General features: G+C 46.7%; 1 protein-coding gene across 1 annotated transcript; it reads right to left on the bottom strand.

The window, feature by feature from the left end:
* Nucleotides 1-24,327: 24,327 nt before the first annotated feature.
* On the bottom strand, nt 24,328-54,375 carry LOC138739642 (transforming growth factor beta activator LRRC32-like). The gene is made up of 3 exons (XM_069892107.1): nt 54,161-54,375; nt 30,586-30,688; nt 24,328-26,286 (listed from the first exon to the last, which is right to left on the bottom strand). Exons 2-3 carry the CDS (start codon nt 30,670-30,672, stop codon nt 24,394-24,396), a joined length of 1,980 nt encoding a protein of 659 aa, XP_069748208.1. The 5' UTR covers nt 30,673-30,688; nt 54,161-54,375; the 3' UTR covers nt 24,328-24,393.
* Nucleotides 54,376-72,089: the final 17,714 nt, after the last annotated feature.

Below are 72,089 nucleotides of genomic sequence, written 5' to 3'. Positions count from 1 at the left end.
TGGAATGAGCCAACGGACTCAGGAAGGGCTTCCAAGTACGAAGGTGATCCAAATGTTTATGTGAACCTCTGGGTGTTCGCCAATTGGAGCATGTTTAATCAGCTCCGTGTTTAGTTTTGAAGGTTAACACTTCACTGTTTGTGTTTGCGAATGCAATGTACACAAGCTGAATAAAGTTTGTAACAAATTTGAAGTGAATTTCACATGAGCGAAATTTCATTGTTTTTGAATTTAAATCAGCGATTTTCAAACTGCCCCCCTAAACTCACATCCCACTTTAAGTAATCCCTATGACATCAGGGCTCTGTGATTAGTAAGCGATTGCTTAAGGTGGGACGTGAGTGGGAAGGGAAGGATGAGACTTGTTGCTTTAGACCCAATTGTTATTGAAGTATTTTGCTTGAGAAAAATTGTCATTGCTCATTTCCTTTTGAGTTATGAAACCGTGCACATAACGAGTCAATGAGGGACAATTAAAATAGTGGTCTTCAACTTTTTCTTCAGTAACATTCCGAATCTCCTCAAGCACCTTCTGCCGGCGAGCCTTCTTTGCGATTGCATCAATGTGGAGGCTCCAGGATGGATCCTCAGAGATGTTGACACCCAGGAATTTGAAGTTCTTGGCCCTCTCTACTACTGAGCCCTCCATTGGGACTGGGTCTTGTTCCCCTGACTTCTTTATATCTTTGGAAGGTAAGTACATTTATCAGCCAATAGGTTAAGGGGAGGTTTACAATTGATCCATGTTGTCATCTGTGTATATAAATATTTATAAGATGTAGACATACAGCATGGTAACAGTCCATTTCAGCCCACGAGTCAGTGCTACCCAATTAACCTACACCCGCTGGTACATTTTGAACGGTGGGAGGAAACCAGAGTCCTCAGGGAAAACCCACTCAGAGACAGGGAGATCGTACAAACTCCTTACAGACAGCGCGGGGTTTGAACCCCGGTCCCAATTGCTGGTGCTGTAAAGGCATTGTGCTAACCGCTATGCACCTGTACCGTAAGATGCATGGTCAGCACGGTTGGCGCAACCGTTAGCACAGCATTGTTACGGCGCCAGCGATAGGGACCGGGGTTAGAACCCCACGCTGTTTGTACATTCTCTCCGTATCTGTGTGGGTTTCATCCAGGTGCCCTGGATTCCTACCGCCATTTGAAACATATGTAAGAGGTTGTAGGTTAATTGGGTGTGATTGGACAGCACAGAATGGTGGGCCGAAATGGACTGTTAACTTAAGCTCCTGTGTAAGCAAACAAAAAGGTAAAAACATTGGGGAAGGAGTAGGCTTTCGGTCCCAAAATCCTCAATATAATTATTTAAAAACTGTCGGTACTGCTGGACCAGCTGTGATGGCAGACCCGTGGGGCGCAGAGACGCAGCGGTCTGAGCCCAAAATGGCAGCACCCATTTTTATCAATGGCCACAAGGGGTTCCAGGCTTCGGGGAAGCAGTAAACTGGCACAGGTCACCAATAAAGGGGAGAACACCCCATCCCCATTGAGCAGAGAAGACGACCCTCGAGGCAGATGCACTCCAGATGTGGCGGGAGTGCAGTATATCACAGCCTTCAAAGTGAGGGCGAACACCATAGATGGCTGTATTGCTTCTCTACCCGATGACCTGAATACTTTCTATGTCCACTTTGAGAAGAACCAAACAGTGCTGACTAGAATCCCTGAAAAGGCTGAGGACCCTGGACTATCTGTCTCTGAGGGCAACATCAGAATCTAGAGGTGTCAGGCCCTGATGGTGGACTGGCAGGGTACTGAAAATCTGCTCCAACCAACTAGACAGAGTGTTCACGGACATTTTCCACCTCTCGTTGCTCCGGTCAGAGATGCCCACCTGCTTCAGAAGGGCATCAATCATCCCAGAACCCAAGAGTAATGTGAGTTGCCTCAACAACTACTGCCCAATAGCACTAACTTCCACTGTAATGAAATGCTTTGAGAGACTGGTCATGGCCAGAAATAACACGTACCTAAGTTAAGATCTGGTCCCACTGCAATTCGCCTATCGTCACAATTTCTCCGCAGCAGATTATTGCTGGCTCTCCACTCAGCTTTGGAACACATCGAAAACAGCAACTCATACATACGGCTGCTGTTCATAGACTACAGCTCAGCCTCCAATATGCTCAGTGCTGGTCAAGAAGCTACAAACTCTGGGCCTCTGCACACCCCTCTGTAACTGGATCCTGGACTTTCTCATCGAAAGACCACAGTCAGTACGAATTGGAAGCAATGTCTCCTCCTCACTGATTATCAACACAGGCGCACCCCAAGGATACGGGCTTAGCCCACTGCTCTACTCATTATACACCCATGACGGTGCGGCCAGGCACAATTCCAATGCCATCTACAAGTTTGTCGATGACACCACAGTTGTCGGCAGAATCACAAATGGCGATAAGGAAGCAAACAGGAGAGAGATAGATCAGCTCACTGAGTGGTGTCACATCAACAACCTCGCGCTCAACATCAGCAAAACCAAGGAGATGATTGTGAACTTCAGGAGGGTGTCAAGGGAACATGACCCAGTCCTCATCGAGGGCTCAGAAGTGGAGAGGGTCAACAACTTCAATCATGAAGAAGGCCCACTAGGGGCTATTTTTTATGAGGTCCTTGAGGAGATTCGATACGTCACCAAAGACTCTCGTAAACTTCTACAGGTGTACTGTGAAGAGAATTTTCGCTGGTTCCATCACTGCCTAGTGTGGAGGTGCAATCTCTCAGGACATGAATAAATTCCAGAGGGCTGTAAACTTGGCCGGCGACCTCAGCCCACTCAATTAAGGGCCTCACTTTCAGGCACAAGACTTCACTCCATCAAGGACATCCACATGAGACAGTGTCTTAAAAAAACAGCCTCTATCCTCAAAGACCCCCACCCCCAGGCCGGGCCCTCTTCACTCTGCTACCATTGGGGGAAAAGGTACAGGAGCCTAAAGACGAGCACTCAGCGACATGACAGCTTCTTCCCTGTTGCCATCAGATTCCTGAATGATCAATGAACTAAAGACACTGCCTTACTTTTTATGCAGTATTATTGTTGGAAGATGTTTATAATATGAATGTTTGCACTGACACTACCACAAAACACCAGATTTCCTGACTTGTTCATGACAATTCTGATTCTGACCCCTAGGGCAGTGACCTCGGTGGTGGACCAACAAGGGGCTCTGTGGCTGCGGGAAACACACAGGTGGCGAGCTGTTGGCAACTCGCAGGTGGGGAGCCCACATCGCCGCGGGCTGCTGGAGACTGGCCATGAGAACCAGGTATCAGAACCAGGATTCGAGAGGGTGCTGAATGAAGGAAGAGCTGCCAAATGGCCTGGGTGCTGAAGGCTTCCCAATCGTGTCGGGGGTTTGGACCTGGAGCTCAGGTGGCCGATGGATCGAGCAGAGGCTGCGGGAGCGCTGGAGGCAAATCCACGGACATTCGGTGGCTCTGAGGGGGCTCTCTTTTGCTTCTCTTTCTCTGGCTGTAAGGGGCGCCAGGCAATGCTCACGGTGAATCTTGCGGAATTTTGTGGAATGTTACATTTCTGTTTCATTGCATCCCAATAAATGGTAACTGACCTGTTAATCTTATTTCCCATCCATCCCAGATCCTCAAAACACTTAATTCCCAGACATTTGAAAAATACAGTTAGTGCAATGCTGTTACAGCGCCAGTGATCGGGTCAGAGGTTCAAATCCCACGCTGTCTGTAAGGAGTTTGTACCTTCTGCCTCTGTCTGTGTGGGTTTTTCCCGAAGGCTTCGGTTTACTCCATTAACGGGATGTAAATTGGGCGGCAACGGACATGTGGGCTGAAATGGCCTGTTACCGTGCTGTAGGCCTAAAATTTTAAAAATTAAATATCTACCTCCACCTAAAATAGAACTCAGCACTGCAGCACAGTACAAGTCGTTCAGCCAAAAATGCTGTGCCGGCCTATCTCAACCTACTCCACGTCAATTTAACTCTTCCCTCCCTCATATCATTTTTCGAACCATAAAACACTGCAGCACAGAAACAGGCCCTTCTAGTCTGTTATACTACCTAATGCCACTGAGCTGCACCCACCCTCCATATCCCTGCTGTCCATGTCCCTGTCTACAAGTTTTTCTTAAATGTTAACATTGAGCCAATTCAGCTGGCAGCTTGTTCCACACTCCCATCACTGTGTGTGTGAAGAAGTTCCCCCTAATGTTCCCTTTAAACTTTTCCCCTTTCATTCTTAACCCTTGTTCTCTAGTTTTTTAATCTCTCCTAACCTCGCTGGAAAAATCTTCTTACACTAATACTGTTCCAGTCTCCATAGCCCCATGGGGCAGAGAATTGCAGAAATTTACCACCCTGTGTGAAGAATAACGTCTACACCCCTCAGGTTTAAATTACTGACTCTTTATCTTGTATGACGTCTCCTTGTACAAGACCCTCCCGTTGGTGAAATCATCTCAACATCTACCCTGCTATGTCCCCTAGGGTCACATATTTTTCTGCAAGGCCACCCCTTGTTCTTCTAAATGCCAAAGAAAACAGAAACAGCCTATTTAATCTCTCTTGATAGGACATCTCTCTCATCCAGGAATTAGAAATAGAAACCTACCGCACAGTACAGGCCCTTCAGCCCCCCAGTGTTGTGCTGTCCTAATAACCTGTTCTAACTACCCAGAATTTCCCTGCTGCCCAGAATTTTCCCTCCATCTGAAGATCACACAGGCGGCGGGGCTGTTGGCACCTCAAGGCAAAGAACCCATGAAGGCCAAAGGACTCACTCCAGGCTGCGGATTGGCTCAGGAGTGGCTGAAGGAGTACCAGCTATCGGAACTGGGATGCGAGAGGACGCCGAAGGCAGGGAGGGGCTCCCGGAGGGCATTTGGCGCAGAAGGCTTCCCAATCGTGTCAGAGGTTTGGATCCAGAGCTCGGCTGGCCGATGGATCGACCAGGAGCCTGTACGGCTGCAGAGGCTGCGGGGGGCCACCAGAGGTGAATCCACGGACACTCAGCGTCTCTGAAGGGAATCTCTTTTGCTTTTTCGTCTCTTGTACTGTAAGGGACGTCTTGCAATTTAAGGTGATGGTGAATCTTTGTCTGCCTTATAGCAGATTAAATGCAATATTACACCTGTTTTATTACATGACAATAAAAGAATCTCAAACCTCAAATCTTCTCATTTGCATGAGATTGTCTCCAGAGCTGCTACATCCCTTGGACACATTTGAGATGGCAGATTCATGAATCTGAAGGGGAATAAAACCCATTTTGCTAGTAGTGGAACTTAGCAGGTCAAGCAGTATCAGAGGGAGATAAAATGGTCAATGTTTTTGGCAGGAACCCTTCACCAAGACTAAGGGTGCCATTGAGACAAGGAGAGGTCAATAAGCAGCACGAAACACAAAAAGGTCACAACAGGGATTCAAGAAGGCAAATGGAATGTTGGCCCTTCGTTGCGAGAGGGATTGAATTCAGGAACGGGGAGGTCTTGCTGCCACTGTACTGGGTCTGGGTGAGGCCGCGCCTGGTGCACTGCATGCAGTTTTGGCCTCCGTTCTGGTTCACAAGGTTGGTTCTAGAGAAGAGGGCGTTAACTTAGCCCAGCCAGTCTCAAACTTTTTTTTCCGGCTAAGGTCTCCGGTCAAAGTTTATGGGCCGCCTTGGCCAAGAAGCAGTGGAATTTCGGTTTCTTCCGCACTTCTCTCCTGCTGACAACATAAAAGCGCACCAAAACAATATTTGTTATGTGAAGTGAAAAGGAAAAAAAAGAACAAGGCTTTCACTTAAATAGGTTGCGGCCCCTCCCGGGGTTGGGGGGGTGGGGGTTGGTGCTTAAGGGACCCAGATGAGAATGACTGCCCTAGCCTGAGAAGTCAAGTTGCCTGGGAATATATTTGAAATTCGGAAGAATCAGAGGAGACACTTTTTTAAAAACTTTTTTAAAAATGTAGACATTGAGCACAGTAACAGGCCATTTCGGTTCATGTGCCCCCACTGCTCAATTACACCCCATTGACCTACAACCACCAGTACATTTTGAGGGGTGGGAGGAAACCAGAGCACCTGGGTGTTATATAGTCAGCATAATACAGACTATTTTGTAACCGCATAAGAATACACCCTTCTCACTGTAGTAACGTGTGTGTGTGTGTGTGTGTGTGTGTGTGTGTGTGTGTGTGTGTGTGTGTGTGTGTGTGTGTGTGTGTGTGTGTGTGTTTTCCTGAGATGGTAGAAGACATCAGTAGGTAAAGTCTCTTCTGTTATTTGAATCTTGCATCTAGGTTATTTAAGAAGCCTCCCAAGTTACACAGAGGCATAACACTGGGAAAACCCACACAGACAAGGGGAGAATGTGCAGACTCCTTACAGACAGTGAAGGATTCGAACCCGGTCCTGGTCGCTGGCGCTATAACAGCTTTGTGCTGATCATGTCACCTGGTTTCTTATAGAAACAAAGATAATTATGACAGAGATGGAACCATAGAACCTAAAGTTTTCTGTCACACTGCGGGCAAGCAGCAACCTGACTTGGACCTGGGTGAAATTCCCGAGAAGGCAGGACCTCCCGGGCCTTTCACACCGTGGCCCAAATTCCCTGATATTTGCCCTCCCTAGCAATGATTCATGAGGCACTGAGGCTACTCTAACCAGAGTTCTCAGGATCTCAGAATTGGACCTTTATGTCACTCCCCTTTGTTCATTCAAACTGACCTGTGAACTGGATACGGGGTGCTTATTTTGTCACCACGTGAACACGTGTCTTTTTTTCAAACTTTATTTAAAGATCAAAAACACATAACATACAATCCAATAATCAAGAATTTATTTTACAAAATAAATCCTAAACCCACCCTCCCACGCCTTCAGCCATTCCCTTAAGGGAAGCCAAAAACATAAATGATATATAATAAAAATGAATTATAAATGTTAAAAACAATTCAAAGTTTATCTAAATGCATATATTTCAAATATGGAGACCATTTACTAACAAAAAGGGATTAATTATCATATAAATTATAAGTATTCTTTTCTATAACAACACGTTTTCAATTCATTTTGCCAACATAGTATATTAATCTCTGTATTATCTTTCCAAGTTACTCGCGACACATTTACGCGCTACTGATAACACCAAACGTACAAAAGCAATTTGAATTTTATCCAAACCCAATCCCCTCAATGAAATCAAATCACCCAACAAAAAAATCATTGGATCTAAGGGTAATGTAAAGTTAGACAGTTTTTCCAAAACTACTTTAATTCCTTGCCAAGATGGTTGAACTTTAACACAAGTCCAAACAGCATGTAGAAAAGTTCCAATACATGAATCATAAAACATATATCTGAAATACTAAACCCCATATTTTTTCAATTTCTCCGGAGTCAAATATAATTGATGTAAAAAATTATAATTAACCATTCCATTTAACAATTACATTTGTCAATTTGATTACATTGTCCTGACACATATCTGCCCAAACATCTTCAGGAAAAATAAACACTAAATCACTCTCCCATTTAAGTTTTGATTTTTCCCAAACCAGTTTATCCATATTATCTTGTAACAAATTATATAAAACCAAAATATAACCCTTCTTTGGTACAGAGGAAATCAAAGACTCAAATCTCGACAAAGTGGGTAAATTCATCTCTCTACCATAATTATCCTTTACCAAAGCTCTAAGTTGTTAATACACAATCAAAGAATTTACAGATATATCAAATCTTTCTCTCAATTGATTAAAAGAAAGAAATTGTCCCTCTTCAAAACAATCCTGCATTGTCTTTATACCCTTAAAATCCCAACTCTTTAAATAATTATTAAACATTGAAAAAGGAATAAGCTGATTATTATACAATGGAGTTAAAATTGATAATTTATCTTTTGATCCCAAAACCCTATTTTTAAAAATCCAGATCTTTAACAAATGTTTCAGTACCAGCATATTATATTCCTGTAACAAATTCAAATTCCAATGAAATATAAATTCATTTACCTTAACCTCAGAAATACATGTCATTTCCACCTTAGCCCAGCTAGGAGGTTAATCTAAATACATCAACCTGCTAATAAACTTCAACTGGGCTGCTTCATAATAATTTTGAAAATGTGGTAACTGAAGTCCACCTAATGCATATTTCCATGTAAGTTTATACAATGCCACTCGAACTAATTTACCTTTCCATAAAAACTCCCATACTACCTTATTTAAATCCTGAAAAAAAACCTTTTGAAAGTAAGCAAGGTATTGACTGAAATAAATATTGAATTCAAGGAAAAATATTCATTTTAATACAATTGACCCATCCAATCAAAGTTAATGGAAGATCTTTCCACTTAATCAAATCTGCTTTAATCCATTTTAATATTGGCACATAATTTAACTGATATAATGACTGATAATTAACATCTACAAACACACCTAAATATTTAATTTTATTTGTCTACTTTAATTTTATAATAATTTTAAATTCTGAATAATCTCCTATCCCAAATGGTAAAATTTCACTTTGATCCCAATTAACTTTATATCCTGACAATTCTCCAAATTTCAACAAACACTCTTGTAACTGCTTCAATTACCATTCTGGTTCCGTCAAATATATCAATACATCATCTGCAAATAAATTAATCTTATATTCTTCATTCATTGCCTTCATCCCTCTAATTTCATCATTTTGTCTAACTGTCTGAGCTAATGGTTCAATAAGGCAGGTGACAATGGGCAGCCCTGCCGAGTTGAATGAGTCAACCTAAATGGTAAAGAAATCTGACCATTTGTCACCACCCTAGCAATCAGGTTCGTATATAAAGCTTTAACCCAACCAATAAAAAAAGGCCAAATTTAAACTTTTCTAACACCTTAAATAAAAAATCCCATTCAACCCTGTCAAAAGCCTTTTCTGCATCTAGTTAGGCTGCTTTCAGTATGCATTGACCAAAGTAATTAATTGAAGAATATTATCAGACACATTTCTATTCTTAATAAAACCTGTTTGATCAGTATGTATCAACTTAGGTAGGTACGTAGCAAGTCTATTAGCTAGTACCTTAGCTATAATTTTATAATCTACATTTAATAAAGAAATAGGTCTATATGAATACATTTTTAATGGATCTCTATCTTTTTTTAGAATAACAGTTATTAAAGCACTTGAACAAGATTCCGGCAACTTCCATTCTTCAGTAACTTGTTTTAATACATATAAAAATACATTAGATAAATCATCATAAAAAATTTATAAAATTCCACAGGAAATCCATCGTCCCCTGGGGACTTTCCATTTGGCATTTCCTGTATAGCTTCCTTAATTTCAAAATCTGTAAATGGAGATTCCAATTCCTGAATATCTTTCTCATCTAATACCGGTAACCTAAATTTAGATAAATAAGATTCAATAGAACTATTATCCCACTTCCCCTCAGAAGTATATAATTTTTGATAAAATGAATAAAACTGATCATTAATTTCCTGAGGCTTAGAGGTAATTTTTGAATTCTTTTTAATGGCATTAATAGTCCGAGATGCCTGTTGTGAACACGTGTCTTTAAAGCATTTCTTTACCCAGTTCTCCAATGGACATTGAATGAGAATCAGATTTGGTGACATGGTTCAAACATTTAATGAGACACCCTCATCCCTGCCCCAGCCATCCATCACCCCCCTCCTCATGGCAGCATCACAATGTGGGATCAATGGCCGACTTCATTTCCCATAATCCCTCTTGCAGCTGGAACAGCTCTGGGAAATGCAGAACAGTTCCAGCTGCATGACGGGGGATTATGGGTGATGAGGACGGCCATTGATCCTGCATTGAGCTGCCGCTGTGAGATGCCAGAGCGGCCCCAAAATGGCCCACTGTTGTCAGGAGTTCTGTGGTCTGATTATTTTATTCACCTATGTGACGCAGCCTGCAAGCACTGACATCACGAAGCTTCCCCTGCTCGGCCATTTGCCTTTTCATACTGCAGGGAGAGGGTGGTCAGGGAAAGTTTCCCAGGAATCTCCATTTTACACAGCAGTGAGAGAAGGCGTACTGACAGAAAACTTTCCTGAACACATTTGACAGACTCCAAGCCATCCAGCGCTTTTATAGAATCAGACTCCCAGTCAATATGTGGAAAGTTAAAATCTCCCACTACCACAACTTGATGTTTCCTGTAGCTGTCAGCTTTCTCTCTACATATTTGTTCCTCCAATTCTTACTGACTATTGGGTGGTCTATAATACAAACCCACGAGGGTAGTCAGCAATCCTGAGATCACACCCCTAGAGGTCCTTCAATCTAGTGCTCAACTCCCTGAACTATCCTTGCAGGATCTCCTCGCCTTTCCTACTCAAGTCATTGGTCCATAGATGGACCACGACATCTGGCTGCTCACCCTCCCACCTGAGAATGCTGTGAACCCGGTCTGAGAGAACTCGGACCCTGGCGCCAGGGAGGCAATACAGGCACTCCTCAACTTGCGATGAGGTTACATTCTGGCAAACTCATCGTAAGTAGAGAGAAAAAAAATCTTAAGTAGAAAAAATTGTGTCAATAAAGAATACCACACCTACCAACCTACCATTTTTTACAATTAAATCTTGAACATCTTTATACCATATAGAAAAAAAAACATTAATGTACACAGCTGAAAGTGCACTGGACATGAGGAATGTTTGAGCAGAAGCAGGAGACACACATAGGTGTTTAGAGGACAAGATGGGATGCTCTCAGGGCACTTGTTCACTTGATCGCTGCAGAAACTGCGAGCATGGTTGAGACAGCGTCATGAGAGAGTATGGTGTATGATACTCTGGTGTCATGTTGCCATCCCCCAGCATCACGAGAGAATGGCGTACCCCATATTGCAAGCGCTGGAACAGATTGGAATTCAAAATTGAAAGAACGGATTTGAACTGTCATAACTTTGAAAAATCGTAAGTCGGACTATCATAAGTAGGGGAGCACCTGTATACCAGCCGGGATACTCAGTCTTTTCTACAGAACCTCTTATCTGTCCCCCTAACTATAGAATCCCCTATCACTACAGCTCACCTTCTCCATTCCTTTTTTAGCCACAGGACCAGACTCCATGTGAGAGACCTGATCATCATGGCTTGTCCCTGATAGGAACCGCCCCCCCACCTCACAACAGTATCTAAAATGGTATGGGAATGCCCACAGAGTTGCCCTGCACTGTCTGCCTATTCCCTATCTCTCATCTGATTGTCACCCATCCACCCTCCTCCTGCCTCCTTGGTGTGATACCATCCCTGCAACTCTCGTCTATCACCCCCTCTTCTCCCCAATGATCCTGTGTCCATCTAACTCCAGCTCCAGTTCCTTCAACTCGGCTTGTCAGGAGCTGCAGCTAGATGCGTTTCCTGCAGGTGAAGTCGTCAGAGATCCTGCTGGATTCCCTGACGACTCTCATTCTGCAAGAAGATGCCTCGGCTGCCATTCCCACTGTTTATGACTGGAGGAAAAAGAGTTTCTAAAACCTGCCTACCTGCTGAATCCTTTTTGCTCCTCACAAAGGGTGGCCCCTCAACACTTGCACCACCACTTCAGCCCCCTAGTCACCAAAGACCCTTAAGCCAAAGCCTTGCCACTCTGAATCAGCCCACTTCAACAATGACCACTCTGCTACAGTCCCTCTCATTTATAGTGATGTTTGGGTCATCTGACCTGAATTGCCCTTCACTGTTGAACTCGATTGCCCAATCAACTGCTACCTGGTGAGTCCATAGGACAGATAAGACAGAAACGTCGTTTCCAGTGGAAGGTGAGACGAAAACAAGGGGGTGTAGCCTCAAGATTCAGAGAGTAAATTTAGAATGGAGATAATGAGGAACTGCTTCTCCTAGAGTGCAGTGAATCTGTGGAATTCTCGGCCCAAGGAAGCGGCAGATGTTGCCTTATTAAATATACTTAAGATGCAGTTAGATTTTTGCTTTGGAAGGGAATTAAGGTTTATGGGGAACAGGTGGGTAGGTGGAGCTGAGTCCATGGTCAGATCAGTCGACAGACCGACTCCTGCTCCTATGCTCTGATGGAAAGCCTCAAGGGTAAAGAAACTAGGATAATGTGGCTTTTTGTTTGATTAACTTTGAGGTATCTTATTAACTAAGATGTTGCTCTGTTCATTGCCAGAGCAGTACAGCAGTTCTGCTATTGCCATTGCTGGCTCATTCATCCACAGAGCCAAGGTCAAATCTCATCACAGCAGCAGGGGAAGTGAAATTCGAGTCAAGAACAACATTGGGAATTAATAGAAGGCCGTTACATTATCCATGGAACGGGTGGATCATTGCGCAGATGTAGCTGATTCACTAAGGTCTCTCAGGGATGGAAATCCCCCATTTGTGTCCAATTTGGTCAACCCATGACTCCACATCCAACAATGCGGTTAGATCCTCTAAAATGGCCCAGCAGATCAATCTGATTAAGGGGTGATCGGGATTTTGCAGCAACTGATCTCCCTGCCAGCCCTTACCATATCCTGCATCAGAGATAAAAGTAGTTGTCAATACATCTTTTGTCAGATCCCAAAAAACCTCATTGAGATTAGTTCCAGAGGAATTATTCTGAGGCTGGTTATATATCCTCGTAAAATTTCTTGAGGAGTGGATGGTTTTTCCTGAAAGGCCCTGTTTGTAAACACTGGATGCATGTTTAATTCAATTTAGAGATGCAGCCTGGCCCACGAGCCTGCACCGCCCAATTACACTCTCTCAACCAATTAACCTATCAAAACCTTGGAACGTGGGAGAAAATTGCAGCATCCAGAGGAAACCCTTGCAGTTACGGGGAGAGCGTACAAACTCCTCACAGACAGCAGTGGATTTGCGCCCAGGTTGTTGGCACTGCATTAGCTTCGTGCTGACTGCTATACTGATCATGCAATTTGGAAGGTCAAACTGGAAGGCACGGTTAATGGTAGCGTGGAAGAATAGAGGGATCTTGGGCTTCAAATCCATAGACCTCTCAAAGGCTGGTGTGGGGGTTGAATGGGAGTTAAGAAGCCTTATGGCCTTCATTAGTTGAGGGATTGAGTTTAAGGGCTGTGAAGTAAATAATTGCAGCTCTATGAAATCTGGTTAGACCCCACTTGGAATGTTGTGTTCAGTTCTGGTCACCTCATTACAGGAAGGATGTGGAAGCTTTGCAGAGAGGGCAGAGGAGATGGTACGTGGATTGGAGAATAGCCTTTGAGGCAAGGTAAGCAGAGCTAGTGATTTTTCTCTTCGGACCAAAGGAAGATGAGAGGTGACTTAATAGCAGTCAACAAGATTATGAGGGGAGACTGAGTGCCTGGAATGTGATGCCTGGGGTGGTGGTGGAGGCTGGAACAATAGGGACATTTAAAAGACTCTTAGACATGTCTTGTCTATTCTCAGACTTGAAACGTCAGCCTCCATTGGGCTCTGTGAGAACTGCTGAGTTCCTCCAGTGCTTTTAATTCAAAAGACTCTTAGACAGGCACATGGATGTAAGAAAAATAGAGGGTTATGGGTATGCCATCAGTGCTCTGTGATAAGGGATTACTTAAGGTGATATGTGGGTGGGAAGAAAAATTTTGAAAACCACTGTTTCAATCGTCCCTCATTGACTCGTTATGTGCACGGTTTCAGAAATGGGCCAATAACAATTTTTCTCAAGCAAAATATTTCAGTAACAATTGGGTCTAAAGCAATGGTTCTCACCCTTTTTCCCCCACTCACATACCTCCCTACTAATCACAGAGCACCTAAGGCATCGGGATTATTAAGTTGGTATGTGAATGGAAAGAGAAAGGTTGCAAACCACTGCTTTAGACTGTTGAGTAGGGATATGTAGGTCAGCACAACATTGTGGGTCAAATGGTCTGTGCTGGAATGTTTGATATTCAAAATACAATCATTTGTTGAGTGCAATACTAATTGTCTGTCCTTTCATTTCTTGGTTTGACAGCTTGTGCCATGAGTTTGTATAGTCTCCTTAACCCAACACCTCAATGCTGAACAATTACAATCATCCCATTTCCTCTCACTTAACCTCAGAGACTTCAATTCCTTGTTGATTCAAGTGCTTCCCTGGACACTACATGGACGTTGTGTATCTCTACCTCAACCACACGGGTTCAAGATTGTAACCACCCTCCGGGTTGTCATCTCAGACGCAATACATAAACGTGCTGGAGAAACTCAGCAGATTATACAGCATCCATTGGAGATAAAAGACAAAAGTTTCAGGCCTGGGCCCTTCGCCAGGAATGCGGGAAAATAGGTAGATGCCTAAATAGGTGTGGAAAAGGGAGGGGAGAGGAAAAAGAAGGGCCAGCAGGTAAGAGGTCATTGGTAGATACAGGTGAGAGGGTACATGGAACGTGATGGCATGGTTAGTGTAGCGGTTACAGCGCCAGTGACGCAGTTTGAACCTGCCGCTGGCTGAAAGGAGTTTGCTGGGACAAGAAAGGGCATTGGGCAAGGGTTTGTCATGCGAGGGGAAGTCTGAAGCCTGCACCACTCCTGGATCCGATTCCATCCCCAAGCCATCTGCCCTGAATTCACACGAGCCCATTTGCTACGCGACACGCCGATGGAGGGTGGCAGTGAGGAAATGGCACGAAAAGGCTTGAGGGCCATCTTGCTGCGACCCAAATTCAAACTCAGCGCCATCATCATCGTTGGAGGAAGGAGGGCGGCCATCTTGCCACGCCACAAGTTCGACGCCATCTTACCCAAGCAGGGCAACCCAGGACGGTGGGGGCCACTCAAGTGAGGAGTATGGAGTCTCTGGCATCCTAATCTCGATGGTCCTAAATCAGGACAGACCTCACCAGCTCAGTAACTCCATAGTGACTGTGAAGGTAAATGGACACTCCACTAAATGCCTAATCGACACAGGCTCTACTGAAAGTTTCATAGACTCACGGACTGTGCAAAAATACAACCTGAAGATCTATCCATCCAATTATCACATGTTCCTTACATCTCATTCGCATTCTACACATGTTCAGCAACATTGCATAGTACATCTTTCATTTGAAGGGGGAATTCTATAAATTTCACTTGTATACACTTGATGAATTGTATGTTCTAGGGCTGTTGTTTCTGGTCCTCCTGTGTCACCTTAAAAGTGTGACCTTGAACTATTCTGGCCCCTTCCCCCTTGTAACAGTTCAGAACAGAGGGCCCCTAAAATCAGAACCCACATGCAGCCTCCCAACACTGAATATCGACCCCCCACCTTCTCTCTTACCAAATCTGTCCTCAGACTGCAAACCCCTTGCTGCCAAGAACAGGAGATACAGCACAGCAGATTGAGGCTTTATAAAGTCTGAGACACAACGTCTGCTCAATGAAGGTATCATCGAACCTAGCACTAGCCCATGGAGAGCATAAGTGGTGGCTAGTAATTGACTATAGCCGAACTAATAATCAGTACACATTCCTGGAAACTTAACCCCTCCCTCGAATTTCCGACATGGTGAACGATATTGCACAATATAGGGTCTATTCGACCATCGACCTGAAAGCTGCTTATCACCAGCTGCCAATCCGTTCCGATGACCGTCCATATACGGCATTTGAGGCTAATGGCCGTCTCTATCAATTCTGGAGGGTCCCTTTCAGTATTACTAACAAGGTTTCTATCTTCCAGAGGCAGATGGACAGAATGGTGGACGAGTATGGGTTGAAGGCTACCTTCCCCTACCTCGATAATGTCACCATGCTGCCAACCTCCAGAGTTTTCTCCGTGCGGCGAAAGCCCTGAATCTCACTTATAACTCTGACAAATGCGTGTTCAGGACTAAACGTCTGGCTATCCTTGGCTACGTGGTGGAGAATGACATATTTGGTCCTGATTCCAATAGGATGCACCCCCTGTTAGATCTCCCCTTTCCCAGGATCACAAACGCTTTGAGGAGATGCCTGGGGTTTTTCTCATATTACGCCAAGTGGATCCCTCAATACACTGATAAGGTTCACCCTCTCTTAAAAACCACTTCTTTTCCCCTCTCGGCTGAAGCCTAAATGCTTTTAACTACCTCCAAAACGACACTGCAAAAGCTGCCATGCACGTGGTGGATGAGAATGTACCTTTCCAACTTTGATCAACGCTACTCCTCATGAGTCCTGGCCGCTACCCTCAGCCAAGCAGGCAGGCCAGTTGCATTTTTTTCACAGGCATTACAAGGCCACGAGCTCCGGAACCCATCTATGGAAAAGGAGGTTCAAGCCACTGTTGAAGCCATGAGGCACTGGAGTCACTACCTGGCTGGTAGAAGATTTATGCTCCTCACTGACCAGCGCTCGGTCGCATTCAAGAACAGCAAAATCAAAAATGACAAGATTGCTAGGAGGAGGATCGAGTTCTCCACCTACAATTATGACATTGCCTATCAGCCAGGAGCCCTTAATGACCCTCCAGGTGCCTTATCCAGAGGAAGCTGTGTCTCTGCACACATCGGTCAACTACAGTCTCTGCATAATGAGCTCTGCCAACCAGGGATCACCCGCGTGGCTCATTTTGTCAAGGCGCACAATCTGCCCTACACCATGGAAGACATCAGGGAAATGACCAGTTCTTGCCAGGACTGTACAGAGTGCAATCCGCACTTCTACCGCCCCGCAAAAGTGCACCTGATTAAGTCATCCAGGCCCTTCGAATGGCTCAGTGTCGATTTTAAGGGACCTCTCCCCTCCACGAATGGGAAAACCTTCTTCCTCTCTACCATTGATGAGTATTCCCACTTCCCGTTCACCATTCTATGTCCAGACACGTCCACTTCATCAGTCCTAAAGGCCCTAAACTCCATTTTCGCCCTGTTCGGGTATCCCAGCTATATTCATAGCGACCGGGGCTCAGCCTTTATGAGTGACGAGCGAAGTCACTACCTGCTGGTGAGGGGCATCGCATCCAGCAGGTCTACTAGCTAAAACCCCCGGGGGAACGGGCAGGTCGAAAAGGAAAACGCCATGGTTTGGAAGGCTGTCAAACTGGCCCTCAAGTCAAAAGGCCTTCCAGACTAATGCTGGCAGGAAGTCCCCCTCTATTCTATCCGGTTGCTACTATGAACTTTGATCAACGCTACTCCTCATGAGCTCCTATTCAATTTCGAAAGAAGGTCAGCATCAGGAACTACATTCCCAACTTGGGTCACCACTCCTGGTCCAGTCCTTCTCAGGAAACACATGAGGAGAAGCAAGATCCACCCCCTGGTGGAAAGGGTGAAACTTCTCCACACCAATCCCACGTATGCCTATGTGGAATACCCGGATGGCAGGGAGGACGCTGTCTCCTTCAGAGACCTGGAACCCTCCTGAACAGAGGGCCCGTGGCCTCAGGTGCCCTGCGAGCCATGGAGCTCATTCTTGCCATCCCCAGTCAGGGCCTCAGGGGGATCCGGTTCAAGAGGAAAGTGCATCTCCCTCCACCTTTGAGCTGGAGACCTGGCCGCCTCTCTCCCTCACAAGGAATCCAAGGGCCCCCCGGTGTTAAAGATCTCCAGACCCCCGGACCGCCTAAATCTGTAAATTTGTAAATTACTGTATATTTTCGACCATTTTTTCAGAACCCATGTTCTCTGTCTTCATTCACAGACCCTAAATTCTACAGGAATGCAGTGAACTGAGATTCACTGGTAGGATGTTGTGCTGATGTCTGGCCCTTCCTCCCGGCTCCGCCCCATCTGCTCACATGTCACCCTGGTTTCCCGCCTAAACCTAGAACCCTTCTGAAGACTACTGTGAGACCCTACCCTTAGTTATGAGCTAATAAAAGCATCTGTTCTCCCTCCAGCCGGATTCGAACCTGACTCTCTGGCGCTGCAATATTAACTGTGCTGCCCAGTCAGAAGCCTTATGTTTTTATAGACCTCATGCTCCAAAGGCCCCCGACACAGCGCAGCGAGCCTCAAAAACAAGGTTAATTGTTGGCAAGAGGAAGAATTTACTCCCTCGGGCCACCATCCCAGGCACTGGAATTCAAAACAAGACCTTCTGAGTGGTGTGTGCAGATAAACAGGAAAACGGCCAACTCTGAGTGCAGAGCATAGCTTCCTGATTGTGAGGGAAAATCAACATCCTGAAGCAAACATCGTGCAGGCAAAGTGTCATGGGGGGTGAAGGAACCAGAATCCTTAATGAAATCCTCCCACTTCGACAAACTGGCCATTAGGAAAACTGATTGCTACTTCCTGCCGTTATCTCCCCATGATGTTAGTTGATTAACACCACCCTTAAAATCTATTTCTTGCAATGCAGTAGGTAATCACCACACAACACCCAACTCCCAAATGATATCATGAATGCTCTTTCGAAATCTCTCTTGAGATCTCGCTCTCTCTCTCTCGATATGCCTGGCGTACTATGCATGAGATGTCTAAGTGGACTGCTTGCAAGACACACTCTATCACTGTATCTTGGTGCACATAACAACGAACTTTTTAAAAAACATTCATCAAAGCATCAGGGCCAGCACAGTTAGGGTAACAGTTAGCGCGAAGCTATTTTAGCACCTGGGTTTGAATGCGGCACTGAGTTTATACATTCTCCTGTGACGTGCATGGGTTTCTTCCGGGTGCTCATGATCCCTCCCATCCTCCAAAGACATACAGTGTTAGCAGGTCAATTGACTACGTGGCTTTATTTAGGCTGCGTTGGCTCATGGGTTGAAAGGGCCTATTACAGAGCTTGATCTTGATATTAAATGTAAAAACAATTAAAAACATATCCATGCGACATCTTCCCCCTGTGGGAGAGAGGTAATGATGCAATAACAATGCGACTGGTGCTGATCCATGGAAGTGCGCTGGAGTGATTCAGCAGGTCAGGCGGCATCTATGGAGAGAGATGAGCAGGCAACGTCGGCTCGGGTCCCTTTGGCAAGACGGACTCAGAGGATGTCCGAGGTCACTCCTGTTGAGGTACAGGTCTTGTTCACCTCACCCAACCCTGAATGGAAGTGTTCACCATGTACGCTGCTGCTGTCCACAGAGAGATAATCGAGAAAGAGTCCAGTTTCTCCCCACCAGACCTGGCTGAGACCCTGCAGCTTCCCTTTCTCTGCTCAGGATCCCATGGTCTGCAGCTCTTGTGGTTCTGCAGAAAAGCTCCACCAGTCAGAGACCACCACAGGAGCTGAAGAAGTCCATAAGGAAATGGAGAGCTTCGGGCCGTTCGGCCCACGATGCGCCGACCTATGTAAACCTACTCCATAACAATCAAATCCTTCCCTACCTCACACCCATAGCCTTCTATTTTTGTGTTTTTGAATGTCCCTATTGTACCAGCCTCCACCACCTCTGGCACCCACCACTCTGAGTAAAAGACCTACCACTGACATCTCCCCTAACCTTGCCTCCACTCACCTGTCTGGTATTTGCTATTGTTGACCCAGGAAAAAGGAGCTGGATGTCCCCCTTATCTATTTCCTTCATGATTTTATACACCTCTGTTATATCACATCTCATCTTTCATCACGCCAAAGGATGGCAGAGTTAGTGTAGCGGCTAGGCAACTCTATTACAGCGCCAACAACTGAGGTTCGAATCTGGCACTGACTATAAGGAGTCTATACGTTCTCCAAGTGTCTGCATGGGTTTCCTCCAGGTGCTCCAGTTTCCTCCCACCCTCCAAAACATACGGGGTTTGTAGGTTAATTTGGGCGTAATTGGGCAGCCTCCTGTGGGAGCTCTGCGCAGAACAGCGGCTTGTCATTACAAACACCCTTTTTCAGCAGAGGGACAGCCTGAAGACTACCTGGATGCATCCCCGATCCAAACACTGGCACCTCCTGGACTACGTCCTGGTGCGAGAAAGAGACAAACGAGATGTGCTCCACACCAGGGTCATGCCCAGTGTGGAATGTCACACTGACCACCGGCTTGTTCGCTGGAGGCTCAACCTTCACTTCAAGCCAAAGTCCAGGAACAGTAAAGCCCCCAGAAAGAGGTTCAATGTTGGAAACTTGCAGTCAGACAAAATGAGAGGTAACTTCCAGGCAAACTTCAAAGCAAAGCTCGAGGATGCAATCCGCCTCATGGACTCGTCCCCTGAAACCCTCTGGGATCAGCTGAAGACTGCCATACTGCAATCCACTGAAGAGATACTGGGCTTCTCCTCCAGGAAAAACAAGGACTGGTTTGACGAAAACAACCAGGAAATCCAGGAGCTGCTGGCAAAGAAGCGAGCTGCCCACCAGGCTCACCTTGCAAAGCCGTCCTGGCCAGAGAAGATACGAGCTTTCCGTCGCGCAAGCAGCCATCTTCAGCGCAAACTCCGGGAGATCCAAAATGAGTGGTGGACTAGCCTCGCCAAATGAACCCAGCTCAACGCGGACATTGGCGACTTCAGGGGTTTCTACGAGGCTCTAAAGGCTGTGTACGGCCCCTCACCCCAAGTCCAAAGCCCGCTGCGCAGCTCAGACGGCAAAGTCCTCCTCAGCGACAAGATCTCCATCCTTGACCGATGGTCAGAACACTTCCAATCTCTTTTCAGTGCCAACCACTCAGTCCAAGAATCCGCCCTGCTCCAGCTCCCTCAACAGCCCTTAAGGCTAGACTTTTCAATCTTCTTCAGCATGATGCTGAAACAAGCCATGAAAGAAGACGCTGTTTACATCCGGTACCGCACGGATGGCAGTCTCTTTCAGTCTGAGGCACCTGCAAGCTCACACCAAGGCACAAGAGCAACTTGTCCGTGAACTACTCTTTGCAGATGATGCCGCTTTAGTTGCCCATTCAGAGCCAGCTCTTCAGCGCTTGACGTCCTGTTTTGCGGAAACTGCCAAAATGTTTGGCCTGGAAGTCAGCCTGAAGAAAACTGAGGTCCTCCATCAGCCAGCTCCCCACCATGACTACCAGCCACCCCCCCCCCCCCACATCTCCATCAGGCACACAGAACTCAAAACGGTCAACCAGTTTACCTATCTCGATTGCACCATTTCATCGGATGCAAGGATCGACAACGAGATAGACAACAGACTCGCCAAGGCAAATAGCGCCTTTGGAAGACTACACAAAAGAGTCTGGAAAAACAACCACCTGAAAAACCTCACAAAGATTAGCATATACAGAGCTGTTGTCATACCCACACTCCTGTTCGGCTCCGAATCATGGGTCCTTTACCGGCATCACTTACAGCTCCTAGAACGCTTCCACCAGCGTTGTCTCTGCTCCATCCTCAACATTCATTGGAGCGACTTCATCACCAACACCGAAGTACTCGAGATGGCATCGAATCCATGCTGCTGAAGATCCAACTGCGCTGGGTAGGTCACGTCTCCAGAATGGAGGACCATCGCCTTCCCAAGATCATGTTATATGGCGAACTCTCCACTGGCCACCGAGACAGAGGTTCACCAAAGAAGAGGTACAAGGACTGCCTAAAGAAAGCTCTTGGTGCCTGCCACATTGACCACTGCCAGTGGGCTGATATCACCTCCAATCGTGCATCTTGGCGCCTCACAGTTTGGCGGGCAGCAACCTCTTTTGAAGAAGACCGCAGAGCCCACCTCACTGACAAAAGACAAAGGAGGAAAAACCCAACACCCAACCCCAACCAACCAATTTTCCCTTGCAACCGCTGCATCCGTGTCTGCCTGTCCCGCATCGGACTTGTCAGCCACAAACGAGCCTGCAGCTGACGTGGACATTACCCCTCCATAAATCTTCGTCAGCGAAACCAAGCCAAAGGAAAGGAATTGGGCAGCATACATTTTAATGTCCAGAATGAGATTCTACCATGTTGTAAATAAAATTTTAATACAGGAAAGTCTTTGCTAACCTTGCTTCATCAAACATGTTGTGACAGTATATAGATATACAGGGAGATAAATTGTGGCAGGTTTGTTAGTGTAGGTCATATACAAACACTTTGAAACAGATCTTATTTAAAATACTGGAGCTCTGTTCATGCTCGACATGTCTGGATCTCAGAGCCTTTGCAGAAGATTTGAAGAGTGCCCAAGAGACTTCACTAATGGATTGTTGTTTACAAAAAGGCAACAGATGAAAGAACTTGTTGGAGCCACAGACTGTCTAGAGAGGACCTTGCTGTTCTAAGAGAGTCATGTGGTTTTGCAAGCAGAGAGAGTCAAACAGGCTTTCTCTCAGAGAGAGAGATCAGTTCTACAGTTTTACAGTCCAGCAGCAGCAGTTGGGACTGGAACAGGACAAGCTGGCAAGCTTGTGGAAACCCCCATTTGGAAGACGGGTTGTGAGTGCTTAGTTCAGGCTGACAAAGCCCTTGTGGTTCATGCAAGAGGAGAGGACTGGCTGTCTAATGTTTCACTTGGAATAAAAGAAACCGAAACAAACTCTGTGGTGACCTGAAAGAAAGAGATTATCATCAGGAGAACCCTGAGGGGGCACATTTCGTCAGCAAGACATGAAAGTGGCTGATTAAAAAGAATCAGTTGTGGGTGTCCAGCGTTCTCTCTCTGAATCCAACAAGAACCTTCCTGAGTGGTAACCATTTACCTTTCAAGCACCAAAGCCTGGTGAACTTTATAAATGTTAAATTCTGTGCACAGTATAAGAATAGCCTGCAAACAGTGAACTTGGAAGATTGAGAAGTGAGATTGGACTGTGAATCAAAGAACTTTTCTGAACTTACACTTGCACTACACACACGTGCACTTAGAATTAAAAGGGGGTTAAGTTAGGTTAGTTAAGTCAATAGTGATAAGTTAAAGTGTGATTCTGTTTTCATATTTAAAGATCATTAAAAGCAACTTTTGTTTAAGTAACCATTTGTCTTGGTGAATTTCTATTCCTGTTCAGTTTTGGGGTCCTCTGGGTTCGTAACAATGTTCTGTAATACAGGCAGCATCTTGCATTTTCCTTCCTTACCACCGATTCTATGTCAAAGTTAACCTTCGGAGAATGCTACATGATGACTCCTAAGTTCTTCTGCATCTCTGATTCCTGAACTTGTTCCCATGAGACTACTCAGGCCGTATTCCCCATGGATATACTAGAATAATTGCAGCATGAAGATATGGAGTATGCAGTGTGGTCTGCATTCCTCATTTCCCCTGTAATCTTTTCTCCTCCAATTCCATCTACATCCCCTGCTGCCTCGGAAAGGCGGCCAATGTTCTGAAGGACCCATCACATCCAGACACACTCTCCTCTCCCATTTGGGAGAAAATTTAAGACCAAAAGTATAAACAGGCTTAAAGTTAGATTCTTCTCTGCAGCCATCAGGCTCCTGAATAAACCTCATGACAATACTCTCATGCTGCCCTTGCTTTGCACTAATGGGCCTCTCCTCCACTTCCCCCCAATGCAACTCTGTACTCTTGTTTGTCTATTTAAGACAGCTGAATAAATGTTAGAATTAACCTGTCAGACTACTCGTAGAAGAACCATTCTCACTGTATCAGGTCTAATATGGCAAATAAACAAACTTATTGTTACGGGTTATATTATATTTTAGATTATATATAAATGTTTTAAAAAGAGATAGATTATGGGAGGCTTAGTGTGTAGGTCACTTCACAGACAGTAACACTTCACAAAAGAGATCTCATTTGAAATGCAAGATTTTTGCTGAAAGAGAGACGTCATGTCCACAGTGACTTGGCAGAACCTTTGAAGAATAGGTATGGAGACTTCACAAGGAGGTGTTAAATGGACTGATGCTGTGGAGTAAACGGACTATTGTCTTGAAAGCAACAGGTGGCCAGACTCAAGAAACTGGTTCCGATGCTGGCTATTTGTCTGATTGCAGTTTGCTGTTTTAAGAGGGGTCATGTGGTTTTGCAACAGAGAAAAGACCAAACAGGCTTTCTCTAAGGGAGAGAGAGATCATTCAGTTTGAGAGTTTTGCAGTGGCTTTTAGAGGCTGCAACATGACAAGTGGCAGCTTGTTAAAACCCGATTCTGAAGATGGGTTTTTAGTTCTGAGTTCAGCCTGTTGAAAACCCTTGTGGTCCTTACAAGAGGAAATGGCTGACTAGAGGAAACTGGAGCCCCTGTAGGAAACCTATGTAGACATGAGAAAAATGTACAAACCCCTTACAGACAGCATGGGGAATCGAGCCTCGGTCCCGTTCGCTGGCGCTGTCACGGCATCGTGCTAACTGCCAACCATGCTGACCTTTTTCAGATAATTTCACAGTTCTCAGGTGTCCTGTCTGAAACAATCCAGAGGCACAGGTTCATGGAATCTTTACAGCACAGAAGGAGGCCATTCAGCCCATCATTTATGCCCATGTGATGTCATCCTTTGGGCAAAGAGGTTTGCTTGCCGTTAACAAATCTGGGAGGTCCAAATTGGTTGGAATTAACTGTATTTTTTAACCAACAGATCCCTTGGAATTGGATTGGGAAGGGAGAGCCATGATAGATACAGAACCATACATAGATTTATTCTCCTCATTTACACATTGACAAAGAAAATATAACTCAGTTATCTAGGCTTTTACATGGTGTACAAACATTTTGTTGAGTTGATGCCTATGTACCAGGCAACACCCCAGGATTGTGGCCAGTCCCAAGAGCACAGTCACTAATATCAGCATTAAAATGCCCCAGGTTGTCCAGTCCTGGGGGCGGTCTTGGCAGAGGCTGGGCTGAACGCTGAACAGGTACTCTTGTGAAAGCCCACTCGTGGTTGGGTAATGGCACAGGACTGACCACTTGTCCAAGACTTCCACCTGGCCCAGCCACCTGACCCAGGTGGCCCGGCAGCAGTTGAATGGGTTGCCGGAGAGCTGCAAGGTACGCAGGGTACCGTTCAGCACCTCCATGGACGTTTCCTGCAGGCTGTCCAACGTGTTGTTGCGCAGGTCCACATTTTCCAGTGAGAGGTTCCGGACGGTGACCAGAAACTCACTTAGTCGATTATCAGACACATCCAATGTTCTGAGCCTGGTGAAGTGAGACAGGTTCACATTCAGTGAAGGCATGCCATTGCCTTCCAAGGACAAATAGGTCAGGGGAATTTCCAGCCCAGAAAAGCTTTCAGGATGGATGTAGATCCCAGGATTCATAGATAGATCCAACTCTGCAAGGGGAGTCTGGTGAAATGCATCTGGAGGCAAATATTTAATGTTGTTGTTATGTAGGTACAAATACCTAAGTGTTGTGATTCCAGAGAAAAGCATGCAATCATCCAAATGGTTCTTATGCCGGGGAAGCCCTTGACAAACATTGATCTTATTGTTCTGAAGGCTGAGGATTTGGATGCTTGAGAGACCACTGAAGATATCAGATGGCAGTTTATGAAGGTAGTTGTCCTGAAGGGAAAGGTATTTCAGGTGATGGAAGCTGTTACTGGACAACGAGAGATTCTGCAAAGCATTGGAGCTCAGGTCCAGGTCCACCAACGAGTTCAGTACATTCGTCTCCACCACAAACGTGCGGAGGCAGTTCCTACTCAGGTTGAGGAACCGCAGGGACTTCATGCTATGGAAGAAATCCCAGGGAATGGAGGTTATCTCATTGTAGCTCAGGTCCAGGAACACCAACTCGGACAGGTGTGCAGGTGGGGCAGCCCGGGATTGGTTCCATCTGGGAATCTGACCTTTCTGATGGTCCAGCCAGAGACTGATGGCATCTTGGGAAAATCCTTGGATGGAATTCCATGACAGATTGAGGTGCCTCAGGCGATTCCTCCTGGGGAAGGTGGGAAAATAGGGCAAGTTGTTATCGCTGAGATCCAACCACTGGAGACGATACTCTTCATCGGATTCCTCCATGAGGAAGAGCTCGATGCTGTTCTTACTCAAGTTCAGGACTTGGAGTTGCTTGAGATCAAACTCGGTGATGCAAGGGATGGAGTTCATGGCGAGATTGAGGACAGACAGATTGGAAAGCGACTGAAATGCCCCCGATTCTATCTCAAGGATGATGTTGTGCTGCAGGTTTATGTGGGTCAATGAAGGGCTCCCTCGGAACGTACGGTCGGAGAGCTTGGTGATGCTGTTCCTTGCCAAGGATACGTGCTCAAGCGAAGGTGCTTCCTTTAGGAAATCCTCCACAACGCCTGTGTACAAACTGTTTCCGGACAACTCCAGTCTTTTGACAAATGGCAACATCCCGAGTCCACCTTTGCTCAGGTCCAAAAGATTATTTGCAAGGTTAAGCACCTCCAGGCTTTGTAAATTGGCAAAGGATCCTGGCTGAATGAACTCCAAATGATTGGATTCCAAGTCTAGGTATTGGATGGAGTTGTACTGAGTGAGATTGTCCATCGTCAACTTCTGGATGTGGTTCACGGATAAATCCAGCTTCCAAATGTCATGTGGAAGGCCCATCGGGATTACATTGAGGGATTTGTTCTGGCACATTGCTTCTGCCTCGATCTACAATTGAAAGGGAAAAGAAAAGGAGAAATTAGCATTTTATAAAAAGGGTCGCACTTGGAGCGCAGCACTATTACATTGCCAGCGACCCAGGATCGAATCCAGTACTGCCTGTAAAGAGTTTGCACGTTCTACCCATGTCCACGTTGGCTTCTTTCAGGGGCTCCGGTTTCCTCCCACATTCCAAAGACGGATGGGGTGAGCAGGTTAATTGGTCGCGTGGGTGTATTTTGGCGGCCCAGGCTCATGGGGCTGTGCTGTACATCTGACTTAAAATTTTTTAAAAAGCAGTCTCTATCCTCAAATACCCCCCACCACCCAGGGCCGTATGTTCTCTTCACTCTGCTACCATTGGGGGAAAAGGTCCAGGAGCCTAAAGACGAGCACTCAGTGGCACAAGGACAGCTTCTTCCCCGCTGCCCTCAGATTCCCGAACGATCCTTTGTCTTGGACTGTTTTTTTATTTATTTTGTAAGATGGTTTATATAAATGTTTATATGGTGACGCTGCTGCCAAGCAACAAATTTCGTGACCTGTTCATGACAATAAATTCTGGGACAAAAAAAAGCAATATTAAAGAGAAGTTGCACATTCACCAGCCCTTCTTGTAGGCCCCTGCCTGATCCTGTTCCAGTTCACAAGCTCTCATGATCTCTTGCTTTGTTTCCTTTGATTAAAATGGAGGGACGTAGGATGGGGATTTGGTCTCCTCGTCCATCGCATCACACAGCACAGACCTTTGACCCATTATATTTATGCTGTCAATCAGGATTCTATCAATATTGATCCTATTTACTGGTGCAGCGCATAAACCTGCTGGAGAAACTCAGCAGGTCACGCAGCATCCATAGGAAGGGTAACTAATGATTCAGGCCTGAGCCCCTCAAGTGGAGCAGGTGAATGAAGAGCTTGGGCCTTTTACTTTGCATGGATGCTATGTTACAGGATATGTTAGAATAGTTATGGGTAAAATATGTCTTTAAAAGAGATAGATTGTGGGGGTTTAGTGTAGGTTACACTTCACAGAGTAACACTTCACAAAAGACATCTAATTTAAAATGCAAGAGCTTTGCAGAAGCTGGACATTCAGACTCCGTTTGGCTTTGCAGAAGCAATAAAGAATGCTGATCTATTGTGTATGGGCAATAAAGTCTAGGCTCAGAGATGCTGATAAGATCTTTCAAAGATTGGGTTTGGAACCCTGTAAGATGTTATATAGTTTTCACAAGCAGAGGGAGGGAAAAAAACAGACAAATTTCTTTTTTGGAGAGAGAGAGAGAGAAGTCTGTTCGACAGTAGCAGTTGAGGCTGCAACGTGACAAGCTGGCAGGCTTGTTGAAAGACCCCATTTTGAAGATGGGTTGTGAGTTCAGCCTGTTCAAAACCCTGTTGGTCCTTACAAGAAGAAAGGGCTGGCTAGAGCATTTCTCCTGAAATAAGGGAAACAAGAGGAACTCTGTGGTGACCTGGAAGGAGAGGTTATCACTTGGAAAACCCATGGTGGGGCAAGTTTCTTTGGCAAATCACTGAAATGAATGATTGAAGGAACTCAGTTTGTGGGTGTCCAACGAGCATCAAATTTCTCTCTGACAAGAACCTTCCTGAGCAGTGACCTGTAAGCATCAGAACCTGGTGAAGATTCATAAATGTTGAATTCTGTGCACAGTATAAGAATTGCCTGATACTGGTGAACATGGAGAAGTGAAGGGTGAATGATTGGACAGTGAAACAGAGAACTTTCCTGAATATAAACACATTTCATACATGTGAGTTTTGAATTAGAAGGGGGTTAAGTTAAGTTAATAGTAATAAGTTAAAGATTGATCCTGTTATTTTGTATAAAGAAAATTAAAAGCAACTTTTGTTTAAGTAACTATTGCCTTGGTGAATTTCTATGGCTGCTGGGTTTTGGCGTCCTCTGGGCTTGTAACAGCTGCGTGACCTGCTGAGTTTCTTCAGCAGATTTGTGTGCTGTACTCAACCCCAGCATCTGCAGACTTTCCTGTTTCACTCCCATTTAGCAGAACCTGTTCTTTAAAGATGCTGCAAATATGGCTGAAACAGCAGGGGGTTGGGGGGGTAGGGGAGAAATGGGGGCGTGCACGACCTGAGACAGGGTCTCAACCCAAAACTTCGACAATTCTTCCTCCCCCCACTGCCCCCAACCACAGATGCTGCTTGGCCTGGTGGGTTCGCAAGATTGAGGCTTTATGAATAATCAAATTACAAAAATTCGCTTTTACGAAAGGATTTGAAAAAGTCCTTTTACAGAAATAGCCTCCAGTAGCAGTGAATGGATCTTCGCTTTGCACCATTTCGGCTTACGAGGGGTTTCCTAGGAATGCTCTAGGTTCGTAAAGTAGGATAAACCTGTACCAACATCTGCAGTTTCTTAAGGATTCAATTTAAGATCATTTCCCTTTATTGTCACATAATAATGCCAAAAATGTAATGTACATGATATAATTGATCTGATATGAGAGGCTCTGATAGCTCAGTGGTTAGACCACAGGTCTTATTAACCAGGGGTCACGAGTTCATTCCGTGCTGTATAAAGTGGTGACTGTCTTCCTTACGGTCGACGAAGTTAAAAAAAATTAATGTATGTTACATTCTAAATGCGGTGACAATAATGGAACCTTCACCTTTATAATTCAACTTTTGTCTGTCTCAAGGCAAAAAAGTGTCACCATGAGCATTTCCCCAGTGCCCCCAATAAATAAAGGTAAGGGAAGAAAAAGAGAGACCCTTCAGGAGGACCCTCGTGGGCTGAGAGGGACCGGCCCTTTAGAACCAGTTATCGGAACCGGAATTCGAGAGGGCGTTGAGGGGAAGAAGGGCTCCTGAGGAGCCTCGGGCACTGGAGGCTTCCTGATCGTGTCGGGGGTTTGGATCTGGAGCCCATCAAGTCTGCCCCATCATTTAATCATGAGCTGATCCATTTTCCCCCATTGCCTGGCCTTCTCCCCATAACCTTCGATTCCCTGACTCATCCCAATCTCTGCCTTAAATAAAATGTATGAAGGGAAGAAAGTTATGTTGCAGCTTTGTCAAACTTTCATAAGTCTTCTCCTACACTCACAACCCACCTTAAGCAATCCATATGTCATCAGTGCTCTGTGATTAGTAAGGGGTTGCTTAAGGTGGGATGTGGGTGGGAAGGGAAGGTTGAGGATCACTGCTCAAGACCCAATTGTTACTGAAATATTTGGCTTGAGAAAAATGGTCATTGGCCCATTTCCTTTGGAGTTCTGAAACCGTGCACATAACGAGTCAATGAGGGACAATTAGAACAGGGGTTTTCAAACTTTTTCTTCCCACTCACATCCCACCTGAAGCAACTCCTTACTAATTACAGAGCACCAATGGCTTAGGAATTGCTTCAGGTGGAATGTGAGTTTAGCGGGGCAGTTTGAAAACCACTGTCCTAGACTCTCCCATATCTTGCGAAACAACCTTTCTACATCTTGTCTGAACAGGCATTTCAACATTTGAAATGTGTCAATGAGTTCCCACCCTCGTTCTCCTCAACTCCAATGAGTACAGGCCAGGAGCTGTCAAACGTTCCTCACATGGTAACCCTTTCATTCCCAAAATAATCCTCGTTCTCCTCAACTCCAACGAGTACAGGCCAGGAGCTGTGAAACGTTCCTCACATGGTAACCCTTTCATTCCCAAAATAATCCTCGTTCTCCTCAACTCCAACGAGTACAGGCCAGGAGCTGTGAAACGTTCCTCACATAGTAACCTTTTCATTCCCAAAATAATCCTGGTGAACCTACTAACCCTGTATGTCTTTGGAAGATGGGAGGAAACCCGGGTGCAGACAGATTTTTTGGTGGTCCCAGAGCAGTTTAGGAGAGGTTCAAGAGTTGATACCCATTAGACAGAAACTGCTCTCGAAACTAGAGGTGCAGGACTTCTGGCTTCTGTGCCTTCTGCCTGAAGGGAGCAGTGAGACGAGGTTATGACCAGGGTGTTGGGGGTCCTTTATGATGTTGGCTGCCTTCTTGACACCTTTCCTGTCCATGCATCCGTCTACTTGTCCTTTGAAACAGGAACCACTTCCACCACTTTTTCCAGCAGCTTGGCACTGCAGTATGGAACCATTCCATTCAGCCCATCTAGTCTGTGCTAAACTATTATTCTACCTAGTTAGTCCCATTGACCTGCACCTGGACCAATAGAAGCGAAGAACAATGCAAGATATTCCCCACCCCCCCCCCCCCCCCACCATTGTTGGTTACTGATGAGGAAGGCCACGTTTTTCCCACCCTCCATAAACCTCTCTCTACTTACTGTTGGGCACGGAGGCTTATCATGTGCTCGAAATGTTGCCGTTGCTCCATACACAGCCACCAGGAGGGAGAGGAGCAAATGTCCCATTGCTTCTGCAAAGAACCTTGGGTAGAAGCAAAAGAATGAGCAGCAACTTCAACACTGCTGTGAAACTGAAAAATCAACCCCAAGTCAAAGGACGAAGGCTCTCGAGTTTTTGCAGGGCTATAATATAAATTCCAAACAGTGCAGTATTACAAGTATCATTACGGTGCAGAAGTAGAGCGACGGTATGTTATTAAAAGCACCCTATCATTAAATGACACTCAGTGCCGTGTTATAACTGCAGTCAAATGCTGAACAGGCTTGGGGCTGCCCTCTTTATAGAGAAAAGCTCGGTGGTGACTGGTTAAACATTGGTTAAGGGCTCGATTGGATCGATATGGAAAACATATTTTGTATGGACTTAACAAATAGGAAGGAGGACTTTTAGCCCATCAGGTCTGTCGACCATTCATCAAGATCCATCTCAGCCCTATTTTCCAACTCATTTACCCACATTCCTTGTTGGTATGCTTAAAGTTCTCAGTCGCGGCGAGGTGAGGGCTCAGTAAAAGGGGTTTGGCGAGGTCAGAGAGGGCTCAGTATCAAGGACGTGGCCACTTCAAGATCCCTTTAATGTCATGTAATAAAACATGTGCAGGTGTTGTTTTTCTCCAATTTGTGGGTGGCCTCAGATTGACAGTAATTGGACTACAGGAGTTGGGACATCAATTTACAGCTATGTTGGATGTGGCCGAGACCATGCCTTTGGGAAGGTCGCCATTAAGCTGGAAAAAGTGCAGAAGAGATGTAACTGGGACTGGACGGTCTGAGTTGTAAAAAGAGGATGGATAGGCTGAAAAGTTTTGCCATGGAGCGTAGGACCCAGCACACAAATGGCATCGTGAAGAAAGCACATCAGCGCCTCGACTCCCTCAGGATTTTGCAGAGGTTGGCACTTTATTGATTTTCTATTTGTTCTCTCTGTATTGCACAGTCAATTTGTTTACATATGTTATCTGTTTACAGTTGTTTGTTTGTTTACATGTTTTCCATGTGTACAGTTTATTTTTTAGTGGCAATTCTGCCTGGCCCGTAGAAAAAAGGAATCTCGGGTTGTATGTGAGGTCATGTATATACTCTGACAATAAATCTGAATCTGAGGAAGCGAAGGGTGACCTTACAGACATTTAAATATTCATGAAGGAGATGGAGAAAGTGAAATGTTTTTTTTTCCTCAGAGTAGAGATGTCTAAAATTAGAGGGCACAGGTTTAAGGGGAGAGGAAAGATTTAAGCCAAAGGTTCTCAACATTTTTGTTTCCGTTCACATCTCACATTAAGTCTCCCTGTGTCATTGGTGCTCTGTGATTAGCAAGGGATGGCTTAAGGTGGGATTTGAGTGGGAAGGGAAGGTTGAGAATCACTGCTTGAGACCCATTTGTTACTGAATTATTTGGCTTGAGAAAAATGGTCATTGGCCCATTTCCTTTGGAGTTCTGAAACCCTGCACATAACGAGTTCATGAGGGACGATTAAAACAGGGGTTTTCAACCTTTTTCTTTCCACCCACATTCCATCTTAAGCAATCCCTGACTAATCATAGGGCACCGATGGCGTAGGGAATACTTAAAGTGGGATGTGAGTGGAAAGAAAAAGGTTGAGAACCAGTGATTTAAGGTGAGGTGGGGGAAGTTTACCCTGGTCACAACCTCTTCTTACTGCGACCCTTGGGCAGAAAGGACAGAAGCTGAAGACCAACACGTCAAGGTTCAAGACAGTTTCTTTCCAACAGCCATCAGGTTCTTAAACCTCCCCTTGGAATACAAATGATGGTCTGCTCCAACCCCACACAAGAATAAGTTCATCTTTTCGGCACTAGAATAACTGTAAATATTTATAGTCAATCGATCTTGTGTACATATTTTCTAGTATTTAGTATGTAGTTTTTTTTTAATTTTTGATATTTTCTAGCTTGTTCAGCTGCAGAAAGCAAGAATTTCAGTCCATATGTACATAGTACAAGTAAATAGACAAAATGCTGGAGAAACTCAGCAGGTTAAAAAGGGTCCTTTATGTAGCAAAGGTAAAGATACAGAACCGACATTTCAGGCTTGAGCCCTTCATCAAGGTGTGAGAGAACAGGTGACCAAACAAAAAGTGGGGGGGGGGGGGTGGGGGGGAGGGGGCAGCAAAGGCAGGAGATGATGGGTGGAGAGAGGAGGGGGATGACTGGGTGGGTAGAGGAACTAGAAATACAGAAAAAGGGGAGGGATAAGAAAAGGCGAGTAGGTTTAGTGGAAGGCAGTACAGTCCATGTTCATGACATTTGACTGGAGGGTGCCCAGATGGAAAATAAGGTTTCTCCACTCTGCAGGTGGTCAGGGTTGTGAGCATGGGAGTGTGACCCAGAATTGAAATGGTTGGCCACTGGGAGTCGCTGTGTTTGCCAATGGAACAGAGGCGCTGAGCGAAGCCATCTCCCAGTCTGCGACTGGTCTCTGCTATGTAGAGGATGCCACAAAGGGTGCACCAGATCAGTAAATAAGTCCTCTGGATGTACAAGTGAAGTGTTGCTTCACATGAATGGCCTGTTTGGGGCCCCGGACCATGGTGAGGGAGGAGATTTGGGCGCAAATGTTGCACCTCCAAAGGAGGTGCAATGGGTGGGGGGGGGGGGATGAGTGCACAAGGGAATCATGCAGAAAGCCGAGAGGAGAGGAGAGGGAAAAATGTGTCTGGTGGTGGGATCCTGTAGTAAGTGCCAGAAATTCTAGAACATGATGTGTTGGATGCGGAGGTTGGTGGGGTGGTAGGTGAGGATGAGGAGGATTCTGTGTTAGTTGCATCTGGGGGAAGATGAGCAAGAGATGGAGGAGATATGGGTGAGGGCTGAGTTAATGGGAGTGGAGGGAAAGCCACGTTTGTGGAAGAAGGCAGACATCTCAGAAGATCTGGACTGGAAGACCTCATCTTGGGAACAGATGTGGCGGAGGCAGAGGAATTAGGAGAAGGGGATCAAATTCTTATTGGGGATAGGTGTGAGAAAGTATAGACCAGGTCATTGTTGGAGATGGAAGGTTTGTAGATAGATAGCTTGTCTCCCGTGATGGAGACAGAGAGGTCTATTACTGTGACAGAGTATATAGATATGTTTTTGGGAGATAAATTGGGAAAGGCTTTTTAGAGTAGGTTACATGCAAACACTTTAAAACAGATCTTATTTAAAATAGTGGGGGCTCTGCCTCATGCTAGACATATCGGGGCCTCAGAGCTTTTGCAAGAGCTTTGAAGAGTGCTCAAGAGACTTCACTAATGGATTGTTGTTTAACAAAGGCAACAGACGAAAGAGCTTGTTGGAGCCTCTGCTGTCTGGAAGAGAGGTTGCTGTTGTAAGAGAGTCATGTTGTTTTGCAAGCAGAGAGAGAGAGAGTGTCAAACAGGCTTTCGCTCTCTCAGAGAGAGAGAGAAAGAGAGAGATACAGAGATCACTTGACAATGTTTACAGCCAGCAGAAGTAGCTGGGACTGGAACAGGACAAGCTGGCAAGCCCATTTGGAAGATGGCCTAGTCAAAGCCCTTGTGGTTCATGCAAAAGGAATGTTTCATTTGGATTAAGTGGAACAGAAAGGAACTCTATGGTGACCTGAAAGAAAGAGGTTATCATCTGGAGAACCCTGATGGGGCAAGTTTCGTCAGCAAGACACTAGAGTGGCTGATGGAAGTACATCAGTTGTGAATGTCCTGGAACAACACATCTCTCTCTGAAAACCAACAAGAACCTTCCTGAGCGGTAACCACTTACCTCTCAAGCACCAAAGCCTGGTGAATATTCATAAATGTTAAATTCTGTGCACAGTATAAGAATTGCCTGCAACCAGTGAACTTGGAGGAGTGAGAAGTGAGATTGAACTGTGAACCAAAGAACTTTTCTGAACTTTCACACATATTACCCACACGTGCACTTGGAATTAGAAGGGGGTGACATTCGGTTAAGTAAATTAATAGAGATAAGTTAAAGTGTGATTCTGTTTTCAAGTTTAAAGATAATTAAAAGGAACTTTTGCTTAAGTAACCATTTGTCTTGGTGGATATCTATTGCTGCTGGGTTTATGGGTCCTCTGGGCTTGTAACATTACCAATAGTTTGGAGGCAACTTTAGACTGTCGGAGATGCTGCTACCTTCTTGATGAGACCTAACCAAGGTCACGCCATCCCACTAGGTGTATGTAAAGGAACCCATGACAATATTTCAAAGAAAATTCCTCGTATTTATTCCTGAAGCAATGTTTCTGTAAGGATGGATGACCTGGTCATTAATTCCGCTTCTTATGGGTGCACGCTATGTCCAAAGTGGCTGCCAGGATTGCCACGTGCCACAATCCTCAGGGCCAAAATGCCTCCTATAGACACTGCAGGACCTGCCAAGCTCCTCCAGCAGTGTTGTGCATTGCTTCCAACAAAGGACAACCCTTCAAAAGCACTTAACTGTCTGCAAAGCAATGGGTGGCGGCTTGAAAGGGATGTGAAAGGCGTTACATCAAGGAACACCCCTCCGGCGAAATCGGAGCAATGCTCCCCTTTTCCCTCTCCTGTCCTCTTATCCTATCCAGTTAACGTCTTTTTGACTGTTGGAGGACTGTACCCCTGCACCCTCTGCCCTGTCCCCTGGCCTAATAATACAGACGGCGACCTGTATTTCACTCGTACCTTGGGGAAGGGCTCAGGCCCGAAACGTCGGTAATACATGGAGACCTACTGAGTTCTTCCAGCATCTGTGTTTATTACTACAATCACAGACTTTCATGTTTCACAGTCGGCAACCTAAACAGCCATATCATGAGTTGAGCCATTGCGTAAACAATGGAAAATAAAACAGCTGGGGAAACCCACTGTGTCGTGGAATGTAAACAGTGCAATCTTTTAACCAGCGATTAAAAACAACTACTCTGCTCAGCCCACAACTGCATTGCATGCCCCCTAACTTTAGGGTTTCGACCCCTCCACCACAGGGTTAGATTTTAAAAAAATAGGAAATAATCATCGGCTCTGACTTCAATTACGGTCGTCCAGAAGAGGCAGTTTGTACCATTCTCCACTTACTTTTTTCTGGCTATTGCTTCCATAGGACTCTGCTCAAAGTTTATGGGCCCCTTTCCCCGTGAAGCAGCCCACTTTAAATTTTAAACATCAAGTTTAAATTCAGACGTAACGGGCCCTTTCGGCCCGCAAGCCCGTACCGCCCAATTAACCTACAGCCCCAGTAAGATTTCATTGGGTGGGAGGAAACCCACAGAGACACGGGGGGAACGTACAAACTCCTCACAGGCAGCACTGGATTCGAGTCGAGGCCACAGCAGACAGAGGCGGGGAGGAGGGAAAAGAGGATGTGAAAAGCGCATGTAACGTTTGAGGTCCATGGGTTCTACATGGTAGAAATGTCCTCAGGTGCATCTACTTCAATGCAAGGTGTACTGTAGAAAAGGTGGATGAGCTTAGAGCGTGGATTGGCATGTGGAATTAAGATGTGCCTGCCATTAGTGAAATTTGGTCGCAGGAGGGGCAGGACTGGCAGCTCGATGTTCTGGGCTTCCGTTGCAAATTCCTCCATTAGGCGGTACGGCACACTGAGAACATAAAAGCAGGAGAAATAGGAGCAGGTATCGTCCATCTGGCTCATCGAGCCTGCTCTGTGATTCAAAAGATCTGGCCATGGACTTGGTTTCACTTACCCACCTAATTCCCAGTACCCGACTATTAAATAACCTATTTTTGTTCCAGAGAGCTCTGTGCAACGATTGTTTTAGAATATAACATAGTAGTGCAGCAAAGGCCCTTCAGCCCAAAGCCTAGGTGGGGTAGGCGTGTTTCTCGTTCTGATGCCCCTGCAACCCATTCACTGCTCCCCCCAGAGTCTGAAACCTCTCGTGGCCGCTACCGAGCACAGATGCTGCCATTTTAGGCCCAGACCTCCGCGGTTGCAAGATTTGACTTACAAACCACCGGCGACTCCTTTAAATTCTGTGCAGAGCTGCTGGCACTAGGACCAGGCGGTTGAACTCCTTGGAGCAGCTCTCCCGGGTCCCGTGGCCGTTACAGCAGCTCTGCCAAACCCACTCCACAACAATCTCACCCTGCCCGCAGGCCTCACACCCATAACCTTCTATTTTTCTTACACAGATGTCCTCTGGTATTGGCCATGGCCATCCTGATGGCAGTCCACCCTATCTGAGCCCCCTTAAGAATAGAAACCTGTTAAATTGTAAGAAACTCTGCTCCTGAGTTGTTCAAAAATAGAAATGCAGCCTTTGTTTGAGGATTCTCTCCTTTCCCAACCTCCCACATCCTTCACGACTGCAGAAAATAGCCAAGTCAAAGTGGACCAAACTCTAGACATCAGCTTTAACCTCATTTCAGACATCAAACGGCAAGGAGTAATCTACTTTATCAGCTCAGGACAAGAGGTCCACTTGAGACTTTCTCTCTGACTAGACGTGGTGTATGCAAGCCAACACCCAGCTCACAGCAGTGCGGATCACAAGGAGGAAATAGGTTGGCCGATCTGAGGCCAGGGTGGGTGAGTGGGGGGGGGGGGGGGAAATCTCTGCTTTTGTCTCCCTACATCTCCGCCCTCCAGTTTGACACAATTGGCTTTGCAAATTGATCAGGTATTTTGAAATTGTTATTGGGTACACCAGGGTCATGAAAAACACTGCTGGAAAACTCTTAAAAAAAAAGTGTTATCTGAATGAAAGTGTCAAGGATCACAAGAACTGCAGAAGTTCAAACATTGAGTGGAGAAAAGCTGGAGGTTCTCAATGGGTCAAGCAGCATCTGTGGTCTGGGGGGGGTGGGGCGGTGAGAAATACGAGGTGTCAACATAATCCCAATGGTTCAGTGTCTGGCACATCGGCTAAAAGCTCCCCATTCCTGGGTTAATGCCGGCTACATTCCCCGTTCACCAGCTACCTTCCCCATTCACCAGGTAATGCAGGCTACGCAGTCCGTTCACAGGTTAATGCTCATCTCGCCCTCTTCCTGATCACTGGACTTCCTTCTTGTTTACTGATACCCTCATTTCCACACTCCTTCCCATTCACCAGGCCCCTAGTGTAACCCAACTCTCTCCCCATTCACCAGGCCCCTAGTGTAACCCTACTCCATTCCCATTCACCAGGCCCTGAGTGTAACCCTACTCTCTTTCCATTCACCAGGCCCCTAGTGTAACCCTACTCTCTTCCCATTCACTCGGCCCCTAGTGTAACCCTACTCTTTTCCCATTCACCAGGCCCCTAGTGTAACCCAACTCTCTTCCCATTCACCAGGCCCCTAGTGTAACCCTACTCCATTCCCATTCACCAGGCCCCGAATGTAACCCTACTCTCTTCCCATTCACCAGGCCCCTAGTGTAACCCTACTCTCTTCCCATTCACCAGGCCCTTAGTGTAACCCTACTCTCTTCCCATTCACCAGGCCCCTAGTGTAACCCAACTCTCTTCCCATTCACCAGGTCCCTAGTGTAACCCTACTCCATTCCCATTCACCAGGCCCCTAGAGTAACCCTATTCTCTCCCATTCACCAGGCCCCTAGTGTAACCCAACTCTCTTCCCATTCACCAGGCCCTTAGTGTAACCCAACTCTCTTCCCATTCACTCCCCCATTGACCGGGATTGCAGTTGCCTCCATCCTTTGCTAAACAAAGCGCTGTGCAGGGATGTGAACAACTGCACGTTGCCAACACTGTACCATTCACCCTTTGACTTACTAATGATGCGCTCATGTTTTCTTATGGCACTTTCTGCTGTACGTTAGGACAAGTTAATTTGCCTGGAGTTATATCCAGGTGTCTGATAAGGAGCCACGGAAAAGTCCTCTGCAAAAGACAAGGATGCCTAGGGTTGGGGATTAGCATGGATAGAAGAGTGGTTAACCAATGTGATAAATGGCGTTTTCTGGTTGGCAATCAGGGATCGGTGCTGGGCCCACAACTATTTACATCACACACAAATAATTTAAAACCATCTATTTTGCTGACGACACTAAATTGAGGACAACGAGAATCTGCAGAGGGATGGAGATAAGGGAGAGGACAGATGGAGTACAGCATTGGTAAAATGCGAGGCCATCCACTGTGGAAGGAAAAATAATAAATTGCGCAACTATTTAAGCAAATTAAAATTCCAACATGATGTTATGCAGAGAGAAGTAGGAGTCCCTCTACATAAATCTCAAAGATATAGTCTGTAGGTGCCACAGATATCAAGAATGCAAATGGAATGTTTGCTTTCCTTGCCAGAGGGATTGAATTTAAGGGCAAGGAGGTTATGCTACAACTGTCCTGGGAACTGGTGAGGCTACACGTAGAGTACTGGCATGCAGTTCTGGTCTCCTTACTGGAGGAAGGGTAGTCTGGATGGTGCACAGGAGGTTCGTCGGGTTGATTCGGGAAACGAGGAGGCATCGAGTACCTTGAGACAATACTCATTGGAGTTTAGAAGACCATAAGATGCAGGAGTTGGCCATCCGGCCCATTGAGCCTGCTCCACCATTCAATGAGATCATGGCTGATCTGATGATAGGCTCATCTCCACCCACCTGCCTTTTTCCCCACATCTCTTAATTCCCCTACTATGTAAAAAATCTATTCATCCTTAGTCGCCTCTACTGCTTCAATGGGCAGCGAATTCCACAGTCCTCTGGGAAAAGTGGTTCCTCCTCTTCTCTGTCCTAGATCTACTGCCCTGAATCCTGAGGCTACGTCCCCTAGTTCTGGTCTCCCCCACTGGTGGAAACAACTTGCCTACCTCAATCTTATCACTGCTTTCATAGGGTGAAGGGTGATATTGTAGAAACATGAAATTTATAAAAGGAATAGATAAGCTGGAAGCAGAGGGGTTGGTTCCACTGGCAGCTGTGGAATTGGCAGATGTAGACTCAATATTCGAGGGAGTAGATTTAAGATTGTGATAAAGAGGGACTCCTAGAGAGTAGCAAGAGGGGAATTCTCTGTCCAAGGAAACTATGGGCTGCCTCATCAAATATATCGAAGACACAGATAGATTTTTGAAGATAAGTGGAATTATGGGTTAATGGCTGGTAAGTTGAGCCAAGCTCGCGGCCTATGGCTGAAAGGAATAATACATTCGCCATGACTTGAATGGCGGAAGCAGGGCTCGATGACCTAGACGGCCAACTCCTGTTCTTGTTTTCCACTGTATCTCGGTTCATGAGATAATAGACAATTCAATCCAGTCAATAAACAAATCAATTCAGCACAAACCCCACCTCGCTGACCAAGCTCTCAGTCGTCTTTCATAATAGAGAGAAACACGCAGAAAAAAATGAATAAAACGTTAATTAAATTTCCATAGCCAACGATACAAAAAAATACTTTTATATTTTTCTCCCCATCCCCGCTCCCACCCAAAAATAAGAAAAGGAAAGAAAAGGAAACACCTATCATTTAATATACAATAATATTACCAGAGACAATCATTAATAGTTATTAAAAATTACTAATTAAGAGGAGTGGATAAGATAGAAGAGGTGGACGGAAAATTACCCATAAAATCCATATGTGGTTTCCAAATACTATAAAAATTTTCAACTCGATTCCTTAAACTATAAGTAATTTTTTCGAAAAGTTTACAATTTTGCATCTCATTAGGACCATCTACTTAACAACACTTCTCCCACCTCTTTCCGTGATATCGTGAAACATTTCTTTGTAGTTGCTATTGCAATAATTTTTTTTAAAATTCTTGGTATTTGTCCAATTTCAGTTTTATTTCCTTTTCATAGGTATCCCCAAGTAAGATTATTCTTGGATCCTTTGGTATTTTTATCTTCATAATTTTCCCTAATAATAAACTCAGTTCCTTCCAAACCCTTTCCACTTTTTCACAAGACCATATTGAGTGCGAAAAAGCCCCTACTTCTTTCGCACATCGAAAACACTTACTTGAATAATTAGGATTAAATCCATTTAACCTACGTGGAATAAAATACAATTGATGAAGAAAATTATACTGAACCATGTGGTATCTAACATTTACTGTATTCATAACACTTTCATGACATAATTTTGATCAAATCGCCTCCTGAATTTGTGTATTTAAATTTTTCTCCCATCGGATTTTTGATTTATATTTATATTTATATTTTTTATTTACAGTCGCTTGTAATTTTATATACATATTAGTAATAACAAATGTATCCGTTATTATATCTTCAAATTGACTTTGTTTAGGGAGTCTCAAATCTGCTCCAAGTCTCTTTTTCAAATTGATAAGATGCAAAAATTGTATTATTAAGTATATTGTATTTATCTTTTAATTGATAGATCAGCCATGACCTTATTGAATGGCGGAAAAGGCTTGATGGGCCGGATGGCCGACTCCTGCTCCTACTTGTATAATATCACTTCCCGAGTCTGAAACACAATCCCACGGTTAAAACTGACACCTCCTACACCATCTTAACAACACTATCAACATGTGTAGGAGCTTTGAGTGTCCTGTAGACACAGGCTCCAAGATTTCTCAGTTCATCTACAGAGTTCTTCCTTCAAATTTGACCTATCAAAATGAACCACCTTGCACTTTATGGATTAGGCTCCATCTACCACTTCTTTTCCTTGCTTTGCATCCAATCAATGCTCCATTGGCAACACTCCACACAATCCACAACATCACCCACTTTCCGGTCATCAAAAAACTTACTAACCCACCTTTCCACTTCCTCACTCAGTTCATTTATAAAAAATAATCACCAGGAGGTGAGATCCCTGTGGACACCATTGATCACCGTCCTCCATGCAAAATTGAATTTGAAAAATAGCAGCGCTGCCAGAGCTGGTGCAGACTTGTGGGAACAGTGCTCCCATAGGGTCCAACTGCCATCAGCTCTGTGCAGGCTTGAAACGGCCCATTAAAGGAGCTGACGGTGGTTTTATTTAAAATCCTGCGACCGTGGGTTCTGTGCCCAAGATGGCGGCGCCTCTGGTTGGCAGTGTCCACGAGGGGTTGCAGATTCCAGAGAAGCGGAGGGAACCAGAAAATGGGGAGACCATTCCCCACCCTCGGTCTGAGAAGGAGAAGCAGAGGAGATGACTCACAGGATGGTGATCACAGTGGTGGAGCAGTGAGGGGTTCTGTGGCTGAAGGACCCATCAGGCTGTGGACCACTGGAGACTGGCTCGAAACTGGCTGAAGGGGTACCAGGTATTGGAACTGGGGTGCAAGGGGATGCCGAGAGCGCCGCAGGGTTTCTAATCGTATTGGAGGTTCGGATCTGGAGCTCAGGTTGCTGATGGTTTGGACTGGACTCTGTGCGGCTGCGGAGACAAATCCACGGACACATGGTGACTCTGGGGGGTGGGGGGGTCTTCTTTTGCTTCTCTTTCTCTGACTGTAAGAGGCCCTTCAGGCAATTCCTGCCAATGGTGAATCTGTCTGCCTTACAGCAGGCTAAAGACCATTTCATGTAATATGACACTTTTTTATTACATGACAATAAATTAAAATTGAATTGAATACAAACCACCCTCTGCCTTCTCTGGGCAAGCCAATTCTGTATCCTCAAAGCAAGGCCTCCTTACTTTCTGAATAAGGCTTTTAATTTTTTTATTGAATTTAGACAGACAGCACGGTAACAGGCCATTTCGGCCTATGAGTCTGTGCCCCTCTTTTTACACCCAATTAACTTGCATCTCCTGTACGTTTCAAACAGTGGGAGGAAACCGGAGCCCCAGGGGAAACCCCATGTAGACACAGAGAGAACTCCTGACAGACAGCATGGGGTTCGAACTCTGGTCCCGATCGCTGGCGCTTAACCGCTACGCCGACTGAGTCGCCCTTGTATAGGGAACAATGAAATGCCTGACCGAAATCCATACACACTACATCCATCACTCTACTTTCATCAATGTTCTTTGTTACAGCCTCAAAAATTAAATCAGGTTCATGAGGCATGCTGACCGTCCCTAATCAGATTAGGCCTCTCTAAATGCTTATAAATCCTGTCTCTCGGGATCTTCAACAACTTTCCCACCACTGAAGTAAGACTCACTGGTCTAGAACTTCCTCGGTTATCTCTGCTCCCCTTCTTGAACAGGGGAACCACATTTGCAACCCTCCAATACTTCTCCCGTCCCCAGTGACGGTTCAAAGTGGCTCAGCAATCTCCTCCATTACTTCCTCACAGTAGCCTTGACTAAATCTCATCTGGTCCTGGCAACTTAGCTAACTTCCAAGGCTCCAACACATCCCTTCTCTTGATGTCAACATCCTCAAGTGTTTCCATCCACTTTAAGGCCAGCCTCGCAATTGCCACATATCTGTAATATGCCGGGGTTTTCCTTAATCTAGCTCGCCAAGGCCTTCTCCCCTTCAAGTTTTCCCAAGCCCTTTCTTAAGATCTTTTCTGTCGTGATTGCAGTCGAAATGCATTAGCACAGATATACACTGCATCGTCAAATCCATCCATATGGTCTCAGATTAATATTCTGTTCTTTCACTCTCAACATTATAGAGATCTACTTCCAGCATTGCTGTTCTAACTGCATAGAGAGCGACAGTTCAATGACCGGAGACATAGGACTGGATAAAACATCGTCTTATCAATCACGCTCTCGCCTGTCACTGTTAGGCATTGCATGTGCGTGCAAAATAACTGCTGAAGCTTTAATTTTACACATGCTTCAACGTCGATGCTCAAGTTGGGGGAGACCTCCGCTCCCGTGTCAAAAAGAAAATGATGCTCCAAATGACGATCCCGGATGGAGAGGAGTCAACCTTTATGGGCGGCTGCCGTTGCCACTACCGATGGCTGGTCGGGGCATTTCCCCAGATGCCTGCTGGGGGCCACGGTGCCCCATTTTGGTGGTGGTAGCACTTTATATATTTAATGGGAGCAGGTTATTGGAATGAGCTGAACAATGGCTGGCACAGACTAGAAGGGGAAAATGGCCTGTTTACTGTGCTGCAGGGCTCTCTGGTTCTACTGAAAATTTATTCTGGGAGAAATAGGATCCCTTACTGTTGAATGCATTTGAAGATTATTATTTATATAAATCATTGCAGAAACAGAATTGCATCCATATTGGTTTTGTTACAGGCTCAGAGGACCCCAAAACCCAGCAGCAAATGAAATTCACCAAAACAAATCTTTACTTAAACAAAAAGTTACTTTTAATTTTCTTTAAACATGAAAACAGGATCAAACTAACTTATCACTATTAACTTAACCCCCTTCTCATTCTAAGTGCACGTGTATGTAATGTGTGTGCACAAGTTCAGTAAAGTTCTATGATTCACAGTCCAATCTCACTTCTCATTCCTCCAAGTTCACTGGTATCAGGCAATTCTTAAACTGTGCTCGGAATTTAACATTTATGAATTTCACCAGGATTTGGTGCTTGAAAGGTAAATGGTTACCGCTCAGGAAGATTCTTGTGTGTTTTCAGAGAGAGATTTGTTGCTTGTTGGACACAAACTGATTCCTTCCAATCAGCCATTTCAAGTGCCTTGCCGAAGAAACTTGCCCCATCATGGGTTTTCCAGATGATCACCTCTTTCTTTCAGGTCACCACAGAGTTCCTTTTCTGTTTCCCTTATCTCAGGTGAAATATTAGATAACCAGCAAACACATCCTGTATGGACCACAGGGCTTTGAACAGGCTCAACTAAGAATTCACAACTCGGCTTCAAAATGGGGGTTTTCCACAAGTTTGCCAGCTTGTCCTGTTCCAGTCCCAGCTGCTGCTGCTGGACTGTAGAACTGAATTCTCTCTCACTCAACGAAAACCACATGACCCTCTTAGAACAGCAAACTGCATTCAGACAGACCACAGCACTGGACCCAATCTTCTGAGTCCGTTCATCTGTTGCTTCCCAAAACAATAATCCATGACTCTACAGCATGTCAAATTAACACCTACTTGTGAAGTCCTTGTAGGCCTTCTTCAAAGTTTTTGCAAAGGCACCCGGAGACTGAACTGTCTGGCTTGAGCACAGCTCTGGAATTTTAAATGAGATCTGTGTTGTGAAGTGTTTGTGTTTGTATGTGACCTACACTAAAAAAAACCCAGTTTTTCTCCTTTAAAACATATCTAGATACATTATAAAATATAACATAATCTGTCACAGTATCCCCATTATTGTCAATTATTTCAAAGTTATATTCTAGATCAGTGGTTTTCAAACTTTCTTTCCACTCACATTAAGTACCATACTTGAAAGCATATAGGACACACTTGTCCCAAAAAAAGTAGTTCAAAAATATTCCGCAGCTCTTGTATGCGAAGTTTAAATTAGGGTGATAATGGTGAGTGACACCAACAGTGATCATCGTTGTTACATGGCACAGTATAAGGGATGGAGGGATCCCTTGTTGTCCACCGGGTATTTGCCGCCTGACCCCGGTATTAGGGAGGGAGGGAGAATCCCCCACTATGCACTCGGCAATGCCGCGATGACTGCTGAGCAGATCGTCGGCAACTCACCCAGCTTCAAGAAGCCCACGGAGGTGCTGCTGCTGTCCAGGTGGCAGGTCTGCAGCTTCGCGGGCCACCTGCCCTCAGGTGACCCGTGCTTTCTGATGCTGCCGCCGCTCACTTCCCCTGTTGAGGAGCCCATCCATGGCAGTTCCTGCCAGTAGTGCAAGACCATGCTTTACAGAGCTGCTGCCACTCACTTCTGCCGGTAAGAAAGCTGACCACAGCCCCCACCAGCAACGCGAGATCATGCTTTCTGGAGCCACTGCCACTGCTCACTTCCCCCAGCAAGATGTCCGACCTCGGCGGGCCCCGCTAGCAGCACAAGAGGTGCAGGAGGAACCCATTCACCAACTTACCCGTAATTGCACTAAAAAGATTCTTGATATTCTCTGCTTAAATTGGGGGGGGGGGGGGTTATATCCCCGTGGGCCTTATCTGCCATTAAATATGGTAATCCCTATGCTATTGGTGCTCTTTGATTAGTAAGGGATTGCTTAAGGCGGGATGTGGGTGGGAAGGGAAGGTGGAGAATCGCTGCTCTAGACCCAATTGTTACTGAAATATTTTGCTTGGGAAAAATGGTCATTGGCCCATTTCCTTTGGAGCTCTGAAACCATGCACATAACGAGTCAATGAGGGATGATTAAAACAGTGGATTTCAAACTTTTTCTTTCCACTCACATCCCACCTTAAGTAATCCCTTACTAATCACAGAGCACCGATGGCATAGGGATTACTTAAAGTGGGACGTGAGTGGAAATAAAAAGTTTGAAAACCACTGTTCTGGTTGAATTCCGTACTCAAACTGCAGAGATGCATTCTGTGTCAGTTCCCAAGAAGTTTCAGGAGTTATAGATCTAACCAGAAGTAAATAAATATCACACAACCCAACAATCTCAATATATCATTCTAACTGTGAGATGGCAATTATGTTTCAATGGTTAGAATCATAGTTCAGGGTCTTCAGTGCCATGCTTCCATGATGACACAGGGTTCCAGAAACGGGGAGAAATGCTCACTGTTGAGAGGGAGAGGCAGAGGAGATAATCCTACGGGATGGTGATCATGGCAGCGGACCAGCGAGGGGCCACAGTTGCCCACATGGGCTGCGGGATGCCAGAGACCGGCTCAGTGGGAACCAGGTATCGGAATCGGGATTTAAGGGGGTGCCAACGGCCTTGGGCGTTGAAGGCTCCCTGATTGTCTCAGAGGTTATGATCCGGGGCGTGGGTTGTCGATGGATCAAACAGTGTGGCTGCAGAGAATGCGGGAGCACTGGAGGCAAATCCATGAACACTCAGTGGCTCTGAAGGGACTCTCTTGCTTCTCTTGCTGCAAGGCAATTCTTGGTTTGCCTTACAGCGGACTAAAGGAAATTTCATGTAACATTAGATTCTCTGCTTTATTACATGACAATAAAAGATCCTGGGCTAATTCCTTGGCCCTGCCTTTGATCCACATCTGTCTAAGCCTTTACTATCCATTCTGCTTATAGGGATTAAAAATAAAATGGAACAAATGCTTCAGTCTGGCAGAAGGGAGAAAGTTTAATCTTTTCCTATGTATTGAACTTCACTCTGTGCATCAGGCATCTAGAGAGTATTCCAGCGCGAAATGGGATATCGCTACTCAATGGATTATTCTGCCGGTTTTTAGAGCCAGCAGGTTGAAACTCAGGTCCGTCTCTCCTAGGACGTGGCCATCAGAACATTTCTAGTGGAGAGCATTTCCTAGAACATATTGAAATTCTCTCAAGTTACAATGTTCATCTTTTTTTTTCCTCTTCACCACCAATTTAATTTCAAAAACATGTCAGCAATATACTTATTAAACACCTTCATTTCCACTTCCACGTTAAGTTGTCATTTCAATGCAAACAAAAGGTGTCCAGGCAACATTGGTCGAGAGGGGAACAGAATTAATATCATCTGTAGATGGATGTTTATCAGATTTATTTCAAATTTCTTTAATTTTTTAAAATTCTATGTGTAGGTTGACTTAGAGCACTCAAGACCAGAGAGAGTACAACACGTTTTTATTCAGTAAGAATAACACACAGTAGTCTTTGGACTGAACTGGGGTTTTGGCAGGGATCCAGGGTTTATATCAGGATATGCGGTGGGGGGGGGGGGGGGGGGGCGAGCCAGTCCTCAGGACATCACATCAGTAGTGAATTTCCAGTTCAATGCGTTCACCCCTTCCTTTAGAATAAAGCCTTGATCATGGAATTGTTCAGTTGGTGTGGTATCTCCTGCTCCAACACCATCACTGCCAGGACTCTGGAGTTGCCGTCGTTCCCCTCGCTGGGGTCGCTCCCCCCCTTGCAGATCGTCAGGCCGGCAAGATGACGGAGGCCATGAGGCGCAGCAAGATGGCCGCTCCCCCTTCTCGTCTGATGAGGATGGTGGTAGTTTCTGGTATTTTCGAAGCGCGACAAGATGGCTGATGGGGTTTCCTGCATCACTCCCCTTGCCGTGTGGCCCCACAGGAAGGCCATGGAATTGGGAAGTTGTGGGACTGGGCTTTGGACTCGCCTCAGTCAGCTCAGCGGGGATCGCACAAGCATTGGACCTCTCAGTGCTCCCCCTCACTCTGCAGACCTTCACTCAGTGCCCCTTCTGACCACAACCGTAGCAGATGGTGTCTTCGGCAGGAAATTGAGTTCTTGGGTCTACTGCTGGCCATAGAAGAAGCATTCCCTTAGTGCCAGAGCCACTGTCGTCAGTGTTGATGCCATGTGTGGAGCCGCTCCAGGAACCAGATTGTCTTGGAGGGTGTCTTCTAGGTTATCATCTCCCAGTTGGGCCATCTTCAGCCACTTGGCCAGCCGCATATTGTCAGTCAGCGCCTTGCTGCCTTGTTCCAGCAACCGTTGCCTCAAGCCACCGACAAGAGCATCGTGGATCTGCTTGTCTTTCCTTTCCTGGGCCGTGCTGTCTTCGTACCCTCAGTTCCTCATGAGTGCTCTTAGGATGAGGATAAAATCCTCAATGGACTCACCAGGCCGCTGTTTCTGTTGAGAAAGCTGATACCTCACTAGGACGACATTTTGGGACCTCATGTAGTGAGCCTTCAGCCTTTCGATGGCCGACTCGTAAGTAGTGCAGACCCTGACGATCGGGAATCCTTTAGGCCCAACACATGAGAGGAGCGCCGACCTCTAGTTCGTCCGTGGAGTAGACCGTTTGTATGCCTGCCAGGTACATTTTGAAGTGCTCCAACCAGTACGTGAATTCCTCCGGGGCCTCTGGGGACAGTGAGCCGATTAGGAACATCACTGGCTTCAACAGAGCTTCCATCCCCTTCTTTACTGAATAAAATTGTAGCGCGACTGAGAGCACTCAAGCCCAGAGAGTGTAAAACATGCTTTTATTCAGTAAGAATAACACACAATAGTCTTTAGACTGAGCTGGGGTTTTGGTGGGGATCCAGGGTTTATATTGGGATATGTGGGGGTGGACTTGGGGAGGAGCCAGTCCTTAGGACATCACATCAACAATGAATTCCCAGTTCACTACACCATGCTAAGTTGAAATTGTACAAAGGATCAATCACAAGCTTCATCAATTTAATATTTGATGACTATAACTGGTGCACCATTGAAAGCATCATATCAGGATGCATCACTGCATGGGACGGGAACTGCTCTGCCCCAAGACTGCAAGTAACTGCAGACCCACACACCCCCTTCTCCTCTATCAACTCCATCTAGAATGCCTGCTGCCTTGGTAAAGCAGCCGACATACTAGAAGGCTCACCCAACCCCAGCCACACTCTCTTCGCTCCTATCCCCCCCTCCAACCCGGTCAGGGAGAATGTTCGCAAGGGCATGACCAGACACCCCCAGATTCCAGCGGAGTTTCTTCACTGCTGTTATCAGAATCCTGAATGAACCCAAAAATAGAGAAATGTTGCTGCCTTTACTTGGTTCCAACTGATCGCTCTCTGTGACTCAAGTGGACACTAAAGTCTGCAGGCAGTGTGATTGTAGTTAGAAACACAACATTGATAGATGAGGATATATAACCGATGTTTCAGCCTGACCTGTAACTCTGCACTGTAGAACTCTTCAGCCCTTCTAGTCTGTGCCAAACTCTTATTCTTCCTAGTCCCACTGACCTCCACTAAATCCCTCCATACCCTTCCCATCCATGTATCGAGAACATTGCAGCACAGAAACAGGCCCCTTTGGCCCTTCTAATTGATGCCAAACCCTTTTTTTGCCTAATACCTGCCCAAATGTTTCTTGTATGTCAAAAATCGAGCCTACATTTACCAATTCAGCCACACTCTGAATGAAATTTCCCTAATGCTCCCTTTCAACTTGAATCCATGGTCCCTAATTTTATCTCTCCTGACCTCAGTAGAAAAAGGGTGCTTGCATTTACTCTACCCATATCCAACACGAGACCCATGTTGTGTCTAATTTGACAAACACAGAAGTCTGTTGATAATTTGATGAAGGGTTAGTTATGCATTTTTACCTTTGCCATATAAAGTACACGGTTTGATGTGGTGAGTTGGTCCACCATTGTGTTCTTCCTTGCTCTGTGCATGAGATGTCTACCCTCCTGCTCAGAAAAAGACCTCTATCGCTGCATTTTCAATATACTTGAATTTGACACAAGGTGTGCCTATGGGACGTAAGGCTACCCTGCACCAACTGATCTGACAAACCAGAAGGTTGAGTAGAGGGTTAATCCACACTTAAGAGTGTGGATGAACAGAGGGTCCAAATCCATGCCTCCCTCAAGGTCACTGCACAAGTTGATAGGAATAGCTAAGAAGGCCTATGGGATGTGGGGCTTCATTAATAGGGGGATTGTGTTCACAAGTAGAGAGGTCACAGTTCAACTCTACAAATCCATGGTAAGACCACACTGAGTGTATTGTGTTCATTTCTGGTCACCTCATTACAGGAAGGATGTGAAAGCTGTGGAGAGGGGACAGAGGAGATTTACCGGGATGTTGCCTGGATTGGAAAACATGTCTTATGAGGCAAAGGTTAGCAGAGCTGGGACTTTTCTCTTTGGAGTGTAGAAGGACGAGAGGAGAATTAAAGGAGGTCTACAAGATTCTGAGAGGTGGAAAGCCAGCACCCGTTTCCCAGGGCAGGATCAGCAAACACCAGAGTAGGTGTGTACAAATGGAAGGGAGGGAAATTTAGCAGAAACATCGGGGGCAAGTTATTTTTTACCGAGTTTTGGTTCCTGGAATGCAGTGCCAGGGAGGATGGTGAAGGCTGAAACATTAGGGGCATTCAAGACTCTCTTAGATAGGCAGATGGGCAGGGTAGGAGGGTTTAGAGCAGAGGTTCTCAACCTTGTCCTTTCCACTCACATCCCACTTTAAGTATTCCCAAGGCCATCGGTGCTTTGTGATGAGTGAGGGTTGGGATGTGGGTGGGCAGAAGAAGTTTGAAACCCACTGGTTTAATCGTCCCTCGTGGACTCATTATGTGAAAACCTTGCACAACTCCAGTGACCATTTTTCTCCAGCCAAACATTTCAGTAACCATTGGGTCCAGGGCAGTGATTCTCCACCTTCCCACTCATGTCCCACCTTAAGCCACCCCTCGCTAATCACAGAGCACCGATGGCAGAGGGGATAGATGGCTCGGCGAGGGGCCGAAGGGCCTGCACTGTTCTCTGCATCGCTCCCCTCAGTCATTGGAAACCGCTGGGTTGAGCGAGCACCTGCGAAGCCAGTCCTGTCCCCCAGCCTCACCCCCCCAATTCCAGCTAGAGAGAGACGGGACGATTCCCGGCCACGGGACCCCCGCTGCGCTCTAACTCGTCCCGGCCGGGGAGAAGGCAGCGGGGCCGCGGGAGCGCCGGCGAAAAGTCCCCGAGCTCTGACGCTACTCCGTCCACCCCGGAGCTCCCTTGGACCATTGGGTCGAGAGGGGTAGCCCGGGCACATTCGCCCAGCGCTCTTTCATTCAGCGTGTTGCAACCATCTCGTTCAAAGCCCCGCTCGCAGGTCCATGTGGACGTGAGACCCCCCCCAACTCCTCTCCCCCCCCCAACTTCTCCCCCCCCCAACTCCTCTCCCCCCCAACTCCTCTCCCCCCCCAACTCCTCCCCCCCCAACTCCTCTCCCCCCCAACTCCTCTCCCCCCCAACTCCTCTCCCCCCAACACCTCTCCCCCAACTCCTCTCCCCCCCAACTCCTCTCCCCCCCAACTCCTCTCCCCCCAACTCCACTCCCCCCCCCAACACCTCCCCCCCAACTCCTCTCCCCCCAACTCCTCTCCCCCCCCAACTCCTCTCCCCCCCCAACTCCTCTCCCCCCCAACTCCTCTCCCCCCCAACTCCTCTCCCCCCCAACTCCTCTCCCCCCCCAACTCCTCCCCCCAAACTCCTCTCCCCCCCAACTCCTCTCCCCCAACTCCTCTCCCCCCAACTCCTCTCCCCCCCCAACTCCTCCCCCCCAACTCCTCTCCCCCCCAACTCCTCTCCCCCCCCAACTCCTCTCCCCCCCAACTCCTCTCCCCCCCAACTCCTCTCCCCCCAACTCCTCTCCCCCAACTCCTCTCCCCCCCAACTCCTCTCCCCCCCAACTCCTCTCCCCCCCAACTCCTCTCCCCCCCCAACACCTCCCCCAACTCCTCTCCCCCCAACTCCTCTCCCCCCCCAACTCCTCTCCCCCCCCAACTCCTCTCCCCCCCCAACTCCTCTCCCCCCCCAACTCCTCTCCCCCCCAACTCCTCTCCCCCCAACTCCTCTCCCCCCAACTCCTCTCCCCCCCCAACTCCTCCCCCCAAACTCCTCTCCCCCCCAACTCCTCTCCCCCCCAACTCCTCTCCCCCCCCAACTCCTCTCCCCCCCAACTCCTCTCCCCCCAACTCCTCTCCCCCAACTCCTCTCCCCCCCCAACTCCTCTCCCCCCCAACTCCTCTCCCCCCCAACTCCTCTCCCCCCCAACTCCTCTCCCCCCCAACTCCACTCCCCCCCCAACTCCACTCCCCCCCCAACTCCTCCCCCCCAACTCCTCTCCCCCCCAACTCCTCTCCCCCCCAACTCCTCTCCCCCCCCCAACTCCTCTCCCATCCAAGAACCTCGGCGGGCGAGGAATTCTCCCGGAGCGCAGACATACACCCCGTCCCCCTGTTGAAAAAGGCTTGAAAGACATTAACATTGCAGGTAATTCTCTCCCTGCAAGTCGCTTGTCGGAAAGCGAGGAGGCTGGGGTCTTCCAACCCGGAGGGGTTCGGGCTGTCGACAGGGACACGGGAATGGACCCCTTTTGGCAAAGATCAGCTCGAAAGTGGCTTCAGGGGCTGCAATGAAGACGAGCGCCTGGGGAAAACGTTTGCAAACGTGCAAGAGATAGATTGCAAATTGGCCGGGGAACTGGCGCGACCAACTATTCTATCCCGGCTTCTTCACATCAGTTTTAATTTTATTTGCTGTTTTGGTGACTCGTCCCAGGCAGTGGTTGTCAGCTCCGTATCTGGCCAGCTCTCGAGATTACTTTTAACATTTATCTTCCAGCGTCTCAGCGGTTGTAAACGGAAATAAACAAGAAACAAAGAAAATTCTTCAACTACAGTCCAAAAACAAACAAACGCACACACACAGACACACAGTGACACACACAGTAACACAGACACATACTGACACAGACACACACACAGTGACACAGGCACAGTGACACACACACAGACACAGACACAGTAACACAGACACATACTGACACAGACACACACACAGTGACACAGGCACATAGTGACACAGACACATACTGACACAGACACACACACAGTGACACAGGCACATAGTGACACAGACACATACTGACACAGACACACACACAGTGACACAGGCACATAGTGACACAGACACATACTGACACAGACACACACACAGTGACACAGGCACATAGTGACACAGACACACACACAGTGACACAGACACATACTGACACAGACACACACACAGTGACACAGGCACAGTGACACACACACACACACAGACACAGTAACACAGACACATACTGACACAGACACACACACAGTGACACAGGCACATAGTGACACAGACACACACACAGCGACACAGGCACAGTGACACACACACACAGACACAGTAACACAGACACATACTGACACAGACACACACACAGTGACACAGACACACACACAGTGACACAGACACACACACAGTGACACAGACACAGTCACACAGACACAGTAACACAGACATATAGTGACACAGACACAAAGTGACACACACACAGTGACACAGACACACAGTGACACAGACACACACACAGTGACACAGACACAGTGACACACACACACAGACACAGTAACACAGGACACATACTGACACAGACACACACACAGTGACACAGACACAGTGACACAGACACACACACAGTGACACAGACACAGTGACACACACACACAGACACAGTAACACAGACACATACTGACACAGACACACACATAGTGACACAGACACACACACAGTGACACAGACACAGTGACACACACACACAGACACAGTAACACAGACACATACTGACACAGACACACACACAGTGACACAGACACAGTGACACAGACACACACACAGTAACACAGACACATACTGACACAGACACACACATAGTGACACAGACACACACACAGTGACACAGACACAGTCACACAGACACAGTAACACAGACATATAGTGACACAGACACAAAGTGACACACACACAGTGAGACACAGACACACAGTGACACAGACACACACACAGTAACACAGACACATAGTGACACACACAGTGACACAGACACAGTCACACACACACAGTGACAGACACACAGTGAGACAGACACAGTGACACACACACACACAGACAGGCACACAGTAACACAGACACATAGTGACACAGACACACAGCGTAACACACACACAGTGACACAGACACACAGTGAGACAGACACAGTGACACACACAGTAGCACAGACACACACACAGTAACACAGGCGCAGACACACAGTCACACACACATCCCATCCGCAAAAGTTTACTTCCACTTCTAAAGAGTGCCAGTTGTTTACCTGACTGCCGATGGAGAGAGGGGCTGGAAAATAAACTCCGCTAATAAACGTCTCACATCTTCGAATTGGGTCCGTGCCGATCTGCTCGGTCACTCGTCCGTGGACCCATTTAACACGAGGGAGGACGGTTTGGTCCTGGAGTCCCGCTTGTACATCCCACCTCATTGAGTGAACGGGCGAGGAGGGGAGAGCGGAATCTCAACCATATTAGGAAGATGTTCGCGTTCTGTTGGAATATTTGGGACGCAAAGTTAAGTGTTCGTGGGGAAATGACTCGGAGAAAAGCCTCCCCTCTTGTCACACTGTCAGTAAACCCAGATGAAGTGTCCACTCTCCTCCCCCCTCCTGAGGAAGAGCCCAGGCCCCAAAACGTTCACTGCCTTTCACTTCCTATGGATCCTGCCTGACCTGCTGGGTTTCTCCAGCACTATTTTTTGTGGGTACTGGAATACAGATCACAACTTTGTGATCTTCCTATCCAAAAGAGGGCTTATTCCTTGGACCAAAGGGTTGTCCTGTTTTGAGAGGTAGGAAAGGGTTGTGGTCTAGAGCAACCATTCTCAATGGGGGCCACCGTGCATTTAAGGGAGTGGGGGCATGGACTCAAACCATAAAGTGCAGAAAAATCTGCCTCACACTGAAGGGGGCCCATAAACTTCGAGCGGACTCCTAAGGGGGGGGGGGGGGGCACAGCCAACAGCAAAAAAAGAATGGCTGGAGTCGAGTCCTTCTGTGGTCCATTCGACATGACGGAGTGATTAAACGGCTTTAATTACCAAAACCCTGAGCATTACTGATACACGACTTGGCCAGGTTCCAGGTACAGGAGCAAGTCCAGGCACACCAGCCTTTATTGGAAAATCCAGGGAGGTGCCAAGGGAGGGGGTTAGGAAAGGTCAGGTAGGTTTGGACTGGCCAGCCCACACATCTGTGCAAGTGCCTTTCACTACGCCTTCCACTACTAGACAGCAAAGGGACTGAGACCAGATAGGAAACCTCTCAAGTAGCTACAAGGAGCCGCAGGAGTGCTCCACCCCTAATGACACGTTGGCCGTCTTCCACGGGTGTGTCAGTGCCCAGGGGTCCTTAGAATGAGAACATGCGGTGTCCACAGGAACCGTTGAGGGGGTTCAAAGTTCAAAGCTCGGATTTATTGTCAGAGTACATACACGATTTCCCATACAACCCTGAGATTCTTTTTTTTTTCCCCTGCAGGGGAGGCAGAATTACTGTTAAAGTGGACTTGAGGATCACTGGAGTCTCTTCCACCTGCCCCCCCACCCCCCCACCCCGCCCCATCTGCACTAGGTAGGTACACTGCATCCTGGATGGTTAAGGCAACTTTTTAATGCAGATGTATCACCTTGCAATTAATGCTTTGAATATATTTGATTTAGTTTGATGTAATTGTGATTCTATTTTAAAAAAATTAAAAGGGGGTCCCTGAAATGGTAACTGGGCTGCAGAACAAATTAAAGAACGAATGTAAAAATGGAAAATAATGGGATGTATGAATACGACACTAAGGTCGTGAAAAGACTTTGCATGGTTTACTTTTGTATAATTTTATTGTAAATAGGTGACTTAATAAAGGTCTACAAGATTATGAGAGGCATAGATAGGGTGGACAGCCAGCACCTTATTCCCAGGGTGGGAGAAGCAAACACCAGAGGACATGTACAAAGTGACGGGAGGGAAGTTTAGGGTTAGGGGTAAGTTTTTTACGCAGAGTGGTGGTGGAGGCTGAAACATTGGGGACATTTAAGACTCTTGGACAGGCGCCTGGATGAAAGAAAAATCGAGGGTTATGGGTAGGGGTGCAATGCTAGTTTTTTAGGTGCCTTAGCCCACCAAAAACAGCAACAAGGTGGTCTCGTGAGACCTGGCCTTGGTGGCCTCCAGGTTGCATTTGGCGCTGAACAATTGAGAGTGAGCGGTAGGATGAGGAAGGAGGACAACCAGCTGTGGAAGAAACAGGTTCCTTGTACGTCCAGAATAGCGTTCAGCGGAGGGGGGCTGGCACATCATCTGTGTTGTAGTTTTCTAAGTTTATTTATGGAAATAAAAAATTTGGGTCTGTATTTTCATAAAATCACCTTTCTATCTTCTAAACTGCAAAGAATTGAAAGATAGAGATGTTATTGGTATAGGTGGGCTTGAATTGTAAGGAGTGGTTGGATTGGCCAAGACTCTTCTCCCTGGGGAGTATGATGCTGAGGGGGATGTTTAGAGGTTATGAGGGGGTAGATAAGAATAATCATCCCTCCCCCCCCCCCCCCCCCCACCCACCACCCCCCTACCCCCTCCCCCAGGGTTGATGAAGCTAAAACCGGAGGGTAGAGATTTAACCCTTTGGACTCCAGTCATTTTTAACTTTTAATAATATATACTCCAGACTGGGTCTATGGGTAAACTACAGTACGGACCAGTTGATGTTTGGGTACAAAATCAGTCCTGGAAAATGGGGACACGAGTGCATGCGCTTGCTGGTTGTCCCTGAAAACTGGGACATGGAGTCCAAAGGGTGCAGCTGAGAAGGGAAGGATTTCAAAGGTACCTGAGGGAGATCCTCCTTCCCAAGCTGGTAGATATGTGGACTGAGCTGCCAGAGGAGGCGGTCGATGTGTCGACAGTAGTACCATTTAAAACTCATTCACACAGGCACGTGGATAGGAAAGATTTAGAGAGATTTGGGCCAACGTCGGAGTTAAACAAGAAAGTCTGCAGACGCTGGGGCGCTGGGGAAACTCAGCAGGTGGGGTGGCATCTGAAGCAAGTCAAGAGTGACCCACATTTTGAGGACAGGATTGCTCGTCAAGGTACAAACAAAAAACAGGCCAACACCTGAAAAAAACGTGGGGGAAGGAAGGAGAAGAGGAGACGAGGGAGGAGGTGGCCAGGGGAGGAGCACAGCTTACTTATTGGAGGAACAACACCTAATATTCCATCCACCACTCTCCAACCAGACAGTATTGACGTGACTTCCCCAGTTTCTGTTAACCCCCCTCCCCCTCGTGTTTCCCTCTTTTTTTATCCCTCCTTTTCTCTAGCTCCCCACCTCTTTCCCTTCCTTCTCCATTCAGAAAGCTAGCCCATCCCCTATCACTCTCATCTTTATTCTCTTCTACTTTCCCACCCATATTACGTCAGCCTGCTCTCCTCCCCTTGCCCCTTCCTCCTCTCCCTCCCACTCACCCCTCCCCTAACCTTTTCTGTTCAGTCACCACGGTCTGTGGGTTTTTTTTCACTCCACCAGACCTGGATGAAGCACTCAGGTCTGAAACACTGGTCACCCTTCACTTCCTACGGATGCTGCGCGACCTGCTGAGTTCCTCCAGCACATTTATGTTCTGTGGGCAAATGGGACAGCATGGTCAAGGTGGGCCGAAGGGCTCAATTCTATGCTGCAAACCTGCAACGGGACCCAGCTCCTGATCCTTTTGCCTTTGTCAGTCTACAAGACTCGTAAAGGATGTAACACAGTAGTTGCACTGAAGGTCAATGCCATCCAGGCCAGAATCATTTGAAGAAACACAGGGAATGTTTTGTGGTGTAAGACAGTAGCAGATGGAAATATGATTAGAAAAGGAGATGGAAAATTATCATGGGGCAGGCAGTAGGAATGCAGGGATGTGGTTCCAATCAGATCAGCCATGACATTAACCGATGGATGCACACAGGAGACTGCAGAAGCTGATGAATCTGGAGTTGATCAGCTGGAGTCAAACATGAAAGTCTGCAAACTCTCAAGGGTGCTCCTGTAGAATGCTGTTCCCACCCTCCCTCCACCTCGACCGAACCTGCCTGTTCCCACCCTCCCTCCACCTCGACCGCACCTCTCTGTTCCCACCCTCCTTCCACCTCGACCGAACCTATCTGTTCCCACCCTCCCTCCACCTCAACCGAACCTGTCTGTTCCCACCCTCCCTCCACCTCAATCGAACCTGTCTACCCCTCCGTATCACTCTCCTTTTCAACCGCTCCGAAATTTGGCTCTTACGCCAAGCCTTCGACCATTTCTCCCAAGGCCCCCCTTCGTCGGCTCAGCATCGAATTTGGTTTGCTTGCCGCCTTTCAGATGCCGGACCCAATCAATCGTTCGGCGAATACAACAAGCCTACATGCTTGAAACGCGAGGCCAGGGAGAAGTAAAGTGCACAAAGCGCTGGAGGAACTCAAGGGGGTCAGGCATCATCCGTGGGGGGCAATCGACTGTTTATATCCTGGGAAAAATATTCGGACTCTCTACCCTATCAATGGCCTCTCATAATTTTATAAACTATCAGTTCACCTCCTAATCCTCTGAGGTTCCACACGGGGACAAGGAGAGAATATGCAAACTCCTTACAGTCAGCACCAGATTTAAACCTTGGTCACTGGCTCTACAATAGCTTGGCGCTGACCTGGACAACATCCTGGTAAATCTCTTCTGTACCTTGGTTAAAGCATCCACACCCTTCCCTGTAATAGGGTGACCAGTACTCCAAGTGGAGCCTTACCAAAGTTTCGCAACCAATTGCCACATACAATCATACATTTTATTCAAGGCAGAGATTGATAGGCTCTGGATGTGCCGGGGCATCATATTTATGGAGAGAAGTCCGGGCAGTGGAGCTGAGTGGGAAAATGAATCAGTTCATGATTAAATGGTGGGGCGGACATGTTGGGCTGAATGGCCTATTTCTGCTCCAAGGTCTTATGGGTTTTGCACTCAATGGCCCCTATAAATATCCCTCAGTTGGAAGCACGAATAACAAATTACCTGGTCGCTCACTCTGCAGAAGTCATCTTCATTCCTAACACTCTATCTGTGCCCACATTGCAAAATATTCCACGGGCCTCCTGAGATCAAAATTTAATGCCAGTCTCCTCCTCACTGAGAGCTTATTCTCGTATATAAATGCACCAAAATCCATGCTGCCCCCACACAAATATGCGAGATACGCCAACTTGCGGGGCGGCACAGTCAGCATAGCACTATCACAGGTTCGAGTCCTCTGTCAGGAGTTTGGGCGTTGTCTCTGTGACCTGCGTGGGTTTCCTCTGGGTGCTCCGGTTACCTCCCGCCGTTCAAAGAGTACAGCGTTTGTTAGTTAATTCGAGTATTTGGGAGCCACGGACACATGGTCTGCAATGGCCTGTACTGTGCTGCATGCCTAAATCTAAAAATCACAGTAATATAAATTGAATAATAGATATAAAATTAGCATCTAAATATAAAAGGAGAGATAAATATTGACAGTTGCAGTTTGAACAAGAAACAGAAAGTGGCCTTTCAATCGTGCCAATCGATTTAGTGGACTGTGGCAGATTCAAGATGTCTCTCCTCACAGGGTAACAGGACCCTGCACGGAACACCTTCGTCCCACTGCCACAGTTGAAACAATCACGAAGAAGACCCTCCAGCGGCTATACTTTGTGAGGAGCTTGAGGAGAGTCGGTACATCATCGAAGACTCTCAGGTGGACCGTGGAGAGCATTCTGGCCGGTTGCATCAATGCCTGGTACAGAGGCGCCAACTCTCAGGACAAGAGAAAACTCCAGAGGGTTGTTAACTCGACCAGCGGCATCACAGGCCCCAGACTTCACTCCATCGAGGACATCTGCGTGAGGCGGTGTCTTAAAATAAAACCCCCACCACCCAGGCCGTGTCCTCTTTACTCGGGGGAAAAAAAGTACAGGAGCCTAAAGACGAGCACTCAGCGGCACAAGGACAGCTTCTTCCCTGCTGCCATCAGATTCCTGAATGATCAATGAGCCAAAGTCACTGCCTGACTTTTCATGCATTATTTATTTTCATTTATTGTTGTAAAAGTGGTTTATATGAATGTTTATTCTATAAAGACTTCGGAAAATTTTGTGACTTGTTCATGGCCTATAAATTCCGATTCTAAACCTGAAGCGCTTGCGCTAGTTTCAACATTCCCAGCAAAACCCTCAGACGAATTCTGTGAAAAATATTATTGAAAAGGAGAAATGTTCTCAAATGCTTTTGTACTGTTGTCATGAGGATCGGGGTGTATAATCTCCTGGTCCTGTTAACATTTGACAAGAAGATCAAACATTTCCCTCTCATCAGACCACACTTATCCTCTCTACATGGAGACATGAGACTGGGGATAGACACTACTTCAACACAATGGGGAATTCCTGAGCGATGAAATTAAACGAAAACTCTGACCTATATTTCACTATTATTCTCGAGTCCATCGAGCAGCCTTTCTTAAACGCTGCTGTCATGTCTAGGGGAGACAGTCAGATTTGACTGGAACAGGAACATCTGCGGCCACTGGGGTCGAGTGTAATGCACAGATTTGCAGGAGAAATTCAGCAGGTCACGCACCATCCATAGGAAGTAAAGTGTGACCGACGTTTTGGGCTTCGGCCCTTCGCCAGGTATAAGCCCAAAACAGGCAGGCATCTGAAACAAAAAGGTGGAGGGGGGGGCGGGAAGAAGAGCAGAGGGAGGAAGGGGAAGAGGGAGGAGCATGGTAAGAAGTGAGGGATGGATTCATTCTAATATCAGGAGCCCTCTCGCGTTATTGTTGTGCAAACACTTCCTCGGCAGGAACATCAAGAACCCTCATCGAGGTTCAGAGCCCGTACAAGGCAGGGCAGCAACCAACCACAGAACATGGAAGATAGTTGCAGGACTAAACATGCTGGAGAAACTCGGCAGACCACACAGCATCTGGAGGAAATCAAGGGAGACCAATGTTTTGGGTCTGGGCCCTTCGTCAGGTATAAACACAAAACAGGGTAGAACCCTGAATAAAAAGGTGGGAAAGAGGGATGGATGAGAGGAGAGGAGGGAGGAAGAGGAAGGGGGAGGAGCACAGGTGACGGGGTAGAGGAGCCTAAAGCTGAGAAGGGATGGGGGGGGGGAGGGTCAAAAGGGAGCTCTCTGCTCAGAGAAAGAAGGGAAACTGGATGAAAGAGAGAGAGAGAGAGAGAGAGAGAGAGAGAGAGAGGCATCTGGTTGGAGTTTACTGAGATGGAATAGAAGGCATTGCTCTTCCAATTTACCGGTTGGTTCAGTTTGGCAGTACTTGAGACCATGGATTGACATGTCATTGTGGCAGTGGGATGGGCACAGGATTGAAGTGGTTGGCCACTGGGAGGTCCTTGCTGTTGCGGCAGTCAGAGCGAAGGTGCTCAACGGTCTGTCTGCTCCAACAGGAAGGGCATCCCAGAGGCCAACCACTTTATTTCCAAAACCCACTTTGGCACGTCAGTCCATGAAACTGTGAATCTATTCAGCTGGTAAATAGCCTTGCAAACATTTTCCATTAAATTTGCTTCCACTGGTTTGTCATTGTGTTTCAAATCACAACTCACTCTGTAAAAAATAATCCTTGTGTTCCATCTGTTCCTTATGATTTATCTCCATAAAAGCTTCATACTGAACTTAAAGACTTTTCTGGCAGAAGGAATGGTTTATCCTTTTTTACCCAGTCTGAACACCTCTTAAATCTTCTCTGGTAACTATTACTTTACTAGTCTATTGGACAACAGAACTGTCTGGGTGAGCAAGGTTAACAGTTGAGCTGAAGTGATCTGGTAAGTCCGAACTTTAATAAGTTGAAACCTCTCAGCTTGGGTTAGTCTTGAAACTTCTTTCAACGGTGTCTCGGAGAAAAGCTATCCCATTGTATGAAACACAAGACAGTCCCCGCTTTATACGTTAGTTGTGTCTTTATTTCTTTAAAGAAGTTGAAGGAAACAGGTTAGAGAAACACAAACACTCCAGCTGCTGGAATCCTGACCAGACAACAAATAATTGCTGGGGGAACTCGGCAGGTCAGACAGCACCTGTGGGTAGAAATGGTCAGTCAACGTTTCAGGTCGGAACCCTTTATCAAGACAAGCATAAGACAAAGTGGAAAGAATCTGAGGGAGGGACCTAGAGCTAATTGGGTACAGGAGGGAGACAGACTTTGCCAAAGAATACCTTAATAGGAAGTACGTAGATTACGAGGGGTTAAAATAGAGTGCACTGCACTTTCTTCCTGGGACAACAATAGCAAATACCAGAGGACATTTGTTTAAAGTGAGTGGAGGAAAGTTTAGGGGAGATCCCAGGTAGGTTTCCCTTACCAGGGTCCGGGGCCCCAAACAGGCCTTCCATGTTCATCCAGAGGACTTATTTACTGCACCCGGTGCACCTTTTCTGGCCTTCTCTACATCGGCAAGACCGATCGCAGACTGGGAGATCGCTTCGCTCAGCACCTCCGCTCCGTCCACCACCACGGCGACCTCCCAGTGGCCAACCGTTTCAATTCCAGGTCACACTCCTGCTCTCGCGTGTCTGTCCATGGCTTTATGTACTGTCCCACTCTAACCACCCGTAGCTTGGAGGAACAACACCTTATTTTCTGTCTAGGCACCCTCCAGCCAGATGGCATGAACATTGACTTCACTGCTTTCCATTAAACCTGCTCGCCTTTTCTTCCCCCTCCCCCATTTCCTGCCTTTCCAGTTCTTTCACCCACAGCCTTGGCTCCCCCCACCCCCCACCTTGCCCCTCCTCCTCAGTGCTATTGTCCCCTGCCTCCCTTCTCCACCTATCATCTCCTGCCCTGCCACCCACCCCACCTTCCCCCTCCCACTCTTTTATACTGATGCTCACCCGCATTTTCTCATACTTTGATGAAGGGCTCAAGCCCAAAACGTTGGTTATGTATCACTGCCTTTGCTACATAAAGGACACTGTTTGACCTGCTAAGTCTCTTCACCATTTTGTTTGTTTTACTAGAGCCACGGTGTCCACAGAATTTTACCTCCCAGGTTGATTTTTATGCAGCGAAGGGTGGGTGCCTGGGATACATTGCCAGAGGTGGTAGTGGAGGCTGGTAAAACAGGGACTTTGAAAAGACACTTGGACACACGGATGTAAGGAAAATAGAGGGTTATGGGTGTGAGGGAGGGAGGATTGTGGTGGAGTAGGTTTAAGTAGGAGGGACCGAAGAGCCTGTAATGTGCTGAGATGTTCCACATTCTAATTTAGAGAGTGAATGTGCATTTCTCCAGCATCCTTTCATCTGGTTTCATCTGACCAATCAAGAACCTGAACCTGCCAGGTTCTCATTAGCCAGCCCATCAAAGACTATGGGGAAAAGGCTTGGGCCGTGGGGCTGAGTGGGAAAATGGATCAGCTCATGATTGAATCTCGGAGCCGACTCGATGGAATGAATAGCCTATTTCTGCTCCTATGTCATAGTGTTCTACTAGTGTCAAGCTCTTCACATCCAGTGAAGTATTCTTCGAATATGGTTCATTTGCAATGCAGATTTCAGATTTATTGTCGGAGAACACACAAGATCACATACCACCCTGAGATTCTTTTTCCTGTTGGCGCAGCAGAATTTGCACTTATTGATTGTGCAAAAAACAAACACTACACAATGTAAAGATGTAAACAAAGAAAGAGCTGTAAACAGGTAACAAATGTAAACAAACTGACTGTGCAATACAGAGAGAACAGAAGAAAATCAATAAAGTGCACAAGTGAGAGCCCTTAAATGAGTCCCTGATTGAGTTTGTTGTTGAAGAATCTGATGGTGGAGGGGGAGCAGCTGCTTCTGATCTTGGTGGTGCGAGTCTTGCCTGGTGGTGAGAGTCTTGTGGCACCTCTACCTCTTTCCTAATGGCAGCAGCGAGAACAGAGGGTGTGGGTCTTTGATGATTGCTGCTGCCCTCCGACAGCGGCATTCCCTGTAGATGAACTCAGTGGCCCAGGTTCGAATCCCACGCTGTCTGTAAGGATGTTCTCCCCATGTCTGCTTGGGTTTTCACTGGGGGCTCTGGCTTCCTCCTACTGTTCAAAAGGTACCAGGATTTGTAGGTCATTTGGATGTAATTGGGTTGCACGGGCCTATGGGCCAAAAGGGCCTGTTACCATGATGTATGTCTAAATTAAAAAATTTAAGAGAAGCCCATTTGGTCCAACTTGTCACCACTCTCTGTATTCGGGTATAATTACTGGGCCCAGGCCTGAAATTTTGGTAAGATAACTTTATCTCCTAGACGCTGCGAGATTAGCTGAGTTTCTCGAGCATTTCTGTGGTTCCACTGATTACTGCAACAAGGATTTCTGCCCCTGCCAACCTGTTAGATCAGGGGTCGGCCAACTTTTTAAACCATCAACCTCTTCATGGAATCCTTGATCTCTCATCAGCCCCCAAGCATGTTAAATAAATAAATAAATATGATCAATAATACACTTCTCTATAGCCTAGACATTTATCGCTACCCCTTGGATAGTCCCATCGACTCCAAGGGGCCAATAATGACCATTTTGCCGACCCCTGTGTTAGACAATGAGGTTCAGGCCTCTGGCTGGAATTATCTCTCACTATCTGACTGTACTTTGAATCAATCCCTGCCTTATTTTTTTACCACTCCATCCATTTTACTGTACCTCAGTGCAGCGCGCTCAATAAACCAACAGCAGACACAAAGCAAATGATTAAAGGCTTTAATATCCTGAATTATCCAGCAATTATCCAAATTACAGGAAGGATATAAGTAAGGTAGAGAGGGTGCAGAGATTTACTAAAATGTTGCCTGGATTGCAGTATCTAGAATGCGAAGAAAGATTGAGTAGACTGGGTCTTTATTCATTGGAGAGTAGAAGGTTGAGAGGGGATTTGATAGAGGTATTTAAAATTATGAAGGGAATAGATAGAGTAGATCTGAATAGGCTCTTTCCCCCGAAGGTAGGGGAGATTGGAACAAGGGGTCATAAGCTAAGGGTTAAGGGGCAAAACTGCAGGAGTAATATAAGAGGAAGCTTCTTCACTCAGAGAGTGGTGGCTGAGTGGAATGACCTTCTGGAAGAGGTAGTTGTGGCAGGGTCAATTCTGTCATTTAAGAGGAGGTTGGATGTGTACGTGGATGTGAGGGGGTTGGAGGGTTATGGTCATGGGAGTGGGTAGGTGGAACTAGTGGAGTTTCACATAAATCGGTGTGGATTAGAAGGGCTATATGGCCTGTTTCTATACCGTAAATTGTTGTATGGTTATATGTCCACATGCTTCTGGGCTGGATCCATGGCTGGTATTGAGGGAGGAGACTCGGGCACTCAGCCTTGATTGGGAAGCCACAGGGAGGCGTTACCAGGTTGGAGGCGGGCCAGCCCGAGCAGTCCAGTGAGGGCCCCACCTGCGTTACCGTGTTCCACCACACTCAGTTCCTCATGTTGTCACTAATCTCGATTAAGTCTCCTGAAAGCCTGAAGAAAACATCCCCAGCTTATCTAAGATAGGACAGCACAGAAACAGACCCTTTGGCCCTTCTAGTCTGTGCTGAACTATTATTTTGCCTAGTCCCACTGACCTGCACCCTGTCCATATCCCTCCCATCATGTACCTGTCCAACCTTTCCTTTAATATCAAAATTGAGCCTGCTTTCAGTTCAGCTGGCAGCTCATTACTCTCTGCGTCAAGAAGTTCCCCCTGATGCTCTGTTTAAACTTTTCCCCTTTCACCGTTAACCCATATCCTCCAGTTCTTTATCTCACCTACCCTCAGTGGGAAAAGCTGATCTACATTTACTCTGTCTCTCCCCCTCATAATTTTAAATACCTCCATCAAATCTACCCTCATTCTTCTGCGCTCCAGGGAAAAAAGTCCTAACTTGTTTAACTTTTCCCTGTAACTCACCTCCTCAAGTCCTGGGAAAATCCTAAAAAATTTTCTCTGCCCTCTTTTCAATCCTTCCTGCAGTTGGTTAAAAAAGAAAAACAGCACTGCTGTTGGCGTGGTCCAGCGGAGTGTGGGGACCAGAGACACAACACTCCTCTGCAGGGTTCTACCACGCTGGCTTTACGTGTTCAGTTAAAGGAGCAGATTTTAAAATCCTGTGACTGCAGGGTCTGGGCCCAAGATGCAATGGCAATGGCCTCAAGGGGTTACATACCCAGGGGAAGCAGAGGATTGGTGCAGGGCACCAGAAAACTGGAGTACACTCATCATTTGAGAAGGAGAAGCGGACGAGACAGTGGCCATGGCGGCGGACTAGTGAGGGATTCTGTAACTGAAGAACACACAGGCGGCAAGCTGTCGGTGATTTAAACCGAGGAATCTAGGACAGGCCGTGGGCTGCTGGCGACTTGCGGTCAAAGGACTCGCACCGGGCTGAGGTCTGCTGGAGACTGGCTGAAGGGGTACGAGGTATTGGAACTGGGATAAGAGAGGGCGCCTCGGGCTTCCTGATCGTATTGGAGGTTCGGATCTGGAGCTCAGGTGGCCGATTAGTTTGGACTGAAGTGAGTGTGACCACAGAGGTGTAGGGAGCCTTGGAGGTGAATCCACGGACACTCAGTGACTCTGGGAGGGACTCCCTTTCTCTGACTATAAGGGTGCTGGGCAATTCCTGCTGGTGGCGAGTCTTTGTCTGCCTTATGGCAAACTAAATGCAATTTTGTGTAATATTACATCTGTTTTATTGCACGACAATAAAATAAAACTTGAATCATGGTGACCAAAACTGTACATAATACTCCAAATTTGGCCTCAACAATGCAACTTTGCCATAACATCCTTTATGAAGGCCAATATGCCAGAAGCTCTCTTTATGACCTTATCTACCCGCGATGCCACTTTCAGGGAATTATGTCTCTGTATTCCCAGATCCCTCTGTTCTACCGCACTCCTCAGTGCCCCACCACTTACCATGTGTGTCCTTTCTTGGTTTGTCCTTCCAAAATGAAACACCTCACACTTGTCTGCATTAAATTCCATCTGCCATTTTTCAGCCTGTTTTCCCAGCTGGTCCAGATCCTTCGAAAGTCTTCCTCGATCTGTGCAACACCTCCTTAATCTTTGGGCCAACTGCAAACTCGCAGATCCAATCGACCTCAATGTCATCTAGACCCACACAGGTCACCAGGAGAATGTACAAACTCTTTACAGACAGCTCTGGACACTGGTACTATAACAACATTGCGCTAATCCCTATGCTAACCATGCCACCCTTTGCATCATCTTGGAAGCCTTCTCCCTGATATGTAATTCCCCTTTTCCACTGCATAAGAAGCTACATCATTTGTTTTAGTGAAAAATATTGGAGGGATACATTTTGACTCCAGGACAATGAGATCTATTGCAGTTCTGCTCTCCCCTGATTCATACTTGGGGGCCTGTCCTACCCACCTGAGGCAGCAGACAGGGCTTGGTTCAAGGTCTCCCACAGTACAAAGCTCCTTCGGGAGTGACAACCTGGACTTCTCAACAATCTGACTGAGAGATGGGAGTATTATCCACTCAGACAAGGCTGGAGAGGAAGCAGAAGTCAGTCATAAGTCAGTGAGGAGATGACACATTGGAGGAGTTTACGAGAGTGCCTGGGAGGAAGGGATGTGATCGTGGGTGGGGGGGGGGGGGGGAGGGGGCAGGGAAAGAACAACTGTGTGAGGTAGATTAATCAGAGATCTGGACTCCATCAAAACAGGCAGGTCAGAAGTGAGCATCAAGTGCAGCAGACTGCAACACAGAACAGAAGGGATTGGAAAGTCGTGGAGAGAACTCGCCTCCTCAAGATGGAGGCAACTTCTCAGGGAATGGATTGCTGAAGGAGGACACTGGGTCCATAAGACCACAAGGCATAGGGGCACCAAAAGGTCATTCAGCCCATCGTGTCTTCCCTGCCATTTCATCATGAGCTGATCCATTTTGACCCCCCCCCGCCCCGCCCGGACTTGCCCCATAACTGGGGCACGGTTAACATCACGGTTAATGCAACGCTGTTACAGCGCCAGTGATCAGGATCGGGGTTCGAATCCCTCGCCGTCTGTAAGGAGCTTGCACGTTCTATCCGTGTCTGTGTGTGTTTTCTCTGGTGGCTCCCGTTTTCTTACTACCCTTCAAAACGTACCGGGGGGGGGGGGGGTTTGTAGGTCAATTGGGCAGCATGGGCTCAAGGGCCAGAGGGCCTGTTACCGTGATGTAGGTCTTGATTTTTTTTTAATAAACCTTTGATGCTTTGGCCAATCAAGAACCTAATCAGGAAAGATCCTCTGAGATAGTGACTCCCAAGAACTTAAATTTACTCACTCTCTCCACCTCTGATCCCTGGATCGTAGAACTCTGACTTTCCCTTCCTCAGGGTGATCTCAAGTTAGGTGTCGATGGAGTTAAAACAAAGATTAGCTGTGACCTAATTGAATGATGGAATGTCCTTGATGGAATGTCTCCCTTCTTTCTCTATTCCCGAAAAAAATCAACACAGAACGGAGACTCCAACGATCAAGGGACCTGATAAGGCAGATTTTCTGCACCCACTACAGCATTTTTACACTTCCTTTTGCTTGTTTTCCTGATCTCAAGCCACTGCTGTTAGTTGGGGTGGGCACTGGTAAAAATAAGTCATGTCACTGACAGCTTGTAACTAGATTCACCCGTGGGGTCTAGTGTCCTTACAGTCGGGTCGGGCGAGGGTATTGCTTCAGAATGCTCAAGTCTTCTTTGGCCAACCATATGTGGGTTCAGGCCTCAAGCTAAATGAGGTCACCCAGTAAGCGGAAAGAGGCTGCCTTGTAGAGTCTGTGATGCTTCAGACACAAAAAGGTCACTGAGAGGACACAATCTGAGTGGCAGATAATGGAGACCTGTCCGCACTTGCAGGGTACCATGTATATCTGTGTAATAGTTGATACCATGTTAAAACAGTCCACCCCGCTTTGGTGGTACACCACCGGCCTACTGCAGGGGGTCATTTCTGTACTTGCAGGAGTGTAAGGGGACAGGACAACACCTGGCCGGCTGCCAATCAGTCAGCCTGAATGGATCAAGTCCCACCCGGTCAGATGTCAATCACCCTCCGGGATATAAGCCTGCGCCGGCCTCCCGAGGCCTCACTCAGAGTTGCTGCAGCTACAGCCAGCCTGGCTCTGTGGAAGTATTTGTGGATTAAAGCCTGTTGTACATTCTTTACCTTGTGTGTGTCTGATTCTGGCTAACAGCGAACCACACCCACCCTCTATTTTTAAACTCGGCTGCCCGCCCATCTGAGCTCTCGACGCCCTGACCGTGGACTCTCTTCTAGGTCCCAGCTGCCTGCCCAACTGAGATCCTAATGCCCCAACTGCAGACTCTCACCCAAGCCCCAGCCGCCCACCCATCTGAGCTCCCGACACCCTGATCTTGGACTCAAACCCAGGCCAGAGCCCGCCCATCTGAGCTCTCAACGCCCCGGCCTCGGACCCTCATCTAGGCCCCATCTGCCCACCCATCTGAGCTCCTGACTCCACGACCGTGGACTCTCACCCAAGCCCCAGCCACCTGCCCATCTGAGCTCCCGACGCCTCGGCTGCCCGCTCATCCAAGCTCCCGATGGCCCTACTGCAGACTTTCGCCCAGGCCTCAGCCGTCCGCCCAGCCGAGCTCCCGACGCCCATCCTTCCGCCTCTTCATCCAGGTCATTTATAAAAATCACAAAGAGCAGGGGTGCCAGAACAGATCCTTGCGGCTCTCCGCTAGAGGTGTTGGTCTTGGTGACCACGGCAGCAGACCAGCGAGGGGCCCAGCGACAGAGGGACCCACACAGACAATGGATGACGCAGTCAGGGGACCTGCACAGACTGCTGGAGCCTGGCTCATGGGAACCAGGATTCAAGAGGGTGTTGAGCACTGTTCCCTCTAAGCTGTGGGCTCGCAAACACGTTTTGCAACCAGCGCACAAAGGAAGTGAATGTGCGTACAAAAGGTTAGTTACTTAGTTCAAAGTATGGACTAAAATCTTAACTAAATACATTACTTTGTAGAATGCCATCATACTTGTATGATATTAAAACACGCCATGAGAGATCAGCTATGCCAAAATGATCATGAAATAATTTCAAGTCAACATTTGCACAAGCATTCAGTGGGCACCTACTTTTGTCACAAGAAAAACAAATTTGCACAATGTAAGATTTTTTGCGCACACTGACTACTAAAAATCAGGGGGATCCTTGGTGTTGATGGCTCCCAAAGGAGCTCGAATGCTGATCATGCCAGAGGTTCGGATCTGGGGCTCGGGCTGCCACTGAATTGAACAGGAGCCTGTGCGGCTAAGAGGCTTCAGAACCATTGGAAGTGAATCCATGGAGACTCAACGACTCTGAAGGGTCTCTCTTTTGCTTCTCCTTCTCTCGCACTGTAAGAGACATCAAGCAACACTAATGTCAACTCTTTCTCTGCCTTAGCGGCAGGCAGAAGATAATTTCATGTAATATTACATGTTCTGTCCTGTAACATGACAATAAAGGAATCTTGACTGTTGGGCTACAGGGTTCCATACCTTTTGCCTGAAGGCAGCAGAGAATAGAGGTTGCAAGCAGGGTAATGGGGAGCTTCTCTAACCATCTGTCTATGCCATCGGGTCACCTCTGGAATTGGACGAATCTCATTGAAGTCACCGACTGAATGGATGGGCCAAACATGTCAAGTTTATTGTCATCTGATTGTACAAGTACAACCCAATGAAACAGTGTCCTCCGGTCCTCGGTGCAAAAACATGCAGACACACAACCAGATATAACATACATGTAGGCAGACAATACATATGCAGGATAAGTTTTCCTATATACATATTAATAAATATTGTTTCATTAATTTGAGAGTCTCAGAGGTCCTTTGGTCGGTCAGCGTTCTCCCTGCCCGTGGGAAGAAGCTGTTCCTCAGCCTGGTGGCGCTGGCTCTGATCCTCCTGGATCTCTTCCCCGATGGGAGCAGCTGGAAGATGCTGTGTGCAGGGTGGAAGGGGTCCTCAATGATTTTGCGTGCCCTCTTCAGACATGATCCTGGTAGATCACACTAGAAGAGGATCACTCCTGCAGTCCTCTCTGCCACACATAAGGACCTGTGGATTGACCTCTGATCCATTTCTCTGCTGTAATAGTACCAAACTGTGATGCAGCCAGTAGGACACTCTCAATAGAGCTCCCATAGAAGGTTGGCATAATGGTGGATGGTAGCCTTGCCCGCTTCAGTCTTCTCAGGAACTGCAGTCGCTGTGGCATCTTCCTGACGAGAGAGGCCATGTTGAGTGTCCATGATAGGCCATTAGTTAAGTGAACCTGGTGCTCTCCACTCTCTCTACTACAGAGTTGATGTGTAATGAAGGGCATTCACAACGGGTCCTCGCGAAATCCACGATCATCTCCATTGTCTTGTCCACATTGAGACCTTGGTATGTCATAGGAACATAGGAACATAGGAAGTAGGAACAGGAGTCGGCCAAAAATGGCCCATCGAGCCTGTTCCGCCACTCAATACGATCATGGTTGATCTAATTTATGACCTAACTCCACCTACCTGCCTTCTCCCCATATCCCCTAATTCCTCTATTATGTAAAAATTGATCTAACCGAATTTTAAATATGTTTAATGAGGCAGCCTCAACCACTTCCCTGGTTAGAGAATTCCAAACATTCACTACTCTCTGGGAAAAACTATTTTTCCTCATCTCTGTCCTAAATCTACTCCCCCGAATCTTGAGACTGTGTCCTCTCATTTTAGTTTCCCCGGCCAGCTCAAAAAACCTTCCTCATCTATCCTATCCATACCCTTCATAATCCTACATGTTTCTATAAGATCTCCTCTCATTCTTCTGAACTCGAGCGAATACAATCCTAGACGATTTAATCTTTCATCATAAGTCAACCCCTTCATCCCAGGGATCAACCTAGTGAACCTCCTCTGGACCGTCTCCAAAGCCAGTATATGCTTCTTCAAATATGGAGACCAGAACTGGACATAGTACTCCAGGTGCGGTCTCACCAGTACCTTATACAGTTGCAACATGACCTCCCTACTCCTGAATTCAATTCCTCGAGCGATGAAGGCCAACATTCCATTTGCCTTCTTAATAACCTGCTGCACCTGCAACCCAACATTTTGCGATTCATGCACAAGCCCTCCCAAGTCCCTCTGCACAACAGCATGCT

The sequence above is a fragment of the Narcine bancroftii genome, chromosome 7, assembly GCF_036971445.1.
Source record: "Narcine bancroftii isolate sNarBan1 chromosome 7, sNarBan1.hap1, whole genome shotgun sequence".
NCBI lineage: Eukaryota > Metazoa > Chordata > Chondrichthyes > Torpediniformes > Narcinidae > Narcine > Narcine bancroftii.
This window is presented reverse-complemented; position numbering and strand designations above follow the sequence as displayed.

Coding starts and splice junctions, on each gene's coding strand:
- LOC138739642 (XM_069892107.1), bottom strand. CDS start 30,672: ATGGGACATTTGCTCCTCTCCCTCCTGGTGGCTGTGTATGGAGCAACG. Junction 26,287..30,585: donor ATAAGCCTCCGTGCCCAACA/GTAAGTAGAGAG, acceptor TTTCAATTGTAG/ATCGAGGCAGAAGCAATGTG.